The sequence below is a fragment of the Anastrepha obliqua genome, chromosome 3 (genome assembly GCF_027943255.1).
Source record: "Anastrepha obliqua isolate idAnaObli1 chromosome 3, idAnaObli1_1.0, whole genome shotgun sequence".
Lineage (NCBI taxonomy): Eukaryota > Metazoa > Arthropoda > Insecta > Diptera > Tephritidae > Anastrepha > Anastrepha obliqua.
Window position 1 is genome coordinate 113857078 of NC_072894.1, and position 72089 is coordinate 113929166.

The 72089-nt window shown below is 35.7% G+C and overlaps 1 protein-coding gene across 1 annotated transcript; it reads left to right on the forward strand.

Annotated features, from left to right (window-relative positions):
• Positions 1–1909: 1909 nt before the first annotated feature.
• On the forward strand, positions 1910–56517 carry LOC129243019 (uncharacterized). The gene is made up of 2 exons (XM_054880045.1): positions 1910–2094; positions 53993–56517. Exons 1-2 carry the CDS (start codon positions 2076–2078, stop codon positions 55387–55389), a joined length of 1416 nt encoding a protein of 471 aa, XP_054736020.1. The 5' UTR covers positions 1910–2075; the 3' UTR covers positions 55390–56517.
• Positions 56518–72089: the final 15572 nt, after the last annotated feature.

Genomic DNA, 72089 nt, shown 5'->3' on the forward strand with positions numbered 1-72089 from the left:
GTCTTTAGCCTTTAGTATTTATCAACGTAGAAGCAGTTACGAGCATGGAAGCAAGCCCTGGCACTCCTTTTATTTCGCTTAGTTATGAAATCCTTTGATGAGATGACACTTTATGAGATCTTAAGCAGCTGGCTCCACTACGGTTGCTTCGCAGAAAATGACGTTCATTCTAAAAAAATATGTACGGGGTTGTTCTTCATTTATTCTCTCTTTTTAGCCACCATAGATGGACTTAATTCAGCAATTTATTTTTAGATTGATATTCAATATGTCGATTTCAGTGAAGCTCCTATGTAAAATGATGGCAAAGTATTGTAAACATGTTGAGATTATGAGCTCCACATAGGTTTAGAATAGATGAAGAGTACAATTTTGGGCCTTGCCAGGGGTAACATTAAACCCACTCTCCTTATTACTTACTTTCTGCTAGAAGTAGAAGTTGTTTTGCCAAGTCTTCGGCATTAGTTTTATGGTTTGATAGTAGATGCTCTGCAGATGGAAAAGTGGTGACGATCTCAGGTCATGGAAAAACTTAAGCTTTACTTATAGAGATATGTCTGTAAAGTGTTTAAAAAGTTTACCAACGAGTTTAGAATTATGACATTTTTGGACGTGCATTTTGAAGCAAGCAAGCAACTCAATCCAACTACACTGCATGAGGCAAGAAATTTATAGAACTTTTTAAATGTCTATCAACACTAATTCTTTATTTTTATTTTTTGGTTGCGAAGCACCTTAATACAATACCCTTATTTAAGTATATGAACGTATTTGGACTCACTATTGGCAGCTCTGCCACGCGGTTTACTGTTTGCATCACAATCTCTTCGCTACCTTCAACCTTCCGCTACTGCTTTTGTGATTTTCGCCAACCACTTTTTATATTTATTCTCATTCATTTTTTATTATACAATAAATACGTGGGTGTGTGTGTTTTCAATAGCAGCCCATTAACTGGTAAGTGGCGGCAATGAGTGTTGCATGATGTTTGTCATTGGCTTTGTGGCATATGCGCTGCGCTACGTGTTGCATAATGCATTTAAATAGTCAATGTGAAAGGTGTTGAATTGAATTTATGGCCAAAGTAAATCGTAATGATGTGATGAATGGGAAAGTAATGAAATTGTATAATGGCTAGGGAAGCAAGTGCGGGTTTCATCAATTTATTTACGAAAGTAGAGGAGGGTATAATTGCGCTTCATGGCACTTGAACCAGCACTTACATTTCATTTGATTTTTATTTAATTTTAATAATTTTCTTTATGAAAACGTAGCCTATTTTAGTAAAAAAGGTATGAAAATTCCAATTTAAAACTTTGTGTCTGGCATAAGAAAAAAATCTAAAAATTTGCTCAAATATCCGAAATTTCTTATATGAACGTCGGTTAGCGCGAAAATACAGGCGAGCTATATCAAACGCGGTTAGAAGCACTACAACAGTTTCTATGTCGATAAAAAAGAGAGAAGCAGAAAGTCAAGGAGCTTACACCCTCACTGAAGCTTCCAATTTTTCAACCTTCCATTGAAAGCAACAACAACTATTGCACACCAATTCATATGAACAAACTAGCGCTTGGATGAAAGAAGCAACTTCCATACACGCCCCAGCATTTTTTCAATTGCCAAAGTGATAATAAATTAGATTCTTATGCAATAAAGCACTAGTAATGGACTTCAGTAGAAACAGGTAGTAGTGGTTATGCAAGAAAAGTTATTCAAAGGAAACAAAGCGCCAAAGAAAAGAGTAAAATCCAAACCTAAAAAGTGCAATTTAAAAAAGAGTAAAAAAAGGGAAAAATACTTAAAAACCACAACGAAAAGTAAAGAGCGAAAAAATGAAAAATTATATTAAAAACCTAAAAAATATATTGCGCCAAAAAAGCAACAAAGTTATCAAAGGAAAACACAAGCTAACTTTTGCAGCAATTGGCGTGAAAACAATTTGGAAAGCAACAAATGCAAATGGCTGCAAAAGCCAAGGCAAGCCTAAGTGGCGTAGAGAGCAAAAGGACCTAATAAGGGAGAAAGAAACAAAAAAAGTTCTTCGAAGCCAGCACAAAAAACACGCGTCGCCGATGTTAGAAAGGCGCCAAAGTAAGTACGCAAGCGCAGCGATAAAAGTTGAAAAGTGAATGCAAGTGGATTCTGCTTTATTCAGTTTTTTTTTTGTCTTCCCTTTTTTAATAGATATCAGTTTCGAAGTGTTTTCGTGCAATTTTATTTCATTTGTTGTTTTTTTTTTTTTGTTTTCTGCCATTTACGACGCCAAGCTACTCTACTATGCAGCAAGACATTTGCTATTTGAAATTTAATAGCGCAAAAGTGAAAAAAAAGCAGTCTGGAAGGCAGCAGCAGAATTGAATAAGCGAACAAAAGTCGAGCGAAAAGTGAATGCAAATTTTTTTCTTGGGGAAATAAAGTGAAGTTTGCGAAAGAGTATTAAAAATAAAGAAATTAAGAAAAAATATATGTTCGGCAATAAAAGTAATCGCAACCGAGGCATGCTGTGTACGCGTGCAGCTTTTTCAAGTTGTAATTGAAGTTGGGAAACAGTTTTTCGGTCACATTCCTGGTTGTTTTTACACTTAAAAACCATTCTTTTGTTTTTGGTTTTTTGCATTCTTCCAAGCGCTGAACTTAGTACGAATATTTTTATTAGTAAAAATATGAAAATGCCAGACACGTCAAAGAGTAATGAAAGCAGTGCAGAGCAATCGAAGCAAGCGCGTCAAAGGAAGAAGGAATCGACAACGGCAAGTGGTTGAAAAATAACTTGAATATGTTGCTAGTAGCAAACAAGGAAAAAAATATTTTGGTAATTGCAACAGCGGCTACTTTGCATGGCAAACTTACGGAAATTAACGAAAGTATTAGCTGCGTGAACATAATGACTAGCTTTGCCTTCGTGAAAGATAAGTTTAGTATTAGTTATAAATATTTTATTTTTTTATTTTAAGTTTACATTGCGACTAGTTAATATGAGGTGCAACACCTAAGGTGCGGTTCTGTTTAGTTCATTAAGTCTTTGGGTTTTTACGATTCAATCTTCTTCTCCAATTACATATATTAGTTAATATAGGTATATAGGTATATATACAATTGGCGCGTACACCCTTTCTGGGTGTTTGGCCGAGCTCCTCCTCCTATTTGTGGTGTGCGTCTTGATGTTGCTCCACAAATGGAGGGACCTACAATTTCAAGCCGATTCCGAACGGCTGGTATTTTTATGAGGAGCTTTTTCATGGTAGAAATACAATCGGAGGTTTGCCATTGCCTGCCGAGGGCCGACCGCTATTAGAAAAAGCTTTTCCTGCATTTTGGTCTTTCACCGAGTTTCGTACCAACGTTCTCTCTCTGAAATCCGAATGGTAGTCACGCACCAACCATTCGGCTACGGCGGCCGCCATATATTAGATAATAGGCGATAGTGAAATTATCAAAACTGGTAAAAATATTGATGCACTATATTTTGTCTCTGACGGCATATTCTGAAAAACAAACCATATTTCTCACTTCCGAACCTTATAATGATTTCAACTTATGCTAACCCAATGCCACAATTTTTATATTCCAAGCTTTAAATAGTTAGAGGTCCAAAAAATGCCGGAATATGAAAAATGGAGCGAACTCTAAAATTTTCAATACAAATTGGGGCAGCTCTAATTCAGACAAAAAGTTTTGAACTGCATACTTCCAATTGCTGGCATGTGGCGTTTTATATGCTACAAAAAAGGCGACTCGTATAAAATATCAGTTGGCGGGTCACTCATACGCCCCACCCATCAGTAGTTTTTTGCTACATAGCGACGTTGCGAATCTTGCGAGAAATAGGGAGGCTCTTGAAAACGTTTTCATGCGCTTATTGCAAGCTACACGACCAGCCGGCCTCAATATAAATGAAAGAAAAGACGAAATACATGGTACGATCCTTTCATGATAGTCACATCAGAATCAGAAGTTATGTTTTTGAGTTCATGCAACAGTTTAAGTACTTAGGCGTAGTATTCAGTATAAATAAGGTTACATTCTTATCTATACAAGACCGTATTCAGGCATCTAACGGAGCATACTTTGGACAAATCAAACTTATGACGCCTTCATTGGTATCAAAGTAACAAAAACTCCCGATGTACAAAACTATAATAAGACCGGTGCTCAGCAACGGCTGTGAAACATGGATCCCTAAAGTTCATGACGTGAATTTACTGATGCGATTTGAAAGAAAAATTCTTAGAAGGATATTCGGCCCCACACGATTAGAAAACGGTATTTGTTGAAGTGATTGAATATTTCCACTGAAATACTCCTAGTTAGTGACCAGCACCATTTTACTACCACTGTCTCGTGTGATGATGTCTTTGTTTTTTCCAAGTCAGATCCAAGTGAGGTCCAATTATAGCAGCAGATCCAGGTATAACAGCAGATTCTTTATCTCGATATCTGAGATATCCTGAATTTGCTGTAGGAAAGGCTTACCGAAGGAGCGGAGTCGTGCCTTAGCTAGCCATGGACATTCACATAAGTAGTGGAAAAGGCTTTCCTTCGCTCCTTCCGCTTGATAGCTTCTGCAGATGGGATTGAAGGGGAGGTTGAGTCTGGCTGCATGCTCACCTGCTTTCCAATGACCTGTGAGGGTTGTAGTGCTGCGTGAGATGTTTGGCTGAGAAAATCCTAACAGGTTATTCGTCCTTTGGATTTGGTATGACGGCCATGTGTTTTTTTTTTGTAATACATCTAGTTATTTGCTTCCATCTTCTTTCGGCTAAAGCATGATAGTTTGAAGCTATGGATGATTTTAATGTGTTCAGTGGGGTGGAGATTGCCACCGCCTCTGCTAAGTCTAGTGTCGAACCTTTTCTTGCTAGCTCACTCGCTATCTCATGTTCCTATGACCGGGAACCCATATCAGAGTAATTTCAAGCCAATTCCAGCTCTTCTCTACACTGTAAGACTAGTTTGGATGAAATGGACTTGACTGTATGAGAAGATAGCTACTCTTGCACCAACTTCCTTATAGAGCTTTAGTGACGCCCTGAGGTAAATAACATTTCCTGAACCTGTATGTAGTTGTCGATGAAAATAATCTATTGCTGTTGTCATTCAAGCCGCTGTCACCACAATCCCAATCCAGAAAGTGGGGTAGAGAGCTTGTGCGATGTTTGGAAAAGTGTCCAAAGTTATGTTTTAAAGCAGATGGTGATTATATTAATTCCAAGAAAGATTACAAAATATATTGGCGCTTTTTGTGCAAATAGGGGCTTAATTAAATTTTTTCAAAAACCCTCAACCCTAGTGCCACCCATTTTTGGAAAAAATGTTTTGTTTTTTTCTTTCTCATATGAGATATAAATATTTTGAAAATTTAATGAACCCAGCTCATTTGCTCTTAACTGTAAACGGCCCAATGCGTTAATTTCCTTCTTAAGGCTCAATTCGTATGCTGCCTAAAGTGAAATAAAATCGCAACTACACTAATTCATTATTTCGTATATTAATTCCCACCATGCACTCATTTTTGACCTCAAATTCAAGTTCAAATCAGCTCAAAAATTTCCGCATTCCATCAATCAAAATTTCTCGCAAAACTTTTTGCGAAGCTGATATTTGTTTTGTTTTTGTTTGTTTTTTTTTTTTTGCTTTCTATTTCTTTATTAGTACCCATACAAATGTATGCGATTCATTGCTGTTATTTTTCAAGAATTTCAGCAAAAGTTTACTCAACAGCACACTTGACTTAATTTACCGGCCAAATAACTAACAAATAATAAACTTTTTGCTTAGGAGCGATCTTTTGCGCGTGTTGCCACGCTTGCCACAATTAACTTTTAGACTAAATTTGCCTAATTTATCATTCGAAATATGAAATGTGTACGGAAAAGTTTTGCAAAAGAATGTGTTACACATATGCATAAAACGTGTGTGTGTGTGAGTGGGTGCACTTCAAACGCACGTGAATTCTGCGTATATATGGCAATACCAAGCGGCACCGGCAGAGGGGCGAAGAATTGGGAAAAGAATTTCAAAAATTTGCAGCGGCTAATAGAGTGAAAATGAAGAAAAAACATGCGAAAATATGAAAGGTATGCAAACAAAATTATGAGAATATGTATGTAGGTGTGTACATTTTGCAAAAATTAGTGGGTTGATATAAGTAGTGGGTGTCGAAGAGGAGTTGAGCAGGGATTAAATTAGGCAAGAATGCGAAAATGTAGATATGTATGCATGAATTTGCGAATATCACACATTTATTCAAGCGTGAATTGTACACACATAGACGAATTGAAGCACACATGCGTACATACAGACATATGTACAGTCCTATTTTGCTATATTATTCTCTATGCTTTCACATTTTTTACTTATTGTTATTTGTTCTTTTTTGTTTTTTGCTACTCACTCCCGATGATTGATTAGCAACATATTTGTCATGTTGCTGTCAGATTTTTCTTCGTCTTTAAGTTTAACTACTGGTTTCAGTTTCACTGGCTTGTTTGTTGGTTTGTTTTTTTTTTTATTACATTTTTTGTTTTTGATTCGGTACTCTTGTACTCTTTACTTTGTGCTGCTTCATGAATTAGTCTTGTTTGCATACGTGGGTTTGGAATTTTCGCTCAACCTTGTTGCTCTGTGGCTCGTATGCTCATACATTTGATATCTTGAAAATTTTGTTATTAAATTGTTTGCATTCAAGCGATTCTCAATCTAAATATTACTTAAAATTTAAAACACAGATATCAAATTTCTAATAGATGAGTTTTTATTTGACAAGCATTTATGTTAGTATAAATTGATAGAAAGGCGTGGGAAGGAAATAATATTTTTTTTATGTAATTAAATTTTCTTTTTAAATCTACACAAATTTTTCTTGAACATAAATTCATAGAAATGTATAAGAAGGATGTTATCATTGTGTCCATATTATACACTTTTTTATTTAAATAAAAAAAAAATTGTTGTTAGTGTAAATTCACAGAAATTTGTGGAAAGATATTATAATTTTTTGAATATAAGATTTTTTTTATACATAAAAATAATTTTTTATTACGACAAAAAAGTTTCTCAATTGAGAAATAACAAGTTTTCTTCATACAGATTGTTTTTCATGCGACAATTTTTGTTTTTAGTACATATTAATAGGTGAAATGGTTGAAGTGCCGGTCTGGCTCTACTAAATTAATAGATAGTTATGGAAAGAAATAGTTATTTTTTCAATATTACAAATCTTTTTATACAAAAAAAAAATTGTTTAAATTCGCCAAAAGATGTTTTTGAATATAAATTCATGGAAATAAGTAGATACCTATGAAATTAGACTTTCAGCTATTAGTCCATAGATGTCGCTGGGAGTATTTTTAAACCTTCCCAAATGTCTTGTTTTTTTCGTCTGCCATCTGTCAACAATATTTAGTTCATTGTTTGTTACGTTTCATACAACAATGCATTTTTGTCGTTCTTAAAAAAGTTGAATTTCGTGCCTTCAAACTACGATTTGCGGACATCGTTGATTTTTTGTTATCAATTGAATAAAAACGCTTCTCAAGTCCATCAAATGCTTATAAAAGCTTATAGTGGATATGCTCTAAGTAGAAAAATTCCGAAGGGGTGATTTTAGCGTGGAGAACGAGGACCGTGGTCGGCCACCGAAAAAGTTTGAGGACGCCGAATTGCAAGCATTGTTGAATGAAGATGATGGTCAAGCGCAAGAAAAGACGGCAGAGCAGTTGGGAGTGACCCAAAAAACCATTTCCAAACGTTTGAAAGACATGGGCATGATTTTAAAGGTCGGAAGACGGGTGCCGCATAAACTGACAATGCACCGCCACATCGAACAAGAGCGACCCGAGAATTGGTGAAGACGTACGATTGGGAACCGTTGGTGCATGTGGCTTACTCACCAGACTTGGCGCCTTCCGATTAGCGTTTGTTTGCATCGATGGGCCACGCACTTTCCGAGCAGCGCTTCAATTCTCACGAATAAGCCAAAAAATGGCTCGATGATTGGTTTGCGGCCAAAGACAGCCAATTTTTTTGGCGCGGCATCCATAAATTGCCTAAGAGATGGGAAAAATGTGTCGCTAGCGACGGCTACTTTTTTGAAGATTAAATTTGTAACCATTTTTTGTTAATAAACGTTTGAAATTGAAAAATAAAATCGCGTTTCATAGGTATATACCTATGGGCGATGAGCCTGAGTGTGTCCCTGAGGACAACCGACAACCACATATTCGAATTGTGTGAATGCGATCATTTACATTATTCGGCATTTCTACTATACTAAAAATATGAATAAAATACATAACAAAGAATATTTAAGAATCTAATTCTATAGATTAGTAAAATATATAGTATTCTTAGTCAAAGAGTAAAACTTTCATTCATCCCATCATAAATTCCTAGTGTTCCAGTGTGGAATATAGGGCCACAACGAATTTCTTCCATTCGGGTCTGTTTTGCGCCAATCTCCTAACTTTATTTCAACTAAGCTGCATGTCGCGGTTTTTGACTTCAGCTGTCGTCTCCAGGTATTCGCTGGTCTTCCACATCTGCGGCTTCCTTGGTGGTTCTAGTCAATGGCGGCCCTTGTTAAGTCACCATTTCCTCTGCGTAGAAGATACCCATTTTCTCTTTCGCACATCTAATAGTATTGCCTTCTACTGGGTTCTGGCTCATAAGTAAGCATTCGAGACAATATTTGGTTAGAATATTTTGAAGATTTTTCGAAGGCATCTGTTTACAAAAACTTGTAATGAGCTTGTGTCAGCTGATGTCGCATTCCACGCGACATAACCAAGTAAAGTCGTCCTTACATTGAAGTTAAACGTTCGCAGTTTTGTGCGCTGTGAAGTGTGTAATGCCTTTCAAATTGCTTGCAGGGAGTCAAATGCCCCCACAGCTTTCTTTATTCGGTTTTAGATATTATCGCTCGAACTTGCAGAGACCAATATAACGTTGCCTGAATAGCACAATGATCATCTGAATGCTTCTTAAGTGTTTGAGACTAACCGTACCGCGCCCGGTCAATTGACCGGTTACAAAATTGAATTTAAAAATATAAACTGACTCTTTGTTCCTTGGTTAATTTAACTTTATATAAATTCATATATTATCAAATTTAGCAATTTGCCTTTTTTTGTGTTTCATTACTATTTAAAAATATTAATTATGTATTAGAAAAAATTAAAAATTTGTTTTGAAAAAACCATTATTTCATAACCGGTTAAATGACCGGTTGCGTTAAGAATAGGTACCATATACGTGATACTCCGGTGCGGTTAGTGGTGAAGAGCTTATTTCAGCATTACAGTGTGCCAAAATTTATCGAAAATTTCATTTGAAGAATAAACATCTGTAACCATCCGGCCACCATTGGAAACATTTCATTTATCAATAACAAATTGTAGAAATTTTAATGAGTATCTCTGCCTCACATGAATGGGTATGACTCCTCATTTAAAATATTTGTTCCATTTGCATGAAATATGGCTTTGGTTAGTGTCTGATTATTGCCCCTTGGAATACCGTCAAATACCGAGAATAACAATGCACACAGAATTTCTCTGAGATATTTCAATAATTGAGTAATCTGTTGCACGCCGAACCAACAGCCAGTCATCAATCATTCTTCTGTGAAATGGGCGTAGAAATATTCCAAATTTTTCCTACTTTCACATGAGTCTACCTGTTAATCTGTGTAGGAAAGCAAAGAAGGAAAGAAAGTATAAAATAGCATGAGGCATTAATTATGCACCTTAAGAAGAAAGCGAAAGTAAATACAAGTAGAATAAAAGACTAACCAAGGAAGGCGGTATTTATAAAAAATCGTTCATTCTACCCCACTTGAACCGATTACCTCGTGAACTATGCCATTGTGTTGTAAGTGGGATGAAAGATAACCGATTAAAGTGATGATCTGTGCCCTCACTGAATAGTGAAGTGCCACGTACTCACCAACTTTGCCTCACGCCAACAAATCGTATGGCCGCATTGCTAAGTTTCTGTTGGGACTTATTTGAATCAACAATAGTGCACAAAGGTACATAAAATGCTTTGTATTTTTCACTTCTCAGCCATTCAGTTGACTAACAATAAAACCACCATTAATGCAAGAAAATAAATAAAAAATAGTTGTGTGTACACATATGAATGGGTGGTACAGAGGGAATATCAAGGGGATAAAAAACAAAAAGGTTGGTTATTTAATAAAAAAAATGGAAGCTTAGGAAAATATTTATTTTCACCTTTCAACTGTGCACTCAATCATGAAGCTATTCGAACAATTGCAACTTTGTGTAACAACCAACGCAGCGCCTGCAACAATCAACATTTTCCCACTTTACCACAGACATATTTGATAAATAAATAGCAAACATTTCCTTTCAAATAAGGAAATACGTACATACCTGCATTTGTGGTTGTGTCGTATATACATATACATATATATTTCATGCTACCGCTATTGGACAATCATGCTTTGTATGTATGTGTGTATATGTATGTACGTATCTCTCTAAGTACCAGGCTATCAATCTGCATCTTATTCTTGCTTGTTACTCTATTTTGTATTTCTGCTAGGGGTGTTGAAATTATACCAATTGATGATCCCAAAATTTCGGGACTCGTTGTGGGCTTCGGCTATTTTTTATTTTTAATGTCTCGTTAAAACATGTCGCTGAAAATTTAGCTCATGGGTTTTGACTATTTTTATTTGCTTAAAAAAATTTAGTCCTGAAAATTAAAAACGTAGGCTTTGCATATTTTTGAATTGATTAAAAATAAGAAACAAACAATTGTCGATCCCGAAATTTGGTGACTCGGTATGTGTCTCACAATTTTTTTAACTCAATAAAAATTACTAGAATTTACTACAACTGCTACTACCGGGCTAATTTTTTTTTTTTTTTTCAATATAATAAAAATTATAAATGGCTTATATTTTTAATTAGAAAAATTTTCATATGCCTTTTAAAAAAAGTGCTGTTGAAAACTATAGAAAAAATAAAATAATCGTTAAAAATAAATAATTGTTGATCCCGAAATTTTGTGTATAAAACTTAGCTTTTGAATATTTTTAAATTGGTTAAAAGTAAAAAAACAAATAATTGTTAATCCGGAATGTCGGGACTCGTTTCAGGATTCATCTCGGAATACAACTTTTTTTTATTACAATAAAAATTACTAGGTAGTAGTTACTACTTGGATACAATTTTTTTAATATAATAAAAATTATAACTCTTTACAATTTTTTGTTTTTAATTAGAAAAGTTTTAAAATGCCACGTTAAAATTAAAAACGTAGGTTTTTAATTAATTAATTCATTAATAATTTTAAAATATAAAACACATACCTATAACTTTTCATTCCGAAATGTTGGGACTCTTTCCGGGATTCTTTCTATATCTACAATTTTTTTGTTTTAATTAGAAAACTTGTAACATGTCTGTTAAAAAGTGCTACTGAAAACTAAAGACATAGGTTTTAAATATTATTTATTTAGTTAAAATTTAAAAACAAGTAATTGTTGATCCCGAAATTTCGGGACTGTTTTCGGGGCTCGTTCCAAGATACATTTTTTTCTAATTCAGTAAAAATTACTACAATTTACTGCAACTGCTACTATCGGGATACAATTTTTTTATTAGAAAAATTTTAACATCGCACATTAAAATAGGTTTTGAATATCGTTTATTTGGTTAAAAATAAAAAGCAAATAATTTTTGATCCTGAATTGAACGAGACTCATACCGGGACACAACTTTTTTTCGTATAATTCTGAAAATATTATAACTACGATTATTTTTCAATTAGCAAAATTTTATCAAGCCTGTTAAAAAAATGCTGCTGAAAACTAAAGAAATAGGTCTTAAATATAATTAGTTTGGTTCAAAATTACAAAACAAACCGAATTTGAATCAAGAACTAGCCCATGAAAAAATTATTTTTTTCAAAATGGCTTACTTAAGTTTAGGGATCGGTCAAAGGGGAAGTGTTTGTCTTATTTCTTAAAATTTCTCTTTAAAGTAAAAACACTAATAGAAGTCTAGTAATCGGAAACTTACGGTTTATTACAATTAAAATTTATTTGTTTGTGAGCGTATTCCCGAACATTTGCTCGAGATTGTAATCCAAATCTTTTATGAACTTTTGAAAATTGTTGAAAATTTTTATATTTTAAAGTCTCATGAAATTTTTTTAAATTTTAAAAATTTTATTTTTATTATTGTAACATACTAGCAATCTCGGTGAACTCCGTTTCGCCACCAGATGGCTTCGTTTTTTAAAACATTTTGTTTGGGGATTAAAAGATGAAGAAAAATTATTTTTTTTTTGTTTTATATTTGAAAAGGAAATATTTGATTTCATTTCACAACAGTAATGAATTCGTTACGATTACAAAAATGAAGTCTAATTTAGTTGAACTTCTCTAAGTAAAAAATTAAAGTGAATCCAAAGTAAATACTGAATACGTGTCCGCAAATTATCCGTATCCACTTCAATGCTCTTTGGTAAACCACATTTTTTGTTCTTTGGTCTGACGTTAACACAAACAAAGAGGATTGTTTCCCAACCCGTGAACACGCAACGTATAGCTGCGCATGTGAAAAACAATGATTTTCTAAATTTTTTTTGGCATTCGTTCCAATGCTGTTTTGAACATATTAACCACAGCGTTATTAGCGCGAAAAAATGCTTGCAACTGTTCAATAATTCGTCTCTTTAACTGTTGTGTTCCCTGTATATTGCACCGCACATTCAGCTGATCCACCATCGGCGAAATGAAATATATTTGTAGAAGTTGATGCGGTTCATCTGATGTTGGCACCATTGAACCATGCAAATGATATATTTGTCCTTATATCTGTGATGGCAAACAATTAAGACAGAATAATTAATTTATTTATTTTTGAAGAATACGGTGTGACTTCTGATCGTGTGATGGTGTAGTGTGTGGGGTATGTGTAGTTTTTATGTATTGCAATTGATTTTGTTGGTGTGATTGATTGGTGTGAGTGATTGGTTGTGTGTGTTGTTATTTTTACCTTACAAGTCGGCATGAAGCCGCCTTCTCGAATGATATTAGCTCCAGAGGAAGTCATGCGAAAGCAGTTATTGTATTCAAGGATGCGTTGAAGAAAATGGTTGGAATCGGGATCAGTTCCATTGAACAATGGTTTCAGTGGCTGTGTTGGTGTAAATAATGGATCCAGTTTGACTTTTCCATTTGCGCAGCACAATCCAGCCGTTTCTCTTTTGAACTTTAACGCATTGCAATATCGGCATACAGTCGTCATTGGTCCAATATCTAAATTGTCATCATCACTGTAGTTCGCAGTGGGATCATATTGGAATGCCAAGCGATTGTATAATGCCAATGATCTGCGTGTGCTCACGCGTTGTCTCAATCGGGCATTTTCTCTTTTGATATTTTGCCTTTCTTCGCTTAAGTTCTGTGAATACACTTGTTGCAGGCTTGCATGTCTTGTGCGGCGGCCGATGTTTGCACTTCGTCCTCTCGGCATTTTGGACAATGGACAGACTGGTGAATTTAACCTAAAATGCACGATCCACATAATTTACACAGTTCAACTTACCACCTTAAAGACAAATACCGGCTGTTGAAGTTGAATAAAAATTTGCACAATACGCGTGATTGACTTGATGGTTTCTAATTGAACTGTTAGGAAATGAACTTTAACCGCAATTTCACAATTTCACAGTGAACACAATACCGGTTTTAAGTTGGCGTTTGAAAGAACGTGAACATAATAAATGTCACATGAAATTAACTGAGCAGAGTATATGTTGTAAACCTCACGGAGCCCGAGACCTTTCCAACGAACGCAAAACAATGGAAATCGGTTCGTGCGTTCTGGAGTTATAGCGTCAGGAAGGAAAACCCGACTCATTTTTATATTATAGATTTATAATTTTTAGTTTCTTCTTTAATTTAATTAAAATTCGTTAGATTTTACAAATTTTATTTTTAATATTTCAATAATAAAATTTTTAAATTTTTTATTATATATTTCTAAATTTTATTTTTAATTTTTAAAAATGTTAAAATATTTTAAAAACTCTGTATTCATATCAACTATTTCCGTGATTTTCGCTACTTTAATTACATCAAAATCACGGGATCCCCCAATATCGGAATATCGAGACCAGCATCCCTAATTCCTGCTATTTTAACAATTGTCACATTTGACACACGTCATTGCGGCACTCGTTATTCATGCCATTTTAGAGTGTCAAATGGAGTGCAACACAATGGCAGCATAAATGTTAACAAAAGTAACAGCAACAACAACAACAAATACAGTAATACTAATAGTGGCGCAACAATGCATTATATTGGCAGCTTGCGGCAGCACAACGAAGATTGGCGAATTGCACGTGAAGATGGAGTGAGTGTGGCAACAAAGAGATTCGCATGTTTGTGTATGTGAAGGAGACCCAAATAATAGCAAACTTCGTAGAAGCAGTAACTAAGCAGCTCTGTGTAAATATACGTACAAGTAGGAGTAGGTTTGTTTGTATGTTTTTGTAATTCTACAATTCAACGCTGTGCATCTCTGCGCAACCTAGGCAACACTGACTTTTGTTGCCGCTGCCTTTTGTCATGGCAAATAAATAATCGTATCTCACGAATTGCCAAGCGCCATGCACGCTTCATTTATCGCATACATTTATTTATTTGTGCAACAACGAAAATAATTTATTTATGCATATTTACTTAGTAACTTTCTTTGTGTATGTGTGTGTGTGTGTGTTCGTGTGCGTCACACTATTTTAACTGCGCATTTCAAGGGAGCAGCAGTCAGCAATTGTTGCTCAGTTGAGCTGATATTCCATTTTATGCTGTTGCTGGCTGACTTACTGACTGGCTGGTTGCCTGCATTCTGTGCTTCTACGAGGGTTCCTTATGTAGTCATTTTTCGAGTTTATGGACAAGAAATCAATAAATGTTTTCAACAATTTTTTTTTCAAAAAAAAGTTAAGGGATGAATAACACAATTTTAAAAACCAGATCCCCAAGCTCTGGAAAACTACGCGTATTGGATTACTTTGAAAATTTGTTGTTTAAAAAAAAAATCTACGTAGTAGAACGTTGACTGTAATTTTTTTATTAATTTTTTTTTTTTGTTTTAATGAGGCGGTTGTCAGATAAAAGTCGCGTGGTCTGGAAGGATAAGTAAAAAATGTATACTAAAAATACTGAAGTCCATAGTAACTAAAATAATTATGTATACCAAAAAATGTCGGAAATAATGTCGTACTTATAAAGAGAACCTGGTAAAATATGCTTCAAATTGCAGAATCGAAACAAAAAGTACGGCGGCCCAAAATGTGTATACAAAAATAATAAATTAAAAAAATTCGAAAACTGAAATCTTTAAAAAAATTTCGATATTCATTAGTGACGAGGAGCTCAATAGCGTGAATTTAACAGTATCTAGTAATGTGCGTTTAAAGTGGGGAGATCAAAACCAAAAATGCCGCAGACCAAAGGTGGAAAAGTAATAATAAACACGAAAAATTTCGAAAAATAATATTTTTAAAAGAATTTCGGAATCCATTAATGACAAGGCACACCAAAACCCTGCCTCTAATAAGATCTTGTAAGAGGCGTTTAAAACTGATCGTTGATCGAAACAAAAAAATGTGAACAAAATATTAAAAAATAATATAAAGAAAAATTTAATTAAATATATCAAAAAATTTTAAATATAATAATAACAAAAAAAAAAAAATTTGAAAAATAAAAAAGGCGAAGCACTGTAGTTACCTGTACTGTAGTAGGAGACCTTGTTATATCAAAAATGGAGGTTCGAGACAAAGTAATATCGAAATCGAAAAACAATATCTAAAGCGAACAAAATGCGAAAATAAAAAAGTTGAAAAAAACAAATTTCAAAGCTTTGAAATGACGAAGCGTCGCCGTGCTTTTAATAGGACCTCATAAGATACGAGAAAACTGAAAGGGTGACGCCAAAAAAAAAAAAATTCAATATCTAAAAGTGACGAGACATTCTAACACTGGGCTCTTGACAAGGCTGCGTAAGATGTGTTTAAAATATGAGAATAGAAACGAAAAAAAAAACACTGTAAGCAAAAAATTAATAGCAAAATCGAAAAAATAATAAACAAAACATTAAAAAAATGATTCTCAAAAGTGACGAAAAGCACTAATATCGTGTTTTAATAGGTTAAGATGAGTTCAAGTTCAAAAATGAAATATCAAAGCAAAAAATATTGGACACCAAAATGTCGGCAAAATAATACTCAAATCCAGAAATTTCGAAAATGAGAATTTAGAAAACAAAAATTTTGAAACGTAAAAGTGATGAAATATCCTAATAGTAACGCACGCAAATTAAAAGGTTTAAATGAGAAAATAAAATCAAAATTGAAAAGTTGTGAAAGGGAAAATTTTCGAAAACAGACAATTTAATCTGCCCGCACAAAAATGTGTAATTTTTTTTCTGCCAAATATAGTGCTTTTCTTAAGGCCATCACCTCATTTGAAATGGTGATTTTTGGGTATTCCCTTAAAAGTTTACAGGAAACGCAAAAAGATTTTTTATTTTTGTTTTCAGCATTTTATTTTTGAATCCATTGTTAAAAACTGAAATATTTTCTTTTAGCCATACGAGGTTTGCTCAAAAAGTTGTCAGCCTTCAAAAACTGGTCTTCCAAAAAACGGAATGCCGCTGGCGACACGAATCCTGATGTCTGAAAACAAAAAGGTTATTGTTCAGTATGAATGTCGTTATTGTGTGAGCTACGATCGTTAAAAAAGGTCCGAAAAAGTACTTAAAAAATTGTTTCCGAATGAAAACGAAAATAAAAAATATTTTTTCGTTTCCGTTTTGCACTTTTAAAGAAACACCCAAAAACACCATTTCAAATGAGGCGAGGGCTTTAAATTGGAAATTTTCGGTGTTTAGGTTTTTTTTGCAATTTTAGGAAAAGCACTGTTTTTGCCATTATGAGACTTTTCACATTTCGATATCTTAAGATTGCAATTTTGTTTTTTGATTTAGCTTACAGCTTCCATGAGTTAGCGCTCAATAAGTTTTTGGGGAAAATATTGCTAATATTAAAGCAAAAAGCAACAAAAAAAATGGCATGAAAGTTTTAATTCCAACGACAGTCGGTTTGACGTGCCAAAACTGCCGAAATTTATATCCGGCCAAGGGCGGCCACTTTTAACAGCGTTTCCCAATATTTTATACAGGTTGTTTCATAATGTTGTAACAAAAACAACAACTACTAAAGAATGATACTGAAGCGTAACAGTTCTTGATAGCAGCCGATTCGTTCCCCCGGAGGGTAGCACTTGGCCGGTGAAAAATCAATGGTGCCTTGATTCTTCCGGTAACGAAATTGGCTGTTATAAAAATATGTACATACATTAAAAAATGTTTGCGTTAACAAATTTTTTGCTTCCAGCTTTTTTTTTATTTCAATCCACATATTTCAAACGCATCTTACACAGTCTTCTTAAGAGCCCTGTGATAGAGTGTCTTGTCACTTTTAGACATTGAAAGTTTTTTCAAGATTTTAATTTTTGAAATTTTTCGATTTAAATACTATTTTGTGTCTATTTTTTGGCTTTTACCTTTCAATTTTCACGTATCTTCCGAGGCCCCATTAAGAGCACGGTATTACGATGTTTCTTGACTTTTTGGCTTTGAAATGTGTTTTTTATCAACTTTTTTATTTTGGGTCGTTTTGGATATTAATTTTCGATTTCGATATTACTTTGCATCGATCTTCCAATTTTAATATCACAAGGTCTCCTTACAGTGTTTCGTATATTTTATACATTAAAAAATATTTTTTTGTTTTGTTTTCTGACTACGTCCGACTGTTTATTACCGACCGCAATTAGTGGCTTTTGATAACATAATGATTGATTGATGGTGAACGAAGGTATTAGCCGACCTTCAAAAAATCTTCTCTAGGATGGCGAATGGTTTGTTGCGTGACTACCATTGGGGGCTCACTCCCGTTCAAATTCGTGGATGAACCTCAAATAATAGAAAAAGTTTTTTCCTAAAAACGGTCGCCTCTCGATAGGCAAGGGCAAAAATTCAAGAGTATTTTGCCATGAAAAATCTCCTCATAAAAAATACCTGCCACTCGGAGACGGCTTAAAACTGTAGGTCTCTCCATATATGGAACAACATTAAGACGCGTACCTCAAAGTGGAGGAGGAACTCGGCCAAACACCTACCAGAAGTATACCGACCAATTATGTTTTTTGCTTTTTGGGTGACTCTAAAGTTATCTCACAGTTATCTTTCAAACCTTTCTAGTACACCCCGTCACATGCAGAAAATATCGCTGTCAGGCCAAGCGGCCTGCCTTCTTCTTTGCAATGCTAGATAATTAACCGTGAATTCAAGCAAGAAATTCTTAAGCCGTTTTATTATAATTTTTAGTAGCACACAAGTCACCTTTGACTCCGGTAAGACTCCACTAATACATTTTGTCTATTAACTATCTTGCGTTATAACTTTTCGTTCATTGTTAGAACGACTTTCTGTATTCAACCATAGGAAAACGTCAGCAGCACTTACATTTAGCTCCTGTACGTTAAGAGTCATAGGGCTGTCTGTCATGATAAGATTTATTAAAACGTATAAAAATATTTCAATATCAATAAAAATATTTAATCACAATTTTAGTTCATATACGGTCTCATATCTATACTGAAAATTTTCAAATTCTCCGTTATCGTGAAAATGCCAACCGTTTGCCTAGTCGCATGGCAAGGAATATGCAATTTTACGATGCTGTGCGGAATTTATAGCCCAACAGTAACAATTACTTGATAGCGAAAAATAAGTAGTAACCCTCGTACAAAAGCACATACATACCTTCATATGTATATTTGTATAAGTATGGATGGTTATTCGGAATCATAAAGTGAGTTAATATTTTTCTTTTGCTTTAAAAGTTGTTTACATTAATTTCCACTGAATTCATGCTGAAATATGAGTTTGCCATACGGATGGCACATTTCCATGGACGCTTTGTTGGTTATATTGAAAAATTGTCAGCTCCAGTGAATGCAGCAATTTTTGAATACCTATTATTTTGTCGCCAAAGTAAACAGTTTCGTTTTCATTGCAAAATTACAGTTCTCGTTGCATCAGCTGCAATGACTTTACGGCGAAAAGCGACACCAGCGGGTATCTTTGTTTGCAATTCGAGCAGTTATTTTTGATAATTTACAAGAAAAATACACACTCAAGCAAGTTAATGTATATGTACGAATGCACGCGATTGTCAAAATGATACTTTGATTTTGTAATTTTTATACGAAAAATTGCTTAGTTAAAAATTGATTCGTTATTTGACCTAAATTTTAATGCAAATTTTGAGCGTCGCTCCGTTTTCAATAACATCCTGTGATTATTTGATAAATACCAACTTGAAAGGAATTATCAATTACCCGTTGAGAAGTGAGTAAATGTTTGTATGTACATACATATGCATGTGTATGTAAGTTTATTATCCTGCAGCCAAACCTATTGATTCTGAACTACTTTGCTTCCAGTTTGCTTTGCAGCTGAGGTAGTTGGTTTTCCATATTTTTTCAATGCAAGCAACTGGTATTTTTAACATGACGAAGATCTATGAAATGTGGATTGTCAGTTTATGCATTAGCATTATAAAGGGTGATTTTTTAAGAGCTATAGGAAAGTTTTTCAAAAAAACACACGTAAAATTCAGAAAAATGCATGAAATTTTTATTTAAATCGATAGTACAGTCCATATAATTTAACGTTTGAATATTATTTCAAGCAAATGTTGACCGCGACTGCGCTTCAAATGGTCCATCCGCTTAGTCCGATTTTGGCATACTCTTTCCAATGTTTCGGCCGGTATCTCACATATAAATGATTTAATGTTGTCTCCCGATGCGTTAATTGAAGCAGGCTTGTCTGAATAGACATGAACTTTAACATATCCCCACAAAAAATAATCTAAAGGCGTTATATCGCACAATCTGGGTGGCCAATTCACAGGTCCCGAACGTGAAATAAAATGTTCACCGAACTCGCCTCTCAACAAGTCCATTGTTACGCGTGCTGTGTGGCATGTGACACCGTCTTGCTGAAACCACATGTCATGCAAGTCAAGCTCTTGCATTTTGGGCAAAAAAAAGTTCGATATCATTTCACGGTACCGCTCACCATTCACAGTTACGATTCGCAGCATCTTTGAAGAAGTACGGTTTAATGATACCTCCAGACCATAAACCGCTCCAAACTGTGACTTTTTCTGGATACATTGGTAGCTCTCGCAATTCTCCTGGCTGATCTTCACTCGAAAATCGACAATTCTGCTTATTTATGTACCCATTCATCCAAAAATGAGCTCCGTCGCTGAACACAATTTTTCGATAAAAAAGTGGATCTTCGGCCAACTTTCCAAGAGCCCATTCACCAAAAATTCTGCGTTGAAGTAAGTCGTTTGACTTCAATTCTTGCACCAGCTGTATTTTGAAAGGCTTCACACCTAAATCCTTTCGCAAAATTTTTCACGTTGTTGAGTAACAGAGGCCCAATTGCTGCGAAAGGCGACGAATCGATAATTGATGGTCATCATTAACACTGGCCGATACAGCTGCGATATTTTCTTCAGTTCGCACTCTACATAAGCGTGTTGGTGGCAGTGGGTTGATGTCCAATAATGTAAATTTAGTTCTAAATTTAGTCTCAAAAGCTCGAATAGCCGCTTCAGTGGGTCGATTAAACTGACCATAAAATGGAAGAAGGACGCGATAAACTTTCTTAACAGAACACGAATTTTTATAATAAAATTCAATGATTAGCAAGCGTTATTCGTTTGTAAGACGATTCATGGTTAAATTATAGACAAAACTGAAGATGTTTGACAGTGAAACAAAACACGAAACGTGCGTCAGCTGTTTAAACCAACTGTTTAAAAAGATAATAGCTAAAAAATCACCCTTTATTTATTATTGAACTAGTTACGCTATACATCAGCATTAAACCACTTAATTAAGCAGTATATTAATGCATCAGTGATCCACCAGAAAAAATGCGAATTTTTCCTCACCAACATTTATTCGCGTCTAATCCACATTTCGTGCACCCTTAATATATAATAATGTTTGTTTGGCATCTACCTCTAGCAAAGAGACCAACTTTGCAATTAGTACAATTCAAGTCACTCTCGAGTCACCCACTGCAGAGTTGTCACATATAAAGATTGATGAATTTAGAGGCATCGGGTTTTAAATTGAAATAGAACAACGAAAATTGAAGTGGATTGGGCAGTCTTTATTATTTTTGAGTAGCACCAGTCACGACATTTATTTTTTTTAAATAATCCATTTCAAATGTTGGCCGGAACTGCGCCGTAATTCGGCTATCCGTAAACATAAATTTTGAACAATTTTGAATGGTTCGCGAGTCGCTGGAGACTTCGGTCTGTATCTCGTAAATAACTTTAGTAATATTGGCTTCCAATGCTTCAATCGATGCTGGTTTATTCACAAAACATTTGGTCTTTACATACTACCAGAAATAAGAGTCTAAAAGGTGTCCAATCCACTCGCCCAAGACTCACGGACTGTATCACAAGTAACGTCGTCTTGTTGGAACCACATCTTGTTGTAGAGATTACAGATTACCGCTTTAAAAAAAAAATTTGTTTCTATTATTTGATGTTCATGCACGGAGACTCGAACCTCCGCACTCCCGAATGGTAGTCATGCACCAAGCAAAACGTCTACGGCGGCCGCATATTCTATACGTTTCCTTATTTCTTACAAAATTTGATTTCCTGTTTTGATTTTTCCCTATTTCTCTGGCTATTTTGGATACTGAGAGGCCCTACACATCTCATAACTCGATTTTAGCATTAACGATAAGGTTATGCGGGTTCCACAACTAATTTCTCCGCTAAACTGATGGGAACAACGTATTTAGTAAGAATTTACGAAATTATGATACCAGATTCGTACGCACTTTGATGCCTATTACGAAGCTTGTCCCATTGGTTATGATGATAGAACAAATATTTAGTTTGTTAGCATACATTTAGACCATTACGAATTCTTTCGACTACTTTTCCGCAATAATAAGCACTCCTTCCTGGTTAGATTTATCTAAACTGTCTACGGCAGTTTCCATGCAACAAGATCTTCGATATTCAATGGCCCATTCGTGCTCTACTAAAGCGCTCTCTAAAGATTTGCATTTTTTGCTTTTCTTGCTATTCTCACGCACTCCCCATACGCTTGACAAGTAAGCATTTATTAGCGATACAAAGTAAGCGTAGACATTGCAATTGCAATTTGTCACATCAGCAATGAATTACTGGAATTTTGCTTACGCTAAATATCAATTTACGCTGCAACATGTCACGCAGAGGAGTACTCGTATAAAGAAAAGCAACAAGGCAAAGCAGCAAAACAAACAAGAAACAGACTTTCAAGCGCGACATTTGACGGCCGTTCCGTTCAGACACAAATGCATGTGGCTCTAGTGGCTGCAGAGAGGCCAGCGACGCTGTCTGCCGTCGACTGTTTAGCCAACTGCCTGATTGGAGCGGCAACTTTGCCAACTTTAAATCAAAGCAACCACAAACCAAGTGGTCGATTTCTTTAATCGCCATGCAAACATAAACATTTTCAGGTCTCCACCAACTGCCAACGCGGCAGTAAATTCACAAGTACTTACATTCATACGTACATACATACATACATATCCATAATACTCGTACATTACAAAAAGTAGCCAATGTGGAATTGAGAGCGATCGACGATGCAGATGTCGAACGCCGAATATGGAGCGTCGCTTGTGACAACCGCCGCGGTCGCCATGTCACTTGGCTGTAACTTTGTGATTGTGGCTTTGTGCCACTGAAGGCGACATCATCTGCATCGCTGCATCTGTGGCGAAATTAAATGTCAGCTGCGGATCGAATGACAGCTGCGGTTCAACGCCGTAATCGCGATTGCCATGCAAACGGCAATGAATCGTTTTACGAGTACTACATTTTCAACGTTTTTTCCTTAGTAAATTCGCGTGTATGTTTGTTTGTGTGTATTTTTGTTTGGCGTATGCAAAAATATGACAGATCAGCGGTAAAAATCAACAAGCAATGCATTTCTGCGATGGTTAATTTTTTCATTTTGCAACATTTATTTTTCTTTTCTTCATTTCTGCGCTCTTATTTCAGCCTTGCCATCGGAAACGTTAACGTTCACATTTCTCTGCTCTTAAGATTTTTGTCTTTTATAATTTTTTTCCTTTTATTCTTGTTTGCTTTTCATTTGTTCCCCTTCTTGTCCCTAACTTTCTTGCGCTGGAAAACTGGCTTTTATAATGACGTCGCGGGGTATGTGTATGTGTGACAGTCGTTGCGATTTTATGGCGCTGATATGCGCATAAAATTGGAGTAATTGAGTCAGCAACAACAGCGCACTCGTGTAATCTGCTTTTTTAATATTTATATTTATTTTTTAAATGCAGCATCTGCTAAGTGGCAGTGGGCACGGCGACGAGCAACCAGTTCTTTAACGGTTAATCTTTTGATGCAAATGCTGTAACAAATTGGCATCAAATTGAAAATTAATTGAATACTTATTGGCCAAAGACAAGTTATAAACACGCATTCACACATCTGCTTTGCACATAGAATAAAATTAAAAATATCAGATGATCAAATTAGCTGTCAGCCACTGTCGTGGAAGCGCATATATGGCCTAGAAAATAGTGCCTGATTTTTCACTTTACGTGAAAATTAATATAAATGAATACTTAAAGCCGTAGAGTGGTAGTTATCAACGTTCAACAGACATATACCTATGAAACCGGAATTTGTGATAATTTTTTTTATCTGAAATTAACACACACAATCTTGTTTTTTTACTTTATTTCTGCATAGTCAGGAACATTAATAAAAAATACCCTTAAGAAATAATTTATAAGATGTATTTGGCCCTTAGGCAATTTGGAAGTGACTTGCAAAACGAAACAAAATGGTTCGTCATCCATAACATTTGTGAGGCTTACTGCGCGATTGTTGAAATCTGTTTTGCAATAATAGCAGCGCAACATATTGAATAGTTTTGACGATTTATTAATTTTTTATTTTTAATTTAATATTCTTTTTACAAAAATTAATACAAAGTTTTAAAAGTTCGACAAATCTCCAAATTTTGAGTAAGGATTTTTTGCTAGCTTAACATCATCCACCATTTATATCAACTGGTCCAAATGGCCGGTTTAAAAATTATTTCCTAAGTCTTCTCCATTAATTATTTTTCTAATTTCTTGCTCTTCGCCGGTGATATAAAAATATTATCATCGGTTAAGGACTCAGTGGATGCTCCGAAGCTTCAAATCGATTTAGATTGTTTAATCTTCATCATTGGTGCAAAAGATCGCGTCTGTTCTTAAATATTAAAAAATATTTTCATTTAACATTTTCGAGGCGTCGTGCGTTTTTAGCACATCCTACACCATTTGAAATCATGTATTACAAAGTGTGACAAAGTTTAAGGATCTTGGAGTATTATTCGATACAAAATTTTCCTCAGTGGCCACATTAGTTTTATTCTTTCAAAATCGTATGCGGTTCTAGGCTTCATCCGTCGCAATACAACATACATATACTTATAATCTGCTGTTTACGTCTCCTGTTCGTTCTCCCTTAGACCAGGCTGTTATCATTTGGAGACCGTACGACTAACTCTCGATTAATAGATTAGAACGCATTCACAAATTTTTTCTTAAGCAAGCATTACGATCCCTCCAGTTTGAGTCGGCTGTTCCATCCTATAATTCACGGCTAAATCTAATTAATCTAGGATCTCTTGAAAAGAGAAGGACAGTCCTTTCACTTTCGTTTATTTTCAGTGTTCTTAATGGAATCGTCGACTGCACAGATCTATCTAAGCTTTAAAGTTCCCAAAAGAAGTCTTCGAAATTTTTTACCTTTTTATGAGCAAAACTGTATGACTAAATTTGCGAGTAATGCACCCATTGCTCGCGCACGTTGAGACTAAATAAAAGCTTCAGAAATTATAAAGAGGCAGACGCGATTTCTCACTCTCCCTGTGTAATTATCTGACAATGGATAAAAGCGAGTTTCTCAGGCAAATATAGATTGTAAAGATCTGAGAAGATTCATCAGACTCCGTGAGTGGTTCAAGAAGTGAAACTAAAACCTAAAATTATATAATGGGCCAGCCCCATTGACCTGCGTGTGCACCAGCCACTTCTACTTACCATCGCACTTACTAAATAACGCCTCGGAGAAAAATATGTATTCTCTCCCTCATAAGTGACAACTTTTTAAGTAACGCTCGTATTTAAATACGAGTATATACGTACATTCACACAGCAATATTTGTGTACAACTTTTAATTGACCGGCAGACGAGGCGCCTTCTTAAGTTTTCGAAGTTTTTTCCATAATTTTGATATTCCTGTTCTGTTATTTCAAACTTTTCACATACATTTTTGAGAATAATTGTCCGATTGTTTTACAATTTGTAGCAATGTAAGTTTGCGAAAAAGACTTATTCACAAGCAATTAGCAAAAATATGGAAAAATACTTGCAATTTGAGGTATGCATATTTACGCATGTACATGTATGCATATTCTTCTAAGTATCAGTATTTTGTTTTGCTCACATCCATATGCATATATCGAAGCGCTGCAGTGGAAAGCTGAACTATTCCACAAATATTGCGCATGAGCTGCAATTTGATGGAAGAAGTCCAACTAGTTCGAAAGGGAGTAGTATTGTGCTAGTTGCAAAATCATCAATTGAAGTGCAAACCCAACAGCCATTTGATGGAACACGTCCAACAAGCTACAAAGGGCGTAGTCTTGTACTAGCCGCAAAATGTCCAATTAATTTGTAAACCTACCTGCCATTTGATGGAAGAAGTCGAACTAGTTCGAAAGGGAGTAGTATTGTACAATACTAGTTGCAAAATTGCCAATTAAAGTGCAAAATTACCCGCCACTTGATGGAATAAGACCAACTAGTTCGAAAGGAACTAGTCTTGTACTAGTAATAAATTAACCAATTAAGGTGCAAGCTTACCAGCCACTTGATGGAAAAAGTGCAACTAGTTCAAAGGGGCCTAGTATTGTACTAGTTACAAAATGCCCACTTAAAGTGCAAGCTTACCAGCCATTTGATGGAAGAAGTCCAACCAGTTCGAAGGGGCCTAGCCATATACTAGACGCAAAATGACCAATAAATTTTCATAAAAACAATTTCAACGCAAATATCTTATTTCATTTCCAAAAAAGTTATTTTTATTTCATATTTAATTTTCAAACTAAATCATTAAATAAAATTACGTAATTAAAAATCTTAATAATAATATTTAGTAAATTTTTAACAGAACAAAATTTACCGGAAGAGTATCAGCACTCAAAAATAAAAAATCTGGGGAAAAGGACTTTCAAAACTTCAATTTCCCATTCCTTCCTAAGGTATATTTTCATAAAAGCATAAAAGAGAAACTTGTGGTCCTATCTGCAAACTTATCTAAAAAAAAAAATTTTTTGGGCTGGGACGTAATTGAAGGCTTGCTTTAGTTGTAAATACTAATATTTAATACTTTTCATTTCGGCGTTATTTTTATTATTTTATTTTTATTTACTTCCAGAATAAATAATTAGAATTTTGAAATATTTAATTTTTGAAAAGACCATTGAACAACTAACTTCAATTTATTAAATAAAATTTTGTGTTATATATGTTAATGCGAAACAAAATTGTTTTTGAAACCCTTAATTATGAATTTTTGTTGCTTTTGTAACTCGTCCAAAACTAGTGCTTTTTCGCCCTAAATTGGACTAGAATTTTTCGTGCCTATTATGAGCTAATTCATTAACTGGTCTAACACTGATGCATAAACTGGTAACTGACATATCGTAGAGTAGCACCGCATTAAATATATCGTCCCCTTAGTATAACAATAGCCTATGTGCTCATAGGCTATTATTTTTTTATTGAATTTTTGCATTCTCCATCGTCGATTTTATATGTGGTCAAAATTTTGTCAAATTCTAGTTCCACAAAGTGGGTCAAAACGTCAGTCAAAAAATAATAAATATTTACAGACATAACGAGATTTGAGTGAGAGCTACTTTCGACAAATAGTTTGAAATTCATTTTCTCAAAACATCAAAAACTTTATAGGCTATTTTAATACTAAGGGGATGATATCAGCTTTTGATATCGAAAAAAGTTAGAAGACGAACTATTCCATCTGCAAAGGTAGTAAAGTGGTTCAGAACACCTAGATTTGGCTGCAGGGTCATGTGCAGAGACTACGCATATACACATATGTACCTACATACTTATATATAGTACGTTAAAGGATCCATGCTGATCCATCTATTTTTCTACATACAAGAAACATATCGTCCCCTTAGTATAACAATAGCCTATGTGCTCATAGGCTATTATTTTTTTATTGAATTTTTGGATTCTCCATCGTCGATTTTATATGTGGTCAAAATTTTGTCAAATTCTAGTTCCACAAAGTGAGTCAAAACGTCAGTCAAAAAATAATAATTATTTACACACATAACGAGATTTGAGTGAGAGCTACTTTCGACAAAAAGTTTGAAATTCATTTTCTCAAAACATCAAAAATTGTATAGGCTATTTTAATACTAAGGGGACGATATGTTCAGTAAATAGAAATTTTTGAGATTCTTTTTTAAGTACTTTTGTCCGAGCATACACACGCAGGCATACATTCTCGTGTACACGTATGTACATGCATCAAAAGATGTTTTATTGTTTCTGGTTTTGTACACTTTGTAAACAATTAATTTCTTCGTATGATTTCTATATTTTTTCTCCTTTTATTTTTTTGTTTGTTCATTATAGTTGCTCACTCTTGTTTAGATCGGTTTCCTGACATTTCTTCTTAATTTTTCATGTTGAAAATAAAAGCTAACAAAAAAAGCTATTATATTGAATTCTTTGTTACTTTTACCTGATAGAGTTTGCAAACTGCATGAAAAAGTTTTTCGATACGAGGAGTAGTAGATAAATTGAACTTTTAAGTAATGCAAGACAAAATGTTTTATTAGTATGCAAACAAAATATACTTACACAATAACTTCATATTTGGCTCCAATTAAAAGTTTTAAATAGTGGAAAGGAAAACTTGAGTGATAAAAGAAATAATTTTGATAAACTGCCGTTGAAAAATACTAAAGAAGGAAGGAAGCTTTGTATCTTCTATCGAGTACGTTGCCGTATCGGTACTTTTTGCGGTTGAATACATCTACTGTGATCACATTCCTTGAAATGCGTTCATTTACCTATTTCTCTTCAAGAGTTCGCATTGATTTTTTCTATTTTATAGGATTAGGAGCACAGATATATTTGTCACAAATTTACTTAAGAAAGATTCGGACTACGTTCAATATTTTTTGATTTTTTTCTGCTTTATATTGGAACTGTTAAGTAAGTAAAAAAATAAAATATTTGGGGTATTTCAACTTATTTTAGATCAAACGATTCAGTAGTGTTGAACGGAAAAAATTACACCCCAGCTTTTCGAAAAGCAGTGCTATTTTAAAACAATTAAAAATGATGGCTTTTAGCTTTGAATTACAATACTTTTCTCAGTTTAAAACAACAGCAAACGTTTCCAGAAAAAATAAAGCGCGAGAGACTACTAGTCAAAAAAATCGTTTGATTGTCAAAACAGGACTCCACGAAGATTGCTGCTGATATTCATCGAGAAAAAGTTTGTTTACCTGAAAAAGCCAATAACGACAGAACAGTGTTTCGATTGGCAGAAGTAGGGCTTAGCAGTCAACTGGCATGGAAGCAACCATCGGTACCAGCATCGCAACGATAACACCGAATTGAGTTCGCTCGAAAGCCCCCATTCTGGACTCAAAATCAGTGACGTTATATTCTATTCAGCGATGAAACGAAAATAAATAGAGTTGGTACAGATGGAAGATGGCCGAGGCGTGCAGCATTCGACCCCAAGTTTGTGTCACGAAACATAAAGCACGGAGGAGGTTCAACAATGGTGCAACCGCACACCATTCCTGGAACGGTGTCGAGCCATTTCAACGTACTGAAAGTAACTATGGATGCGTTTACGTGTGTTCAGATACTTCAAAATGTAATTCTCCCTTATGCGGAAGAGAATTTACGAGTGATTTGGAAATTTCAACAAGACAATGATCCGAAGCACACTGCTCATGTGGCAAAAATGTTTTTCGAAGACAATTTGATCACTATTCTGAATTGCGCATCTTCGAGTGCCAACTTAAATCCAATAGAACTCCTTTGGAACGACGTAAAATATGCACACAGCACAGAATATCACAAATTTAGATCAGTTTTTTCAAAGGCCGAGGTAGCATGGAAATACATTCTTGTTGGAAATACATTCTTGTTGAACGTAGTAGAGATTTAATAATGTCAATGCAAAGACGCTTTGCAGCAGTCATAGGTTAGATTAGGTTGAGTGGCTGTCATCCGACACAATTAGGCCTGAATAGACCTATTGTGATACTACAGGAGCTCATACTTTCCACTATTGAATCTTTTCTGAACTAACCTGTGGATTTAATACATTTTGTTAATTTCGGCAACTCTATTTAAGAGACCTCTTCAATTCTGTCAAGAAAAGCGAATCCGAGCGTTGCAGCAGCAATAAAGTAAAACAGATTTTCAACAAATATTAATGCATACTTTTGCCTTTCGCCTGCATTTTTTATGGTTTGACTATTATTTTGCTTCGTTCTTAAGTATTTGTCTCGAAAAATTTTCGCATTGTATTAATTTTTATACCTGAGTTAAAAAAATATATACATATTTTTCTTAGATAGAAAGACTGATACAAATTGAAAATATTTTAAATTTACAAAATCTATACTATAAAGGTGAATGTATGTACGCTGTCCGCCCGTCACTACGAAACGACAACACCAAATGACGTAAAAAATTTTTTACATTCATGTTTTCACCCAATGAAGGTTATAGGCATGTTTTTATGATGGAACTCCCTTCCCACAGCCCCCAGGCCGCGCCACCACTCTCATTCGTCACTAATAATCGAATATTTGCTTAAATTTAATCTAAAAAATCTTAGTTTTTCCTATTTCCCACTATTTATAGCACCCTCTAGACTTCATAATCCGCATAAGCCGTTCAACTATGACCCAAATGCAAAGTTCAAAAACGGTTTGAGATATTAGAAAATTAATAAAAATAATTTTGCTTGATATTTTTCTGATTGGTTGTTTTGATTTTATTCAACGAGGCATAGCAACGGATGGCGGGTATTGTAATATTATGGTTATTAATAAAAAATTATTTTCTATGAAATTATTATTTGTAATTATTTTATATACATATCCTAAATCACTCAAAACTACTCCTACGCGAGCGGGGCCGCGGGTTAAAGCTAGCAAAACCTAATATGCAAAACAATTAAGTGATTTTATTGGAAAAAGTCGCAAATGGAGAGAACTGGGTATTGTTCTTAAGCATTTTTCAATGATTGTATGTACAAGGTGGCGCAAAAATTAACCATCCAACTTGGTTTTAAACAACTTTTTTAAACTTTTTTTCTAAATAAAACAAAAATGAATTCGAGTGGTGCAAATTTCTATGTTGACCCTTTATATACTACAGATGTTTAGTTCAAAAGTGTTAAATAAGATTGGCGTACGATGTCATTTGCAAAAACTGTATTTCTTCCGATTAATTTTCCACCACCTTGCACATCGCGGCTTAAAAATTGACGCTGTTGAAGAAATTAAACCCAACGCAAGTGCACCAATCGACTATTGCCGCACACAAATTCTTTGATGAGTTTGCTGATTTTACAAGAAACCCAAAATCAAAGAAGGCTGAAGAGCAAAGTTCCTTAGCAATTAATAAATATTTAAATAGTTTATTTTTATTTATCTTTTTTTTTGTTTATTTTTTTTTTTTTTTTTTTTTTTTTTTTTTTTGTTTTGTTTTTTGGAAAGGGAATTGCATCTGCAGAGGTAGGTTAGAAGCGGTATCTTGCTACTGAGTATTTGGTGATCTTACCTGTGGAGCTCACCAGATCTTCCTTAGGCTTGTAACTTATGGATGTACTCAAAGTTCTTCGAACTACAGCTATAAAAACATGAATTTAACTCCGCGAGGAATTCAGTCTCCAACTAGTGGCTACCTAAGTTTGGAAAATCTACTTGTAGAATATTCTAGCCGAACAGCATCAAAAAAAGGTGTTGTTCTCAATTTTTTTTCGAGGCGAAAAAAGCGACACACAGAAATAATCTTTTGCATTTATTTGAAGGCATGATTGAAGAGTAATAAACAATTTTTTAACATAAATAAAAGAAAAACAAAGTGGCGGGCATATGAGAGATCTCCCACAACTTCTCGTTGCGCGCTAATAAAACGGCGTGTAAGATTGCGGCCGCAGTTTTCACCTGAAACACAAAAGAAGACTATTATCTTATTCAGAAGGCTTTCCCGCATAAAATAGACTACTCTTGTATAAAAATATAAAAAAATCAACACACAATTAATTATTGAAAAAAGTGTTTTTTACGTTTTTTTCAAAAAAGGTGTTAAATAATATAACATTAAAAAAATGATTTTGTTCTTTGTATTTTGTTAGTTAATTAGTTGCGCATTTTTAATATCTTTATATAGATTACCGGTTTGAAACTATAACTTTCGTACTTTTTTTTAAATCTTACACGCCGTTTTCAAAAACATGGTTTTGAGAAAACGTGCTGCAAAGTTTTGAGAAGGTAGACAGTATACTCACACGAGGTACGATACACAGGCCTGTAACTCCGAAATCACTTTGAATTCCGCTATAAAATTTTGAGGGCATATTCTCCTATAATATATCTATCGATTGCAATAAAACAAATCGATTCTTTTAAGCCGACTGGTAAGAGGCCCCTCTGAATGAATGAAGAACCCATCTTATGGCAAACCAAATGCAGAAAGTGCCACCAGATAACGTCACTAGAACGTCACTGCACTGGAGCCCGCAAGGGAACGGCATGCACGTCGGCTTTGAAGGTGCAGAACTTTGGTTTATATGGAAATAGTTTCACAACTGAAACTTCATGTTCCATACGGAACAAAAATGATTGGTGATGATGCTGATGATGTCTCTAGGACCAAATTTGCCAAGCACAGTAGGAGTCTATAGAGTCTCAGTTCTTTTTAAGCAGGGTAATATTTTTAAATTTTAGGCAAAAGTGCGATTAGTTGATTGAAAATATTGTAGTATGGCGTTTACTCCCTTCGTGTGGCATTCGTCCTGCAATTTTCTAGTGTGCGTTTTGATGTTGTTCCAAAAGAGGAGGGACTTTCAGTTTTATATAACCTCCGAACAGCAGATAATTTTTTTGTAGCCATCTTCTTATACCTTAACAGGAATTACTTAAAGTCCCAAGGTATTTGTAAAAACAATAAAAAAAGGAATAAAAAGGAAAAAATTAGAAAGGATAAGGTTCGGGTAAAAATTTCATCTTCAGCCAAGTGTTCTTCAGCCTAACTCTTCTTACTTTGTTAAAGCGAAGACAACCCTTTCTATAAATATCTAACCATAAACTGTATTTTTGATACACAACGGATATTAATTTAGCGATCAAAGTAAAGAAATCAAAATTTTGAATACCAAACACTGTATGGGTCAACCTGTATTTTTGAAAACGCTTAATTTTTATATAAAAAAAAAGATTTCCTTATTTTTTTAAGAATTATTGCGGATACCTGCCGCTACCTGCCTGGAAGCCCCTGCTATTGACAAAATTTTTTATTTCATATAATCTATACTAATATTATAAAGAGGAAAACTTTGTTTGTTTGTTTGTTTGTTTGTAACGAATAGGCTCAAAAACTACTGGACCGATTTTAAAAATTCTTTCCCCATTCGAAAACTACATTATCCACGAGTAACATGGATTACATTTTATTTTGGAAAAAAATAGGGTTCCGTAAGATATTTCGATTTTTCGGACACAAACTGAAAAAAATCTTATATATAAAATAAAGTCAACTCTTTGTGTGTGTTCGCTAACCGGCCGTGTCTGCACCGAATTAAACCAAACTTACACACATTGTTAAGAAGGTACTGAAGATGGTTTCCGTATAGTTTGGATACCTATTGGTGGATAGAGCTCGAGATATAGGTCAAAACGTGGACCCGGGTAACCTTCGGACGTGTATGTATAATATGGGTATCAAATGGAAGCTGTTGGTGAATGCCTTAGTACAGAGTATTTTTCATGCCGCTACGTGACTGGGGTCTCGAGATATAGGTCAAAACGTGGACCCGGGTAACCTTTGGTTGTGTATGTACAATATGGGTATCAAATGAAAGCTGTTGATAAGTGCTTTAATGCCAAAACGTGGACCCGCCGTGTCTTTGCACCGAATTAAACCAAACTTATGCACATTGTTAAGTAAGTATTGAAAATGGGTTTCGTAAAGTTTGGTTGTAATTCGGAGCAGTGGCAACGGGTACAGCATTCTTTTGAGCCAGCCATAATGTCGCTTACTTTTTTAACGCTTGGGGCGGAACTGAACTGTCAAATTGACAGTGTGAGTTACAATGTGTCAATATTTCTTTCTGATTTGGATGCCATAAGGAAAAAACGTAAGTGCAACATGTAAAAATTGTTTGTGAATTTTTTTGGAGTGGATTTTGGAACAGTGAATAATTTCTTACGAAATTTGAGAATTTAATGTGAAATCCGAATGAAAAATATGTGTTCGTGGAAAAAACAATTTTTTTCGTTTTTTTTTTTTTGAAAAATATAAATGGATAATGGTTAAAAAAGCTCCAATGCTTAATAAAACATATAAATTGAAACGAAAAATTCATGGATGATCAGGAAAAAAGACGATTGTTTATTCATATGCGTTGATTTGAAATTTAAAAACAATCTTCTTTTTTCCTGATTTTCAATTTATATTTTATATTTACTTAAAAACAAATAGAAAAACAAAAAATATTGTGTATGCCAAAGCGCTTGAATGAAGAATAAAGAAATAAATAATATGAAAACCATATATTTTCTGTTCTAAACCATATCTATTCTATTTTAGTGTGCCCAGCGAAGGGGGCCGGGTTTGCTAGTATTTTATATTCCACAAGGACATCGAACTCGAAATCAACATAATGGCAATCACGTGAACTCGAACTCGAATTTTCATTTCTTGCTTACTTATTCAGTTTGATTTGCTCTCTTCAAATATTTGTTTGCATTTATTCATTTTAATTATTAAACATTGCTGAATGCAATAAATATCCAATGCTTAAATAACTATTGAAGCTGCTCTCCCCCCATTACAACTTCCCTTTATTTGCACCCCCTCTCAATCACTTTACATCATCTCAAATGGCAATTTAATAAAACATTGTGATTCAGTTACAAAATCAACAAAAAAAAAATTGTAGTAAAGAAAGAAAATACTTCACTTGTACAATAGTTGAGGGAAAGAAAACAACACAGCAAAGCGTAACGAAAATTGCAATTGAACGCAACAGCAGTTTATACAAACTTTTAGATGGTAATGTCATCAGCTTCTGCGACCACTCCACTGTTACTTTACTTTCCTTTTATCTATTTACTTGAATATACACTGTGTTAAGTAACTATAGCACTAGGACTCTTTGACAATTTATTTATTTCTCATTTAATTTTAAAAAATTGTGTATACAAATATTTCTACAAATCCTTATAAATCCAAACCTCGACTTGATGCAAATTAAAAAAATACGTATTTTAAACAAAATTTCACACTTTTAAATCAGTATTTGCAGGAAATATTTTTTAACCAGCAGTTTTATAGCCCATTGCATTTTGGTAATAATAAACTGCAAGTTTTAATCGCACTGTTTTTTGAAACTTTTTTTGCTGACGGTCTGGTGCATTTTTTCCATTTAGGTTAGGTTGAGTTTGGCAGCCGCATCGCACATAGAGGCAGCGTTACGACTTAGACAACGAAATGGGTCCGTTGTGAGCCGCATGGGCTGGGCTACATTTTTTTCTCCATGTAACGAATGGTAATTTTTTTTATGTGAAAGCAATCACCCATCAACCATCACCGCCAACCCGATAAAATTGTCAAAAATCAACACCATTTTTGAGCTACTTGAAACTCACATTTTATTACACTAAAATTTAATTGGCTTAAACTCTGCGTACTCGAATGGTTTTCTTAAAATTCTGATTAAAAAGCGTGAAGTTTTGATGAAAATTTATAACTTTGTTTTCAATTTGCGCCAAGCTTGGAACCAAAATTTATTTGCATTTATAGGAGAATGAACTAAATTTTCATAAAAATAATTACTGAAATTAAACGAGAAACAAATAAGTTGTCAAAAATAATTTGTCAATTTCTCACATTTTTCACAGTGCTATAGTTTCTTGAAACAGTGTATTTATAGTTTTTACGAAGTACCATACAACTCATTTTACATTTTATTTTTGTTGTTATTTGCTTTCAATGTTTCACTTCTTCCTTTGTTGCTGACATACTTTTACAAGTTGTGAATGAAAATTAATTTCTGTTACGGCAATGCGGCGATAGGAAGTGCAGTAAAATGCGCTTTAGCGGAAATATGCAACTTAATATTCGTAGAAGAGCGAGTGACACAACAAAAGAATGCCTAAGTGCATATATACACACACACGTACACGCATACAAGTACATAAGGATTGAGTTCAAAGCGTAATGCTGCACTATGGAGCTGAGAAGCTTTCAAAAGTTGATCACTTGGATGTGTACAAGTAGAAGACATGGTTTGCATGTCAACAAAGTGAAAGTGACTCTTTGCTTTTGGTGAAAAAAATAATAATACAATAAAAAAATTTTCAATACTGTTATTTTGCCTTACAAAGTCGAAAATATTATTTTCGGCAATATTTTACCCTGAGGCCAGATTTCTTGGGAGGTTCGGTGCTGTATAGTAATTTTCGTATTGTAAATTGTCATATATTAGGGGTATCAATGCCGAGATTTCGGTATTGTTTATAATCAACAATCCCGAGATTTTCGGAATTTATAATTTCTTATGTATTAAAACTTCTTATGAAGTACATGAAATATAAATCAAAAAATACGCTTTTATGGCAAAAAAGTAACAGTGCAAATCACTTAGCGTTACAACAACTCTGTGATAGTAATCAGCTAGGTTTCTTGTGTTCAATATTCGTCTCTAATACGACTTAAATATTACCATTAGAGTTGTATCAGATAATACGAGTATTAAAATCACATGACTGAACGGTGATCTACTCAAGAAGAGTATACAGGGTACGTACGGTATTTAAGGACAACTTGAGAGTAAAATTAATTAGCTTGTATTTGGAATAAAATTTAATGAAACTTCACGAATTTTTCACACAACATTAACTTATTATATATCTATGTATCTTATATAGTTGCAATAACCTCCGCGATCCGGTTCCGAACGATTTCAAGACCGAATCAAATGCTCCTTATTCATATTGACCATAACGGTATTAATTGCAGCTCCCAGAGCAGAAATACTATTATGAAGATGGTTATTGGTTTCACGTTCAACTACGCCGCATACATAGTAATCCAGGGGATTAAGATCTGGGGAGCTAGGCGGCCATAAGTTCGTTGTTATTTAGTCATGGAAACTTTCAGCCATCCAATCTTGTGTCATCATCGCATTGTGTGAAGAAGCCGAGTCTTGGTGAAAAATGTATGTGCGGTCACTGCGTACACTATCAATTCAGGGTTTCACTACTGTCTCTAAAACCGCGATATATGCAGCAGAATTAGTTTGAAATCCTTTAGTAAAAAATGCAGCAGCATGACTTGTCCTATGTTACAAAGGACACCTAAACCCATAACAGGAACCTCTGTAGTATTGGAACACAGCCATCTGTCAATTTTGCAGCTAATTTTTTGGTCTTGATCAAAATTTTTTTCGTCAAGAAAAAACTCACGCCTTTCAAAGTGCTTAATTTCATTTAAAAGCCACTTTGATTAGATAAGTCGCGGCTCTCGTATTTGCTCGAACATAAACAGTCTTTTGCGCATATTGTAGGATGCATGCAGAAGATCTTCACGGACAATTCGACGGATAAGATGCTCAGAAACATTGAGCTCCCATTAAGTGCCCTCATTGATTTCGAACCGTCCTCGTCAATGCTCGCTTGCACTTATTGAATAAATTCTGGCGATCGAACAGTGTCAGATCGTTCCTCGTGTTGCTTGCGTTTTGCAAACGGTTCTTCTTTGCCGTTTAAGGGGGGCAGCTCCCGCAACGCTTCGAAATTTTCCATTTTTTTTTTTTTTTGCTTTAAAAATTCATTTACAATCTAAAGAACATCTTTGCGATATTCTAAGCTTAATAGAAAGTCTAACACGTCCTTATAAAGTCAGTGAAGTGCTGAGCGTCGAACGAAAGATGATTAAGAACGAAAACTTTAATCGCGTTTTTCTCGAAATACGTTTTTTCCGCGCTGTCGAATAAAACTCAAAAAGTAATCAAGATATTAACTTAAAGTTTTTATCTGGCTGATTTTTCAATTGATTACAAGGGGCTGTACAATCCACGGCGCGAATTAAAGGAGCCTCGTTTGAGCAGCTGTAGCGCCGACATTTTTTTATTTTTTTTATATTTAAAACAAATGTTTGTGTATTCATTTTAGTATAAATATTAATATTTAATTTGTTGTAAGATAATAAATACCCTCAGTTTTTCGCAAGAACTTATTGAAAAAGGTTGTCTACAGGAGCTGCTTCCACTTTACAGCGAACCTTTTGAACGAGCGGGTTTAAAAAATTTAGAGATTTGAAAATCGCTGTGATATCGGCGATAACTACATTCTCTTCATTTCTTGAGTTAAGTTGTAGTCCTTCATGTCTTATCAGAACGATAGCAAAAAGAAAAATAATTGATTCGGGACGTTATAGTCACATATATGCATGTCTTTAACTACTCTATACACCCTGCATAAAAAAAAAATTAAGTTCTGACTCTATAATTTCAAACGTCATAAATATATTATATTATATATTTCGTCCGGATACCACTGAATTATTCGGAAGAAATTTCTTCTTTAAAAATTCCGTTTATAACCCACTTTATTATTATTTTCTGCAGGAAACTTTCACTCCTTGATTTTTTATGTTTTTACAGCCACTTAAATTTGTCAAAAAATTCATTACTAAAATCTCACTTTGAGCAAATGCAAACTGCCCGAAATACCCGAAACATTTTGGTTAAATATCAGCTGGGTGAGCGCAAAAAAGTTGCAAAAGAGTAACAAAGTTGCAGGGTTGTAGTATTACAGTAAACATTGAGTAGCACGCACAGGCCCGTACTCCGCGACAAAGGTAGTATTATTGATTTACCTTTGTGTGGCCTGCACTGCCAGTCCCCTCGACATGACATATTAATTACCGATAAATGTCAAAGGATGTAATTTGATATCTTTGGTAGTCTAACTTCGTATAATTAATATTCATTTTTCAAGAATATGAGCCAAATTAATATTTTAGCTACACATTTATCTATTAGGCCAACTGTGTCTCTCTTCACAAGAAAAGCCATTTATCAACTACTCCTTTTACTCCAACTCGCCTACGTGGCCGTCTAATAATTCCAACCAGCGACAGCCTTTCACCATTTATCCCATGTGAAATTGTTTATCTCACATATAATTACAAATACAATACAATACTACATTGGCTGGCTAACCTTTGAATGCGTGCCAACACAAACGTCAACTGCCAGCGATTACTAATTGACTGCACGTGTATTAGCAAAATGATTACTCCCACCAGTAAATGTGCCAAGGAAAGAGGAAAGAATTGGAGCAGGAAAAGAGAAAATGAGATATCGAGTAGACTGGAGATAAGAAGGTGACAGCAGCATATCGAATGGAGCAGAAGCACATAAATCAACGAGAAGGTGATAAAATGTGACGCCGTCGGTAAAAATGCATACGAGGTGTGGCAATAAAGTTTCAGGAATTGATAAATAAAACACAAGCAAATTAAGTTGCGAATAAAATTTTATTGTTGACCTTCAGGAAAATCTTCCTCTAACTATACGCAATTACCGAAGGCTAGTTTTTCAAACATCTTCCGGTGGTGTATGTCATCTGTCTATGTGCAGAGATTAACTTAGTCAGAAACTTGCAGAATGAGCGAATTGCCAGTTTGAGCGACATTCAGGCAGCACTCAAGGCTTTGTCATCTTGTGAGTTTAAGTCCCCACTGATCCTTGAGTGTATCAGGAAACTGAATCTGTCAGGTGCGCATAATCGCATACGGCTAATTTTGGTCCTAGTACACAGCGGTTTATCTGGGAACGAAGTAGCGGACGCATTGGCAAGAGAGGCTGCGACCTCGTCATTAACAAGACCCGTGGGTGGGACAAGACACCATTCAGAAGAAGCTTAAGAGTAAAGAGCTACGCTCAGAAAGTTTAGCTGGCACCAAATTATGGGACTACGCCAGACGAAATCCTTACTTGGTGGTACAACCAAAAGAGGTTAAAAACTCTCATAACTATCCCCAAGAATAAACTGCGAATGCTCACAGACACCCTCACAGGTCATTGTAAATGAGGTAGTCATCTGCACATGATCGAGTTATGGTCCACTGACTCTTGTCGTTTCAGTGACCAATTCCAGAAGACTCCAATGGACCTTTTCCGCAACAGGGCGGAGAAGGTTGAGAAATCTCGGCCATTTGCAGCCAGAATAAAAGCACATACGCTCAGTTTTACCAAGTTCTATCTATAAGTTTAATAAGCGAGCTGATTCTATAAGAGGTAATGTAATGAGTAGAGAGCACAGAAGGCTATAAGGTCGAAGTTCAAACCTCTAATAGATCTAAATCAAATCTAACTTTACACTATGATTGCAAAGTTGATTCTGCACTCAGAAGTATGCCTGGCAATCGCTTCGAGTTGGCCTCTGTGTCGCCTCAATAAGTTCCCTTAAGATGCGGTCTCAACTATAGGAAGAAGAAAAATTCGCAGAGGGTGAAATCTAGGAGGCTTAGGGTGTGTGTGGCAACATTGTGGTGGCTTTTCTCACCAAATAGTGTTGGTCAATGAATGAGGAATAGGTCAGCGGGTTGCTGTGGTGAAAAATTTAGCCGTTCTCCGCGTGTACGGACTGTCAGCAAAAAATGCGTACCCGCAGTCACTCCAACACATAGAACCGTCAAATTGCTGTTGGTCCAGCAGCAACATATCCACGATGAATGATGCGGCAGATATACTATAAAAAACGAGCATCTAAGCAGAAAACGGTGAACTGAAGACAATAGAAGTAGTTCCGACTGGGACGTATCTCGCTTCCGTTAAACTCCATTTTCATCCATTGCTGGCTTTATTTATCGGTCTCGCTATTCAATTTCCAATATCCAGATTTTATATCGACTAAGCCACGCATCCAATCTACACTGCACGTAATAAATAAAATAAATAAATAATTGACGCGTACGCTTCTGTGAGGTTTGGCCGAGCTCCTCCCCCCGTCTTGCTATTGCTTCACAAATAGAAGAACTTACAGTTTTAAGACGCCTCCGACTGGCAAATGGTGTTTTTATGAGCAGCTGTTCGAAACACGAACAATAAATTCCCGTAGATAGATGTGCGCTAATTTCTGCAAAGAAAGTGTCCCTATTTACAGTCATGATTGGTTGGTTGGTTCATTCGTATGTGTTGCCCTAGCACATATAACAAGAAGCAGATTCAGTTCTGGGGCCGTTTTCCTGTCTGTCTTCTTTGGCGTTCCCGATTCCCAAGCTAAAATCAAATTCCCGGAACTAAATTGCCACACCTCGTACGTACAACAGGCAGATCAGGCGATGTCAGACAAAATATGTCACCCATTACGAAAATCTAGAGCAACAACGCGATTACTACCAGCCTGTTTCAAGGCAGACTAGCTGACTAAAACAGACAATTGAGCATAAGCAATGGAGGAGAAAAGGAGCCAAAAGAGGGCCCAGTGAAGGGTGAGAAATAGCAAAAAATGAATTAAGTACAAGCTTCGTAGGCTTAGCGTTGGCGCTTAATGTACATTTTTTGAACTGGTGTGCAAGAGGAGACGCGCAAAGGGCACTACTAAGTGAATAGTAGACGCTGGGGCGGCACGTTGGTCTGACGCGTGTACTTTTATTGCGCACACTCGACTGATTATGTTAATCGAGTCGAAATGTACGCATTACCAGGTGTATATCAGGCAATTTGTCGCTGCTAATGGCTGGTAGGCGGCGAGAACAATGCGACAGCGGCAGCAGTCAACCAATGAACCAAATGACAAAAAACGGAGGTTGTAAGGATGAAGAAAGGCATTAAATAAAAAGTAATAAAAGAGAAAAAAATGTGCAATGGAATGACAAGTAAAAAGTAATATAACAAAAATATCCAACGCTTTAGGCTGCTTGTAGAAAGTATGCAGGCATAATGAATTTAAATAAAATGGCGTAATAAATCTACATAAATTGAAGTAGACACTGAAGTTGCAAGCGGCGCACGAGTGAAGGGAAATTACTTTCACTTTTCTGACTAATTGCCACACATTAGGACGTTTAACAAGCAGTCAGAGGAGAATTTATCGCAATGCAGCCAGCCAGCCAGGCAGCCACATGAAATTGCATGCAACGGTAACTTTTACTTACGTACACCAACGATGAAGCTTTTAGTTCAAGTTGAATAAGCATTTAGATATAAATTTTACATACCGACAATTTTGGCCTATAACAAAACCGCAAATTTGTGTGCACAGAAGCCTAAATTTCTAACTTTCAACAAACCACAAACAGGGTTGACCAAATACAAATTTACGAAAAGAAAAATATATTAATAAGAGCATAAACTAATTTTTTTTCCCCCATAAATATTTTCGTTTAATTGTAAAGGGCAAACATTCAGATTATTTATGAATGTATTCTTGTCTTACGGTTTCATGTAAGTGACTGCTTCAGTTGGATTTGCGGTTTCGTATTTAGTTAAGTTGTGGTTTATTTGGGTAAGTTTTTAGGCAATTTGTCTTTTAATTTCTAACGCACTAGCACTTGTTTATGAATACACGCACACAGTTGCAAATTAACAATCCGCTCTTTTTTCAAGACGAGGAACAAATTTTCATTAAATTTCAGCTGAGCACTAACTCGGCAAATCTGGTGTAGATCGAATGAAAACAAAGCTAGGTGTCTCATCAATCTTCATCGATTTTCCCTGTGCCCATATCAGTCGTTTGGGTACAAGTTTCCCTCACTAATTCCTAATATGGGAAAATCAAGCAGTGCCCTTTGATAAGGCCAACTACTGTACTAATGGCACCCCTTTTAATCTTAATCAAGCTCAGGAACCGATCGGTCTCCCTCACAAACTAACTGTAACCCACTTTAGAACAAACTAGACGGCTCTGGCCTAGAACGTGTGAAAAGGAACCTCATCAATCTAGACCGACCTTCCATTAGTAAAGGAATTGATATTATTACTGGGCACTACCCAGTGGACTGGACACACAGACATTCCTGGAAATTGCACCGCAAATAAACTGGCACGGTCAGCCATCCTGCGAGCATACTTTTATCTCCAAGCAAGCTCTGCATCGGGTCGCTCTACATCGCATACCAACAGTAGATGGACAACGGAGCCGACTTGTGCGATAACTAGGCAGGTCTGGCGAATGTTTGGAAAGAAAACTAGGCACCTCATAACCGGTAAAAGTAAAAGTAAACTCTTACTTCTGCAGATCTCTAGTAGTCTTAGAATCTGCAGATATCTGGAATATTTCACTGTTTGTTAGAGACATAAAGTGGTTTCATCCCAAACAAGTAATATCCCAATGAGCCTCCACTCCTAAGTGGGCCTCTCTGTATTCCTATAGGAACCGGCTTTTTCCATAACCTAACCTAACCTAACCTAACCTCACAGCTGAGCATTTGCGGCTTTGATAAGCAACTCTTCGAGTGAAGTCGAACGTCACTAAAAGCACCTCAAGTCCGACGGTTCATCTTACAGGGAGACTGTTTAGTAATTGCATCTAGAGGTCGGTCGTCGTGAGCAATAAGCTCAATCGTCAGTTACATTCGTCAGCTGTTCTTCTTGCTGCATTTTATTAATACGGCAGTTGCTCTTGGTGCCGCGTTCGTCTCTCATCATTTCTTTGTCTCCAGTCAACGTTGCGAAGTTCCACGATGATTCGTATTGCAAACGCTTGTATCACCCTCCACTTTTCATCCGACTCAAGCATTTGTGGGACTAAATTATTGGGCGTCGGAAACACACCCGTTTTGCTTGCTAGGTCATCGCGTTCCTTAGCGAACTTTCGACCCATTTCTTTCTTTTTCCTTGGTTGGTTTCGTTAATCTATTTGATTTCTGGCAAGGTAGGTGATTAGCCTGCCACTACTAGTCCTAAGTGGTGGAAATGCCCACCTGTCGCTGTTTAAGAACAATGTCTTCTTTACTGCTTGAAGCGCCATCTGGCAGAAGGATCGCACAGATGGTTGAGGACTTCGCTAAATTTAGTGTGTCTGCGCTATTACCGCGCTTGCCCGTTTCCTCTTGCTGGCAATGTGTAACTGTTTGTTTTTGCTACCGTTTCTTGACGCTACCAATAAGTCTGTGTGTCCACCTCCCTTGTGTCGCTAAGTCCCACCGATGGTGCCACTCATCCATGCTCTCCTGTCTTTCTTCTTTGCGCTCTTCAATCGTAAGCCGTCTATTTAGACTCTTGGCTTTGTTTTATATTCTGCCCCAGTTCGGCTTTGAACCACCTTGTATGAAATTTGTATGTATTGTGTATGAAAATTTTAGGTGTATGCAACTTCCATTTGTGCAATCGTCGCAAAATTCCATTACCAGTTTTCTCCAGTAGTACAAACACGCACATACATACCCGCATTTGCGCTCACAAATATAGCACTTACAATGGTATGCGTGAATTGGTTGTTCCAATTTCGACATAACCTCAATTTGTGCTAATCCTTTTCGGAAAAACCTTATGATTACAGTGCAACTGACCTCATAGTCACATATGCAAGTGTATGTGTGACTGGCGTAAATGCAAATATCTTTACAAATTGCCAATGCGTGTATGTGTGCGTGTAACAGATACTTTATCTATGTATATGTATGAATGCATGAATTCTTGTTTTGTGCGCCACTGCTATTTGGAGCAAGTTCAAATCCCTCAGCTTATTAATTTCCATAACAAAAAGTCATAAAATATTCATGCTTTAAAATAAACATAAATTACTAGCCAACAATTTGTAAGTCCATTCTTATTTATCGGTCGCAGCTCAAGCGTAAAGCGGACGAACAATATACGGCTTGGTATTCATATTGCAAATATAATAGAGACAAAGAGGCAGCCTAAATGGCAGGACAACTGGTGCAATTTGTAAGTTTCGCTATATGTATTTGTATATACACGTGTGTGTGTGTGTGTACTCAAGAGGTGGCTTAAACAATTTGCAAAACTATGCATTTGACAAGCACAAATGGAGCGTAAATAGCTGTGAGTCACTCACACACATACACAGCCATAAAGTATATTGCAAATAACGAACTAACTGCCTGCCATCCCAAAGGGATAAATGGAAAGTGGGTCATTAAATACAAAAAAAAAAATTAACTAGTGAAAACTCAAAGTCATTATACAAGGAAAGCCGCTGAAATGGAGCGGCATGAAAGTGTTGTCAAATGGAATAAGCGATCACAAGAAATTTTAAAGACATGCGAAGAGCTTAAGAGAGGAAAAGGAAATAATAAGAGCCACCTATGAAAATGGCGCGCTAAGTAAAAAATCTTTAATTAATTTGCTTTTCAATAAATAATAAATAACTCACCTCCTGTTTGTCGCATGCGTCTTGCCATTTTAAGCTGACTCTGAGCGGCAGATGGTTTTTATGAGAAGTTTTTAAGGAAGTAGGGGTAGTAAGAATTTTCAAAACTATTGATTTTTTTTACATTTTCTTAAAGCACAATATCTTGAAAGTATTGTGTGAAAATTTGAAGTAAATCCGACAAATTCTTTTCGAGTTATTCAACAATTAATAAAGGGGCTCGGGCGCTCCGAAGCTCAATGGCAAAACTTTAAATGCGTTTTTCTTAAAACTATGTTTTTTGAACGGGTGATCACTGTAACTTAAAAACCGTTTGGAAGATTTCAATAAAATTTGTATTGCCTTTGAAAAACGTAAAAAACTCGTACCTGATCAAAGGATTTTATTTTTTCAAAAATTTAGATTCTTTTTTACCAATTAATTGCCGGTTTTTTTCTCGAAAATGTGAAAAATATTTCCTGAGGCCGCCATACTGTTAATTTTGAAAACAAAAGCTTCGATCAAGCACAAAATTATCTATTAATAAAACTTGTTTTTCTTGTCCTATTGATTTTAGATGAATCTTCAAGGACTTGTGATGATCACCACAAGGGACTTCTGGAGAAACGGGTTCCACACAAACAGCGATAACTTTTACAATAATTTTTTTTTTGTTGAGGGACGATCGCTATTAGAAAAAACGGTTTATATCATTTTGATATATCATGCACGGAGGTTCGAACATACGCATTCCCGAATGGTAATCATGCTCCAACCAATTCGGCTACGGCGGCCAAGTCCTTTAGCTAACTGAACATGAAACTGTTGTGTTATAAATAGAGCTCCAGATAGTCGAGTATGGGGTAGTGAGAGTAGCTCGATACTCGCTTGAAACTCGTTCATTGCTCAACTGCTCAAAAATGTTTTAATTTTTCTCCTACTAGGATGGGCTCTGAGGCCAACTTGTTTGGTTCGGAGACCGTTCTGCCACTCCTTTCTGCAGCCATCAAACCCACAATTAGCAAACGGGTTACTTTAACCCACCAGCAAGCCTGGCAAACTAAGAGAGGCTGCAGATGGACAAAACTGATGCTACCTGTCATGTTCGACCGACTGTCGCAGATCCTCCTGTCATTAAGCAGAAAGGACCGTAGGAAGCTGGTTGGACTTATGACGGGCCAATTTCTAACGGAGCAGCTCATGGGAAAGGTAGGCATCTCCGACAGTGCACTCTGTTCAGCATGTGGAGAGGAGGATGAGAGGGCAGACCACTTTCTGTGCGTGTGCCCGATCTTAGCTCGAATCAGGTTTGAGGTATTTGGCACTGATGTGTTAAGAAGCGACCACCTTGGCTCCTTGGCACCACAAGATCTACTCAGATTTCTTCGGAGGTTGGGTAAATTTAAAGAAAATTAAAAAGGGAACCCCAGTGCAGTTCAATGGGCGTCTCGTTGTCTGAGTGCTGTACTTGTTACGCCGCAGGCATTAAAAGATCTATAGCTTTGTCTCATCCCCCATTTCCTACTGACCACTACTAGCCATCAACAAATTGCCTCTTAAGCAAACCATCATAGCCTGCAATTCCCCACAATTACAAGACAAATCTATTTAGTTATGCATTTTAAATCATTTAGAATTATTACGCGTCAACAAACCCGAACCTAACTGGCGCCAATTGGACACACCAAGTGAAGCCAAGTCCTTCTCCACCAGATCTTTCCAACGCAAAGGAGGTCTTCCTCTTCCTCTGCTACCACCAGCTGGTACCGCATGAAATACTTTCAGACCCTGAGCGTTTGTATTCATTCGGACGACATGACCAAGCCAGCATAGCCGCTAGATCTTTATTCGCTGCGCTATGTCTATGTCGTCGTAAAGCTTATACAGCTCATCGCCTGCGATATTCGCCGTTGCCACCTACCTTTTGTCTTTTGGTGACCCTTTCTATTGTTTTTTAGGAGTAGCACCCGCCGGTTTTCCCAATTCGAATGTTACTCCCTTTGCCCACTCTAGCTATTTGGCCTAGTCTTCGGTTAGCTGGTCTAATGCTACCTCTCCTAATCTAAATAAAACCCTATTAGCCGCCTTTTTCTCATAATTGGTATGCTTAGAAGTAGAGTGCATTCGCTCAATACTGAAATGTATTCAAGCGACCACACTACCATCCATTGTTAGGTCTGATTAGTGATTCCACTAAGCCTCCACACCACGGCAAGGTGTCTGCCTTCCTTCCTTGAGAGTGATAAAATAAAGTTCGTTGTTTTTGTATTGTAAGTTCGTGGGATGATATTGGCAATCTTGGGGGAAGTCGAGGTTTCCCATATCGACTGTACTTCCAAAGTTGATTCCTCGTCTAGTTCCGTCTTCAAAACAGAGAGAGAGGGATTTATACGTTGCTATTGAAGTTTTTCAAATTAGAGCTCAAAATCAATGGAATTTAGTATATGTGGTTGTAGTAGATAGGGTAAGTCAAGAGCACGGTTAATAGGCTAAAAAAAAACATTGATATAATCAGAGACACGCAATTTTGAATTTTTATTCAGCTTTTAATTTCTTTATATTTATGTCTAAGAGCAATAAGTATTGACCTAATGATATACATATGGGCGTAGGAGTTTTTTAAGTCACTGGTGAGCTTTGGAACCGTCGACCTCCAACATCTTTTCTGGAAAATATTTTCATTAAAAGACGCTGCATTTGTTCAAGCAAGAAATTAGGTTTAAGTAGCTGACGAGAGATGACTAAGTAAGGAGGGCATGCGCTTTGTTTAAGGATCTACAGATTAACACATTTATGGATTTCGCTTACAACAACTAATATTAATTGTATGTATGTATGTACCGTTCAAAATGATATACATATTGGTAAGAAAATTGACGATTTGCGCCTAGGTGCAATAGCTCATATTCCCTCCAGTAATTAGGGGCGTTTCTACATAATTGCTTTCATCTTGCTTGGCACAAGGTGGGCTACTCCATCTCAATTTTCAATACAACCAACTAGGACCGAACGACGTAACTCTCTACACTCACTCCATACACCATAGACATTCGACGATTTGTAAATGTCATTACTAAGTGCAACCACGCCACTCATACTCCTAGAAGTTACTGAAGGCGCCACAGCGCACATGCCACTAACAGCGCACACAATGTCGATGGCATTAGGGTTTATAACGCATACAAGCGAAGAGGAGAGGACTACTTAAGCAGCGAAATGGACGCCAATAAAACATGCTTGAGTGCCACTACGTATAAAGAAATTAAAACCTGCGTGCGAGTTAATGTGGCATCATTTTTTCCGTCATACCCTAGGGAGGCGCGAAACATTCCAGCTGATGCTACTGTACACGAGGTTTATGTGAATGTTTGGATAAGTAGGATATGCGCACTTGCCTGCAGCTGGTGATATCACTACAACCCAGATAGTAGCCTAGCCAGCGAAGGGAATTTGATGTTTGAGGCAAAAGCAACCACTGCTATTAATCAGGTTCCACGTCAGTGCTGCTGGCTATCAATATGGCAACAAATACATACTTACTTATTTACCCTACACTGCCTTTAATAACTACAACATTAGAGTAAATGATAAGTTTTTGCAACTTAATTGGTTCTATTTAATTTTAATAAATTGTTTATAAAAATATTATTTGTTCTCCTACAAAAACCATGAAAATTTAAGTTTCAAATTTTGTGAATTTTTTTTTTTTTTGATTTCATCAAAATATCCAACTTTTTCATCAGAATTTTGGCAAAAATTTCGAGTGTGCAGTTTTATAGCCCATTCAATTTTAAAGTGAAAACGTGAAGTACCAACAAAGTATTTTTTCCACCAACTGGTGTATTTGAAAAACTGCCAGATGGGTTTCAGAGAGTCAAATAGGGTGTCCAATGTACGAGTACTTAAGATGATATTGAAAAGTAATATTAGGGGAAATGAAAAGTTCTGAGTTTAACGAAAAGCCATAACTCACGATGCCTACATTTCAAAAGGTTATACTGAGCGGTACTACGTTCAAAAAGACGTTCTTTAACAATTTTCTATTTTGTTTGAAGTGGCTCTAAAATTGCATTGATTTTTGACAATTTATTTGTTGACGCTGTTGGGTGATTTCTTTCATACAAGAAAATTATCGGATATTCGTTACATGGCGAAAATGCACAAAGCTGTCAGCAAAAAAATTAAAAAAAATACCAGTCTAACGGTTAGACGCGATAGAAGTGAAACCTTCCGTAAAACAAACGGAGAGAGAATAAGACGACAGCAGCATTAGGAGCGGGATAATTATAGGTTCATTATAATATTGCTATAAAGTTCATATTTTATTTTCTTCATTTTATTATTATGATACGAATGGCTTATGATAGCTAAAATACGATACAAATGCTTTGGTTTCGATGTTGTCAACATATCTTTGAAATACCGCGTCAATTGTTGTTTTTGATCGTGTTGTCGATTCAGTGCGATTATTACACATTTTTAAACTGAATGTTGTATTGAGAAAGTCAATTAAAGGAACCGCTGTGTCCAATGCAAAATTGACTTTAAAATCGCCACTTAAAATCATTGGAACTTTATCGTAATCTTTTCTAAATATCCGCGATACTTCTGGTGTATACTTTATTAAAATTTCGTGAATTGCGGTAAATATTTAAAAATTAAAATATTTACGAATATAAAAATACGGACGCAAAACAGCACACGCGGTTGCTATTATGAGCGTCGTAACGCGTATATTACACAGACGTACTAACATACACACAAACATTCGTAGGACGCTTGGTCTAAGCAAGTATTAGGTAGTGTAGTATAGGTATACATAATGCCTTCTCGCTCACCGTGGCTCCGTAATACGCAGGCGCGCACACATCCGTACTAGCACACATACAAACATACATACGTATGACGCTTGAACTAAACACCAAAGCAAGTAATAGGCAGTGTAGTATATATACTACAATACTCACTATACTAGCGTGGCTCAGCAGTACGCAGGCACACACATACATATACGTATATCAACATATAACGCTTCGTAGTGTCGCTTTTTCGTTTCAAAGAGTCTCAAACCACTCCCAACGATTCTAAAGAAGTTTTCACTTCAAAAAAAATCAACATGATTTTTGACACACTTGAAACTTAAACTTTTCATTTCCTTATTCGCTCCGCTCGGGAGCATAAGGCCTCGACAAGACTCTTGTACCGTACACGGTTCTGGGCCGTTGTTTTTGCGCCGTGGCAGTTGATGTCGGCATCTGCTAGTTCGTGCAACATCGACCTTCGCCAAGTCTTCTTTGGCTGCGATCTCTGTTCCCTTGCGGGTTCGAGTCCACTGCCATTTTCGTGATGCAATCTGATGGTTTTCTAAGCGTGTGACCTATCCATCGCCACTTTCTGCGTATGATTTGCCAAATGATGGGCTCCTCTTTCAATGATTTCCACGGCGCGTCGTTGCCGATGTGCTCCGCCAGAATATTCTTCAGATGATGCGAAGGGATTTGTTGAAGACAGATTGTAACTTCTGTGTGATAGTTTTAGAGGCTAGCCATATTTCACTTCCGTACAAAAATACTGACTTCACACATGAGCTGAATATTCGCAGTTTAAAGCTCCTGGAAATTTGCGCCCTAGCCCATACTGCATGCATTCGCCTGAACGCCACTCTTGCTTTGTTTAGCCTGCAGTTGACACCTTCATCTGCTCCGGCATTTGACGTGATAGTGCAGCCATTATGTGACTTGCTTTATTGTGGTTGACTCTCATAGCCTTCGTCTTGGCGATGTTGACCTCCACTCTGGCAGTACGTGCCAGAGTGACTAGTCTGTCCGCCTTCGCTTGCATATCAGTGAGTTTGTGAGAGAGGAGTCAGGTGCCAACGGCGAAGTTCAGGTCCTCAAGAAGTCTAGCGAAACTCCATACGCTACCTCTTTCGTGCAGAGCCAATTGGCTCATGACGGCGTCTATGTCGATGGTGATGAGAAGGGGTGATTGGGGACAACCTTACTCACTTATTTCGCTGTTTTGAAGCATTATCAGTTCGTAGTTCTCATAAAGTACTATGATGAGGCGGATTATCTTGGCAAGAACTCCATTTCTACTCAACGCCAACAAGAAAGGAGATTACCGTAACCAACACAAGACAAAGCTTATACTTTATTAGACCAAAATTATGTGGGCTATAAAACTGCATAAGCAACTTTTTTCTAAAAATTCGGGTTAAAAATTGTGAAATTATTAAGAAAATTTCTTGATTTTTTTTAATTTGCACAAAGTTTAGAGCTTGGATTTACATGACTTTTGTGGTACAGTGAATAATATTTTCAAAAAAAATTATTAAAATTAAATGAGAAATAAATAAATTGTGTACGCAGTGGATGTAAACACTGTACACAAATACATATATGCCTGTTTCCTAAGCATGCATTGGGAAGCCGCAATACCTCGAACTGCACACAGCCCACTCTTAGCTGCGCTGAATAACAGGGCTATCGCAGCGGCGACGACAATTGATGTCACTGCTCATTTATCGCTCTACACACATACATACATATGCATATCAGGCGTTAGAGGCATGGCATGCACAGCTAATGCGTATGTGTTTTCGTTGCTATCTGTGCACAGGCATGTAAGTGAAAGGTAGCGAGTCCAATCTATCTCGCATACTAGAAAGCGCCTACTCGACAAGTCAAATTTGTCACATTTCACCTGCCATCGTTGCCGCAAGTGTTTCTCGTTTGAGACGACCCTTCAATAGCCAGCAATAAGTAGCCAGTCAGCCAACCAGTAGTCAAATGTTGTTGAGGGCATACGAAGATGCGGCTATTCATACCACACGAACTTTCCCACAATACCCACTTGCAAGAAAATTGACGTACAGTGTGTGTGTGCTGCAGCGCTAAGCGCCTCTAAGTATGCAACAGCAGCGGAAGTATGTGCCTGCGTATGTGTTAGTAGGCGTTGCACGCATAAGTGTACAATTGCTACTGTCAAGTAATATTTAGTCATTGCCTGCGCAGTGGCATAGATGCAACAATAGTAGCAAAAAGAGTAACAACAAAACACATACAGCAACAATGTGACTGATTGCTGACCAGCGCCTACGGTTGCATGTGTGTCCAGTCAAGCATTTACTGATTCATACATTCACGCAAAAGTCACAATGTGGCCTATTTAGGGTGATGATATGCAGCCCCAGTGCCCTCATCAACATATGTATTTAGGTACCTCACAAACATGCATGGTGAACATTTGCATGTGTGTGCTCGTATGTGTGAATGCATATCATTGTCCCGCACTCCATGATGTAGTGTCATTAGAATTCACAGGAATACTCATTACCATTTCATGCCAGTCTCGGTGGGCTTAACTTCGCTTCGGCGCTCTTGCTGTTGTTGTTATATACTTTCGCCTTTGTTGCCGCTGCTGACGCTGAATTATTGCCTTATTTCATTGTTGTTAGTTTGTGTTCTTGTGCCTATTGCCTACAATTGGGTTGCTACTAGCATTAGAGTCATTTGCCAGCCCTTTTGGTATTCCTCCGATGGTTGGTGTGCTAAATCTTATTATCGCTTGCATTTATAACTGTAGTATGCGTCAGTTTCCGTACACATATACGTCTAGGTACATACAGAAACACAATTTTTCAATTGATTTTTCGTCAGTTGCCACAAGCCCTAAAAGCACTGATTAGTATTGAAATTAAATTTCTGCCATGAAAAAATGTAAGCAGCAGTGCTGCCAGATTATTATTGATAAGAAATTTAAAGCACCCTATGAGCGCAGATCGGAAATATGTTAAGTTAAATTAAGGAAGTTAAGTTAAATTAAGTTAAATTAAGGAAGTTAAGTTAAGTTAAGTTAAGTTAAGTTAAGTTAAGTTAAGTTAAGTTAAGTTAAGTTAAGTTAAGTTAAGTTAAGTTAAGTTAAGTTAAGTTAAGTTAAGTTAAGTTAAGTTAAGTTAAGTTAAGTTAAGTTAAGTTAAGTTAAGTTAAGTTAAGTTAAGTTAAGTTAAGTTAAGTTAAGTTAAGTTAAGTTAAGTTAAGTTAAGTTAAGTTAAGTTAAGTTAAGTTAAGTTAAGTTAAGTTAAGTTAAGTTAAGTTAAGTTAAGTTAAGTTAAGTTAAGTTAAGTTAAGTTAAGTTAAGTTAAGTTAAGTTAAGTTAAGTTAAGTTAAGTTAAGTTAAGTTAAGTTAAGTTAAGTTAAGTTAAGTTAAGTTAAGTTAATTTAAGTTAAGTTAAGTTAAGTTAAGTTAAGTTAAGTTAAGTTAAGTTAAGTTAAGTTAAGTTAAGTTAAGTTAAGTTAAGTTAAGTTAAGTTAAGTTAAGTTAAGTTAAGTTAAGTTAAGTTAAGTTAAGTTAATTTAAGTTAAGTTAAGTTAAGTTAAGTTAAGTTAAGTTAAGTTAAGTTAAGTTAGGTTAAGTTATTTATTTTTGGTTTTTTTTATTTTATTTATTTATTTCTTAATTTTTTTTAGTATTATGTATTCGCTTCAAGTAATTTAAGTAATTAATTTAATTTATGAATTTAATTCAATTTCATAACACAAGTAAATGTCTATAACCAGTACTGTGCTACATAACTATAGTACAGGGCCTTATTGGCAAGTTTCAAATACATAAGATTTAATTTGGAATGTGAAAATACAGCTCATTTTGCTACAAAAACCATACAAATTTAAGTCTAAAACTTTGTTCAAATTTAAAAAAAATTCAAGAAAATTTCGTCAAAATGGAACACTTTTTATTAACAATTTTTAGGAAAATTCTCGAGTAGGCAGTTTTATAGCCCATAAATATTTCGATATAATAATGCTTTTGGGTATCCTTTTTTTCTATATGAAAATTGTCGAGCATTTGTTATATGCAAAAAGCACGCAAAATGGCCAACAAAAAGTAACGCGATTTTTAAGCCAAGCATAAAATTTTGTTTAAATTAAATGACTAGATAATGATTGATTTTTTTGATAAATGGGAAATGATTAAATTAATTTAAATAAATTTTAAAACTTGTTTTCCCTTGTCATTGCTATATAACGCAGTGTACACTCGCAAGAAGCCAACACAATAAATTTCACTTTACTTTCTCTTTTTAACTAAAACTTCTCTCTTTCACTCTCTTCTTACAGCGGACACTCTGCCACATCTCTGCTACAACGTGAAATGTCCGCCCATGTCCGAAATGACCTGTCCGCCGGACAGCAGCGTACGCGAAATTCTCAACACAATTGAAGTGCAGCAAATGACCGCAGCGCCCGATACCGTCGACGAAACGCAATTCAATATCACTGAAATTGATGAAGAAATCTTTGCCGAATGTTGTCTAGCAAAGAAGTGCCTCTGCAAAACTTGCTACATACCCGACTGTCATGGCGAGGATGAAGTAGTCGTGGAGCTGTTGCCCGAATCGATGAACAAACCCGGCCATTGTTGTGGTGAATATGAATGTCAACGCAAACCGAATTGCACAGCAGGAGGCGATAGTCAGCAATATTGGCTGAAAGGTTGTCAGCGCTGCCACTGCTTCTCGGGCAAACCCATGTGCATACAAATCTGCGATGAGGCTGTCAACAAAACCAAAGCAATTTGCAAACCAGAAAAGTTGAACGTCTTCTTTGAGCATGGCGAAAGCTGGCGTGTGGGCTGCTATGAGTGTGAATGTGTCGATGGCGTTGAAAAGTGTGTGCTACCCTTCTGCAGTAACATCAATTGTCCGCGAGAGCGACAGGTGACGCTTAAGGATGGCTGTTGCCCCATTTGTTGGCCCGACTGTGCGCCCATGCCCAACGAGTTGATTAGCGCTAGGAATGGGAATGATAAGTACGGCAGTGGGCCACGTCGTTACGATGATGATATAACAGAGGAGCTAGACGATAATAATACACCGCATAACACAGACTATAGTGCAGAGAATGAGATTGACACATTGCCGGATATACCATTCGGGGAGGAGGACGAACAGCAGCAGGAGGAAACTGAGAAGCAGTTGAGTGGTGCTAACAGCACAGCTGAAGCGCAGACAACTACGAAAGCAGCGGATGGCAACACAACCACCGACAGCAGCATTAGCGCTTCAATCTCTACAACCACCACCACCACCACTACTACCATAACCACATCCACATCCACCGCCAGCCCAGCAGGCCACACAACTGCTAGCTTAGCGCTTGCCGAGTACTTGCCTATATCGCCCAGCACCGCAGCCCCAAAGGCAATCGATGCGCTGGCCAGTGAGCCTGCTATTGTCACCGCTTGCCCGCCTGTTGCGGCCTCACGTCACGATGCACCCGCCACTTTCCAGCTATACCCCGAAGATGTCATGCCAGAAGTTCAAGTCATAACGGAGTCATGTAAGCACTGGATGATCTACATTGTCATCGGTATTTTGGTTGCTCTCATTGCGGTACTGATAGCTTGGATTATCCAGTTGCGTTTGAAACAACGCTCCTATCGGCCAGTCTCGCATACCGATGATAATTTCAATAAGATGTCCTGTAATATTAAGGCAACAAATGCGTATGTTTAAGAGATGAGCTTTGCAGTAAGAAGGAAGTGCACATGCATAGGTATCTGTGTATGTGTGTCTGTGTGTACGTGTTAGAAAGAAAGAAAGAAAGAAAGACGGTTTGAGCAGATATTTTTCCTACGAGGATTCGACGAAAGTATAGTGTTTGTATAATAAAAGGAAGATGAAGGTACCTACATGAAAAACAAAAGCAACAAAAAGAAAGTACGGAAAAGAAAGTAAGAAAAGCTAAGGCTTTGATCCAAAATATTAACAGTTGATAATTGTATAGTTGAATAACTAAGCTTTACGTTCTTAAAACAGGTGTTAAAATATATCGCTTTCTTGCCAAATCGAATTAAAAGGTAGCTTGAGCAAATTTTTCGAGGAACAGCTGAAGAAAAATGGACTAATGCGGGCAACAAATGATTCATTTACACATTTTTAGAGGCCTTGAATTGCAAAGCTTTTAAATTTCCATTTTAAAAGAACCATCTTAATATGAGCTGAACAGCTCTACAGTTGCTTGTAATTTAGCTTAACTCAGTTACGGCCTGGATACCTTCGATCCTACTCGAGCTTGACATAAAGCTGATCTTAGAAACCGAACTATCGCAAAGCATCCGGTGGGGCTTCGATACCGCATTTTATTTGAAAGTTTAGGGATTATTATAAATTTGCGCAGCCATTCATTTACGAGAACATCTGAGGGGTACTCAAAGGTGTAGCTTTTTTGAGGGTTCGAAAATGAGTATAGTTGCTTAGCTATTATTTGCCGACAAATTCTAGATTTGGTGCTCTGGATTTTTGATTGCTTCATATTTATGCAGCCTTCATTTGACACATCTTAACTTTATCCGTTTTACTCAGAAACTCAATTGGCGAGATAATCATTCAAGTACAGACAAATCATAACAACGGATCAAAATCACGTAAGCGGTTATCAAGAAGAATAATTCATACGCCTATAGAGCGCAAAGTGTCCATACAGGATCCATATGGGTCTATCTTAACTAATAAAGGAAATTTCGAAATTTCGTGGAACAAGCGGCATTTTCATTTGCAACAAATGCGTGTACCAGAACATCGAGGACAAATTAAATAAGTTTCTGTAGTTGTTTAAGAACGATTTTCCCCACGCCAGACGTATCTGTTAGACTACCTTTGCTCCACCTAATGCTAAATAATTCCTATTCTTTCTCAAAATAGAAGACAAAGGTGACATATTACGAACCTTTGGAGTAAAACCAATAATCAGTCTCATCGCATTCGTAGTAAACTTTCGATTCTACAATCAGCTGGACCTCATGGTTTACCATTCACTTTTGTTGAACGCCAGGAACACTGAACTAAATATTTTGTGTAGCATTTTTAAGGGCATTTTAAGCTTCAACAGCACATAAGACGATACCAACCGAACTTCCTAAAAACAAATTTTAAGGAAATTATTTGAATCCCTAAGGTTAGCTTACTGAATCAAGCAAACTAATATCTCTTATATAATACTTCTCTGCCACTAGCCTACACCCAATATTTTATTACTTACCCCAAATATTCTACCCATTATTATTACATAGTTCATATACTCGCTCCCAGTTACGTTTCCATCGAAGTCAGAGATTAACCCATGTCAGCCAAGCGTTTGATATGTCTGATATGAAGTTTGTGGATATGAGGCAGACTATTCCAAAAATAGTGCATAATGCGTTCCGTAAATTATTTAAAAATCAGGTGACGCCTGCGTGATATAAAGCGCGGCATTTTGTGTGCTGTACATATACAGTGAGTCAAAAAAGTGTTGGCACAGTTACTTTTTTTTTTGCAATATTCGCAATATTTGTCATGCCAATTTTTTTTTTGTTAATTTTTTGTGAAAATAAAATTCATTTTATTGAAAAAAAATTTTTTTTAAAGATTTCAATTTTATACAACATTAAAAACATTCATAAACTTTTTCAAAAAAAATTCCGAATTTTCATTTTTTTCTGGTATGCAGTTTTACAGTTCATTTAATGCTAGTGCAAGAAGGTGCAAGTATGAGGTTGCTGAAAATGCACGTTGATTTTTAATATTTTTGGTATCTTTTTATACAATGCTTGAATATTTAAATGCAGGTGGAAAATGCAGAGACCGTCAGCAGAGAAATCATAAAAAATTATTAGAAATTAACTATAATTTATAGCAATTTAATCTTGCTTTTTTACACTGAAATTAAAGTAAAAATAAATGAATAAATAAAAAAATTACTACGAAGTTCTGATGAAAACTTCATCCATTTTTTTTTTTTTTATTATTTGATTTGGCACAAAGTATGAATTTTTGATTTATACGGCTTTTATTCACGATGCATTCATGAAAGGTGGTGGCACTACATCAACAACAATGTTTTGTACGTTCGATTGTCACGCCAAAGTATTGGCAAAGTAGAAAACAAAAACTGAAATCGCCTTGCATCATTCTGCGCTGACACGAAAAAAAACATGTCAGCCGATTCTTTTCTTTTCTTCCTTGTTCACTCCTCTCGAGAGCATAGGTCCTCACCAATACTCAGTCCTGCGTTGGCTTCGTTAATCTTAGGTTATTAGCCTGTCGCTGTCAGCTCATTTAAATTGCAAAATATTAAAAAAAAAACACTGTGCCAAAACTTTCGCGGCTGACTGTATAAGTATATTATTATATATTATTTAATTGCACTCGTTTGCTCGAAGAATAAATAGTAAGCAAATAACACAATCTGCTATTCGGAATTGCATACTTTAAGGCGAGAGAGCTAATTACCACACCACGCATAAGCTCATTTCAATACAGACATATATTAGCAAATGAAAATCTGGAGTTAACTAGAGCAATAAGCACAATTCTAGTACAATTCCGTTCAGAAACTTAATGTCCTCGCATATTAAGCAGCAGCACCAAGCGCAGGGAATCAGCACATTTTTGGGCTCTGCGCTCCACTCATCTAAAGATCTGCACTAAATTACTCAATTACATATATGGAAACCGCAACTTCTTTTAAGTTGCTATGGTGGTAGCTGAAAAAGTATCTGGCGATAGAAAGAATATTTCTGTGTAATAAAACATTCCTTAAGGTGTCTTGGCAATTTTTTCAAAATATATTTTTTACACTTGCCATAATAATTTTTGGCTGATGAAGTTTAATCGTTGCTTGTGCTCCAATTTTACACCTACTGTAGGGTCTTATAGGTCCAAGTATTTGGTGTAGCTTTAAATGTGTTATTAAAAAGCTTTCACTATTGAGATATAAGAACTAAAAATTAACGTGGGAAATACTACAGAGTTATAACAGGAAGTTCAGTAATAAGAAAGATTGACAGAAGATATTAATGATACCGAACAAAAATGTCCTTGTAGAAACTACAGGAAAGTATTTAAATATTTTTGACGGAGCTGAGGTGGTAAAACATCTACACAATCACAGACGGCATCACCACTTGCTGTAGTTTGCCATCGAGTATTAAGTTTTGGGTTCAGACGGCGAGTTTAGGAAATCAGCTTTGCCCAGCAAGGGTGAAGTCCAGACGCTTAGGCATGCCTGCTCAGGTATTTTGGGTTGATGTGCCAAATTAAGACGGACAAAACAGTATCTCTGCTCAACAGATTGCTGGAGTACTCATGAGAGAAAGCCATTAAGTCACTTTTAAGGTTTCAAAGTAGTTAAGTTCTAGAAATGAAAAGTGGAAGGCCCAGTAGATCTTAAGATCCCAGCGCATATCTCAGACACATATCGATCTATCCATCTAAAAAACTGTCCGCCACAATGGCGTTTGTTTACTGGAATTTTTTCCTATTCAAGAAATTGCTCAACGTACACAAACACACATACACACATTTATAGATACTAATTTTACTTTACACTTTTACTTTTTTCTTTAAAAATCCCAATCATTGATTTTTTTGTTTTTATTTTGCATATTGTAGACGAAGATCTCAATTTCCATTTTGATAAAAATTTTTATTTTCACCTAAAAAAGTTTAAGTTTATCGAAAAAAAATTCATTGCTACCCACATTTTACATAGATGCATTCATTCACGCACATATTTGATAAATGCTTACTATGAAATTTAACTAAAAGTATTGCAAAAAAATATATTTTATTTTACTTTTTTTATTTGTAAAGCTCACAAATTTTATTCATTTTTAATTATAATTTTTAGTACTTTATATGAATAGTAGTTAAAATTTTCTAGATCTTAAGCACATTTTTTGCTTTATTAAACCATAAAATCTAGTTTTACTGCACATTTAGAAATAATTAAATTTTTTTATTTGTTTTGCTTTTTCCCTGGCTAAGTGTTGCAACTTATCCACTACTGGGGGCAAAATAGAAATTTAAGTTAAACTGAGCTGCTATGGAGAATTAGAATTATTGAAAAGAAATATTTATTAGCAGCTAATGTCATTTCTTGTCCAGACAACGAGTTTATAATTTTTTCCATAATACTGTAAAAAAGAAAATTTAATATTTTTTTTCATTATAACCGTAATTTAGAGAAAGAATACCTATAGTATTAATTTACTTTTAGCTTGCGTGTAATCAATTTATTATAAGTTTGATTGGAAAAATATATACCTACATCTATTTCGTATTTACAGTGAAAGTTCACGCTTGTTTGTTTTAAAGAGTATGTGGGAATTTCGCAACAACAAATTGAATTGAAAGTTAGATTTGATTAACTTGGCTGATCAAGAATCATGCCACATAGACCCAAGAACAGGTCACAGAGCACAAGGAAGGTAGATTATCAGGTTTGGCCATCCAAAGCCAAATTGCGTGAGTAACTTTGGCTCCCACGCTATTGGAGGCGCGCCATCAATATTTTGCTCACTCTTTCCACACGCATTCATACATTCGTCCAATCAATCATTGTTTATGTATGACAACGTAGTAAGTTGGATGAGACTGCGTTGATTTCTTCTTATATCACCAACAAAATTTTGTTTGTCGTAAAATAACGGCTCGCATAAACCCAGTTACATGAGCAAATCAGCTGAGGTCTTCAAAATCACTGAGAGCCGGTTAACGGTCGAATGTCAGCCACACCTCTGTATTCTGTCCATCGTATATAGAGCACTTACTAAACCCGCGTGAGAGACCGACACCGCCATTTTACTATGATATTTTGTTTTTACAATGCATGCAGAATCAGAAAGCGAGTAAGGGAAATAGGCTGAGAGAGAAAAAGAAATATAGAGCGGGAGAGAGATAGATAGCGAGAGCGAAAGAGAATGAGCGAGAAGTTGATTGAAGCCAGTGTTGCCCGATTGTTTTTTTTTTTTTTCAAAAGCTGTACATAAAACACTGCTTTCGACCAAAAACCTTCAAACCGATTTTTTTTTCAATTCAGATATTTTTTTAATTTCGTTAAAAATAACAAAAAACTCTTAAAATAAAATAACAAGTACAGTTGAAATAATACTTAATTAAACAAAAAACAGTCTTTATAAACTGATAACGAAAGCGAGAGAGAAAGAGCGAGAAGTTGTTTAAAGCCAGTGCTGCCAGATATTTTTTTTTAAAAACTGTAAATATCCAAAAAACATTGCTTCGGCCAAAAAATCTACAAAACGATTTTTTTTTCAATTCAGATTTTTTTAAATTTTATTAAAAACCAATAGCAAAAAACTATAACTCAAAATAAAAAACTATAAGCAGTTTAAGATATACTTAATTAAACAAAAACAACCTTTATAAACTGGAATATTTAAATCAGATTTTTTTAATGCAATTCAGTTTTCTTTTTTTCGTGAATTGCTTGGTTAATTTTTGTACGCTTTTTTCTCGCTATCTCAAATTTAGTACAATCTGAATAATTTTTTATTTTTTAATAATTCTTTTATTCCCAAAATGCCAGAGAGTGCTGGAATTTCCAACTTATTTATTTTTGTCTTATTCACACCAATTTTTTCCACATTTGCGAGTGCGATTGAGTGCTCCAAAAAGGCAAAGCCTACATCTCCACCGCACTTTTGGTCTTAAAAATATACTCCCAAAATGTTTAAATATCAGTTACATAAGTCCAACTAACCGATAAGTCAATTCTATCAAAATATGTGTGACGTAATTCGCGTTATTTATCATCAGCTGCCTATAATTCTGCATAGTTTAAACCACTGTAAATGAAATATATTTATACTTATGCATATCTTCAATTCAGAAATTTCGGAAAAACTTGAGTTTGTACTAATGAAGTAATTTGAAAAATGATAAGCTTGTCTAAAAACTGTTACTTACAGTTAAAACTTTGAATCTGGCAACATTGCTCAGAGTATACGCGTGAGAGCAGCGACGTTGGCAGCAAAAGCAGTATATTCAAGCGTGAATAGGAAAACCAAGGATGGCCGATAGTGGTATGGAGGCGTGGGCTTCACATCTTACGCGTGACGTACTAGGTAGTGGGACAGCTTTGGCGGATCTTCATGCCTCTCTAACCTACTCGGTCATAAGAGGAATGCATAGCCAAGGCCGCTGTATCCTGGAGAGTAGTCTGAACTGAGTCTGAATGAAGTATTGTGAAGAGTAGAGAATACAAAATTATGTTGTTGCAGTGCAAATCTCCAATTTATTCACTTAAACATTCAAAAATTATTTACCATGCAATCCAATATTTCTGGAATTCTACTCTCTCGCGCCTCATCTGGCCGCTGGAAAAATAAAATGCTGTAATACGAGTAGACAGTCTTTTGTAGTTCATTAATTAGTGCTAAACAGGCTCCTTTGAGTGCTTGGATCATCGGACTAAGTTGCGACTATTATACTGCAAAATCTCCTTATGAATTTGGAGGTCAGGCCACATTTCGTCAGATACGTTTTCAGTAGACCCTTGAGAAGCCTCCTGGCTTTCATTGAAGCTTTGTTAGCGCGAAAGGTGAAAATAGCTTTCGAATAATGCTACATATTGCTTAGAGGTTAGACTCCCTCGGCTTATTCAAGCACTGTCTCTTCAAAATGAAAAAAAGCCGAGTCTCATTTTTACCTTTCATTGAAAGGCGAACTTTAGCTTTTACCTTGAATTTTCCTGACAAGGCGAACTCTCTATTTTGGGAATATTACTTTTTCCTCTTGCAATGATTGCAGTTATAGGAAAGTTTTCATACTCTTTTTCATTTATACCCAAATCAGCGTGAACTGTACTAATAAAATGTTGAACAAATAAGTCTATGAACATTTTACATGATTCTGTATGGTAAAAAAAACCATGCATAATCTTAATGAAAACAAAAATGTGCGAAAAAATTCAATAAATTGTATTTTAATTGACTTTACTAAATTAAAAAGCGAAACAAACTTAGTAACATTTATATGGTGTGAAATAATAAATCATTCATAATTTATTCAAGGCATTACACACTATGTATGTATGTGATATTTGTTAGTAAGTGTTGCAAAGGGAAAATGAATATGAATATTAAATAGATTTACGATTACTAACTCACTTCAAAGCTTAACTGAAAAAAGGAGTTGCATTGTATGCGCAAAATGAGAAAGGGAAAAAATTTCTAGCTTTTTAGGATCGACAAAGAAACGCTGATCGAACGAACATTTAAAAATTTTATTTTATTTTATTTAATTAGAATCAAATGTTATTATATGAGTTCTGTATTAGCTGTAATTAGGTCATTAGTGAAATAAAATAAAAATTAATATTAGAAATTAAATTTAAAAATTCGTCTATATGTACGTAGTTAAGTGTAATTTACGCAATGAATATAAGAAAGAATAAAAATAAATTCAGAAAAACATAGAATTTGTAGTTTTTTATTTAGTAAAGGGAAACGGTCGAAAAAATCACAGTAAGTACAAACATTTTTGGTGATAAAATAAAGAATATCCGTAATATTTTGCGGCCGGCGTAGCCGAATGGGTTCGTGCGTGACTACTATCCGGTAGGCTGTAAGCTTGAAGCTTCTATCAGCTAAATGCTAGAGAAAGTTTTTTCTAATAGCGATTACCCCTCGGTAGACGAACCTCCGAGCGTATTTCTGTCAAGAAAAAGTTGACCCTAACAGACATCTGCTGTTTGGAGGCGACATAAAACTGTAGATGCCTTCATTTTCGGAAGAACACCTAGACGCACACTACAAATAATCAGGAAGCTCGCCCAAATAACTAATAAAATGATGGAAGCGCCAATTATACATACATCAGGTGGCCCAAAATCAATCACCCTATCAAAAAATTTCGGATTCTTGCAAATAGTGTCACATGTCAATCATATTTGACACTTATGAACTATACTATATTTTGTTATGGCTCAAAATAAATAGTTCAATCACTCAAAATGAATTTTTTATTTTTTTTTATTTAGTACAAAAGTTATTGGAAAACCGAATTGGATGATTAATTTTGCGCAACCTTGTAAAAATCGGTAGTCCCTGCTTTTCGATAACTTTCCTAATTATGTTTGCCGTGAAGTGGACCAATTTTTTAATCACATTCATCGCACTACCCGGGGCAGTGATAGTGTCAGAAGGGCAGGCACCAGGAACCATTGGCTGAACCATGTGGTCCGGTGCTGCCGACGTTTCTGTGGATGTTTCTCCTCCCGGAGTTCCCGTTTCACCTGGAGTGACAGGGACAGCACGATCCGCTTGTCTTTTGACAGGGCAGATCTTGCTTCCCAAGAATTGTGTTCCGAGGGGGGCGGGGGGTCTACTGCTGGCACCAGACGTGGATGGAGTGTCGTCCCCAACTTGTCTTGTGACAGGGTTGGGATTGTTACTATTGGTGGCCAGAAAGAGGCCTCGCTGCCATGGAGGCAGTCCCTGAAGGGGCGGAGCGGGAACTGGCTTAGCCAAAGGCTTCACTCCGCTTGTATGAATAGGGAAAGACCTGGCCTTCGCGAGGGATTCGGTCTTGGTTTTGTTGTGCCTTGGTTTTCCGAGGCTAGGTGTTTTTTATTCATTTAATATTTTCATAATCGTCCGCGCAGCTCGACGTGGCGACGTGGCGGAGCGTGGCGGACTAAGTTTTTTTAGGGAGGAAAGGGGAAACGTCGACCACGGCAGTCCCCTCTACCATGGCAAGGTTATTCTACCTCCTGAGATGACCCAGTTTCATAAGGAAACCGTTAGAATACAGCCGGATGCCCCTGGCTGGAAGCCATCCATTGGGCACGGTGACGCGTAACAACCTGGATTAGAGGAAGCAAGGGAAGGAAATGATAGAATACCAGGCTAAGGGATCGGCGGTACGGTAATCTCCGCATGGTGATTGAAGGGCCACCGCCACCGTTTAGCGAATGGGTGGCTAGGTAATACCCATAGGGAGCTTCGCCCTAAGTTCGTGGTGGGTTAACCTCCATTACATGGAAGTTAAACCAACACTTAAGCCGCATCACTACGGCAAGGGACCAACTTGATGAGATGGCCTTCACCCCAAGAAGATACTCCTGTCTATTTGGTGTGATATGGCCGGTATTGTTTATTATGATATCAAACCTGAAGGAGGCACTTAACAAAAGTCGACCGACTTCAGTGAATAGACGCAAAGTTTTGTTTCACCACGACAACGCAAGACCTCATACCGCAAGGCAAACATTAGGCATGCTGAACGAGCTCGAATGCGAGCTAATGTCGCATCCACCATACTCTCCGGATATTGCACCTTGTGATTATCATCTTTTCCGTGGACTTCAATCCCATATGAGTAACAAGAACTACTCCTCAAAAGAAGCTATAAAAAGGGATATTGAAGCATATTTTGGCTCCAAGGACAAACAATTTTTTGAGCAGGGAGTTAAAAATTTGCTTAAACGTTGGGAAGAAATTGTAAATAATGAAGGAAAATAACTTTATTATTAATTAATAAATACTTTGAACATCTTTTTTATATTATTAATTTTAAAACCACCTTTAAAAAACGCACGAACTTATGGGCTGACCTGATATTTAGCTTTCCTATCAGTATTCGCGTCAGAGTTTCCAATCTTTAATGAGTCTATGGTTACCTTTATGTTTGTGTAATTGACGTGACGTCTTTTATCGCCATTAATTTCTATATTCCATTTTTTTAACCAATCCAGAGTTTTGATTAGCTCGTTTGGTAAAATTGTTTGTGCTATGTACAGGTCTCTATGAGATGCCATTAGTACAGTGTCGATTCCGGTAAGTCAGCGGTGTAGATGAGATACAGAATGGGTACTAATACACTGCCTTGGAGAATTTGTTTAACTCAAACAACATTTTTCTCTATTATATATATTAATTTTCTCCTGATATTATATTATATTATATTATATTATATTATATTATATTATATTATATTATATTATATTATATTATATTATATTATATTATATTATATTATATTATATTATATTATATTATATTATATTATATTATATTATATTATATTATATTATATTATATTATATTATATTATATTATATTATATTATATTATATTATATTATATTATATTATATTATACTAGCAAACCCGGCCCCCTTCGCTGGGCACACTAAAATAGAATAGATATGGTTTAGAACAGAAAATATATGGTTATCATATTATTTATTTCTTTATTCTTTATTCAAGCGCTTTGGCATAAACAATATTTTTTGTTTTTCTATTTGTTTTTGAGTAAATATAAAATATAAATTGAAAATCAGGAAAAAAGAAGATTGTTTTTAAATTTCAAATCAACGCATATGAATAACTAAGAAACAATCGTCTTTTTTCCTGATCATCCATGAATTTTTCGTTTCAATTTATATGTTTTATTAAGCATTGGAGCTTTTTTAACCATTATCCATTTATATTTTTCAAAAAAAAAAAAACGAAAAACATTTCTTTTTCCACGAACACATAATTTCACTCGGATTTCACATTAAATTCTCAAATTTCGTAAGAAATTATTCAATGTTCCAAAATCCACTCCAAAAAAATTCACAAACAATTTTTACATGTTGCACTTACGTTTTTTCCTTATGGCATCCAAATCAGAAAGAAATATTGACACATTGTAACTCACACTGTCAATTTGACAGTTCAGTTCCGCCCCAAGCGTTAAAAAAGTAAGCGACATTATGGCTGGCTCAAAAGAACGCTGTACCCGTTGCCACTGCTCCGAATTACAACCAAACTTTACGAAACCCATTTTCAATACTTACTTAACAATGTGCATAAGTTTGGTTTAATTCGGTGCAAAGACACAGCGGGTCCACGTTTTGGCATATATTTCGAGACCCTAGTTATCAATAGGTATGAAAATTACCCCGTATTAAAGCACTTATCAACAGCTTTCATTTGATACCCATATTGTACATACACAACCAAAGGTTACCCGGGTCCACGTTTTGACCTATATCTCGAGACCCCAGTCACGGAGTGGCATGAAAAATACTCTGTACTAAAGCATTCACCAACAGCTTTCATTGGATATCCATATTGTACAAACGAATTCTAGGGTCCACGTTTTGGTCTCTATCTGGAGACCCTAGTCACGGAGCGGCATGAAAAATACTCTGAACTAAAGCATTCACCAGCAGCTTCCATTTGATACCCATATTGTACATACACATCCGAAGGTTACCCGGGTCCACGTTTTGACCTATATCTCGAGCCCAATCCACCAATAGGTATCCAAGCTATACGGAAACCATCTTCAATACCTTCTTAGCAATGTGTGTAAGTTTGGTTTAATTCGGTGCAGACACGGCCGGTTAGCGAACACACACAAAAAGTTGACTTTTTTTTATACATAAGATTTTTTTCAGTTTGTGTCCGAAAAATCCAAATATCTTACGGAACCCTATTTTTTTCCAAAATAAAATGTAATCCATGTTACTCTTGGATAATGTAGTTTTCGAATGGTGAAAGAATTTTTAAAATCGGTCCAGTAGTTTTTGAGCCTATTCGTTACAAACAAACAAACAAACAAACAAACAAAGTTTTCCTCTTTATAATATTAGTATAGATTATAATATATTAATATACAATATATTATATTATTTTTTTACGTAAATTTTTTATTATATTTTTATTTATTTATTGTCTTTTATTTCATATATTTTTTTATTATTTTTTTTTTTTTTGTTATTGTTTTTTTTCATTTTCATAGTTTTTGGTTTCTCTTCTGTAATTAATTTTTATTAAACTTAATGAAATTTCGTTTATTTTAATTTATTAGTCATTAGTATTATTTATAAAAAATATATTTTGCATTCTTTTATTTTATTTAAACCTCTTCAAATAAGATTTGACGTAATTTTTTTTATTTTGATTTATTTTAATATAGTTGTTCTTAAATTCTCAATTATTTTTTTATATAATTCTATTATTTTATTATAATTTTTTTTTATTTCTCTCTTAGTCTTGTTTAATGTTTTTTTGTTCGTTTCGATCAATTTTTTTTTTAATTTTTATTTTAGTTTTTTTAATGCTTTTTAGTTCGTTTCAGTTAATTTTTTTTTAATTTTTAGTTTTATCCTGTTTTATTCTATTTTAGTGAATTTCACTTTATTGCTTTTGTTTAGTCTTTTTATTTAGCAGAATCACGTATCACTACCGCTACTGCAAATGAATGGAAATTCACTTACAGTAACCAACGGCATTCATGGAAGACTTTCGCTGATTTTGCCCATTTCTGGCCAGTCATGCAATGCTGCTCCACTCAGTGCAATTCCTGGTACGCACATCGAATATTCTACATACACTTCACTCATATGCGCGAGGGCTACATGAACCTCACACATACACATTCAAATATAGAGCAGTGAAAAAAAATGTATTCACATTGGCCAGTCAGTCAGTTTCTGCTAGTCGCAAAGCTGCTATCTCTCTTTTCCTTTCACCAATGCTTTATTAACTAATAGCATTTGCTAGATTGGTGTTGTTGTTATCCAATGCCTGCCAATCGATCATGCAAATCATGTACGTACAAGATTGCAAACAACGTATTTAGATATATATGTGTGTGTGTGTGTGTTGAAATTATGCTGTCCACCCATCGTGTATGCCACTTCATCAATTTTCAATACGACCTTGTAAAAATCCTACGATATTGGCAACAAAAGAAAACTGCTTTCGCTTTAGAAAAATCGGGAACTAGGCCGGAAGTAGTGTACGAGCGAGTATGAGTGTGGAAGAGAGTGTGGATGCGTGTGTGTATGTTATGCCATAGCAAATCATACTTTTGCCAAGTTGCAAACATGCAATTTCCATGCCCCGCACGTGCACACACCCACTATTGCCAATGCGAGGAGCCGCTTACATATGCTATGTGGCCCATTTGCATGAAAAAGCCGTCTATCAAAACTTGGTAAAATTCAAGAGAAAAAAATTGGCCTTTCCTTTCACCCGTCCTTTCAATATGCACTGATTTATGTACTTTGCCACATTGTGTGACGTGAATGCTGGGCTTCATATTTGTACAATTGTGGCATAAATAAGCTATTCATACTAATGTGCATATAGAAGATGTGTGCATGTGTGTGTGTGTGTCATGAAAAGTGGCTTTTGTCAAAGTCAGTCAAAGTTGTTTTCAGCTCCTTCCTGGCTTTTCTGCTGCTTCCATTGAATGCTCATCATTTTCTTATGCAACTTCTTTTGCATGTCAACTTTATAAACGGATTACTTATTGGGGTGACCAACAAAAATTCAGAATTGTGCAATTTTCATTTTCCATGAATGTGTAACGCCATTGAATAGATGCCTGTGGCAATATCTTCGAAGGAAATTTCTTTGACAGAAAATTTATAGTTTGTATTGCTGATTGCATTACAGGAAAATCTGATTGAAAGAGAAAGTTTTCTCTGAAGAGTATTTAAATTCAACAGGCATTTTAATGAATCAATTTTAATTGAACGAAAAAAATGTGCACGACGTTTCAAATTCAAGACAGAGCAAGTGATTTTTTTTTTTGCGATTACTGCGACGAAAACGTTCTAGAAGAAGTCCACCACATAATCGTGCTTCCGTTCTGCAAAAGAAAAACTCCATAGAATCTTTGCACAATCTCCTTCGCCGGAAACATTCGCTCGAAAAAGTAGAAAGTGGCATGCGACTTGGTGGTCGAAGCCTTAGAAGAAATGTAAGTCCGGAATGACTGAGATACAGTAACGGCGGCTAATCGCCTTCCCTCTACATGATGTAATAATTGACGGTAATCCCGCGGCGAGAGTTTATAGAAATTAACAGGCTTAGCCTGGCTTCAGAAGGTCAATTGAGGATAACACGCCACCACAACGCCTATGAAAAAAAATTAAGAAAGTAAAAAAACAAAAAAGAACACCCGTTTAAGTTATAATTCATCACCCAGCGAGGACATTAAACATTAAGTGATTGAAAAAGTGAAGAAGTCTCTCAGACTATAGATGCGAATAACGTCAAGTCCCATAAAATAAATTTGAGTATAAACCACAAAGGTTGTATGAAAATGCAAAAATCGGAAGTCATTTCGTGCCCGAAATTCTTAAGAATTTAATGTCATATCATTTGCAGGGCTTAAGCCAACTAATGTTAGAGTACAATGAGGTTACGCATGAAATGACTTGGGTCCATTGTGGCAACGTTTAATCTGTGGCTTATCTTAGCTGAGCAATTCTTTGTTTAGCGATTCAAGTATTTTGGACACTGTCGCAAACTTTTATGAAAATTGCTTTATTTGTAAGTTTGATTATAATAAGAAGTGAACTGAGTTTTTTCAACCGATATATTGGATATTTTTAACTTTAAAAACATTATATTTTTTTCAAACATTTGTTTTTTTTGTTTGTGGAAAAAATTGTTTATTTTTTTACTTTTAAGGAACAAGGTTTTTATCTTATCTTTTTTTTTGGCAGTTTCAAATTCATTTGAGTCAATTTGTGCTAAGCACTGAAGACAAAATTTAATGCTACAGACTAGACTAGGAGCGATGCCATGTCACGTGATACCAATTTTTTGAAAGTTTGTTTTTAAGGAGAAATAAACGGAAATAATAAAAACCAATTGATAATTCTGGGATTTATTTAATGTTGAAAATTTGGCATGAAACTTTTGAAGTGAAATATCTTCAGTGTGTTTTAACTTAAAAAAAAAAATATTTTTAATTTTTTAAAATAAAATCATTAATTCCAAATCGATTTACTCTAACTCACAAAGTTATGGTAATCCTACTAAGAAATTTTCAGAGGTTACAGCGCATAGACTCAGCTATTAATGGAAAAAATAAGAAAAATATCTAAAGGGTGGCGTTTTTAAAAGAAGAAAAATAACACTAAATTAAACAAAAATTAATTTATTAAAAAATTAAAATCAGAAAAAAATCTTAAAGGTTGCGTTTTGCAAAATGAAAAAAAAGTTTAATTAATTAAAAAATAAATCAGAAAAAAATCTTAAGAGTTGTGTTTTTCAAAATGAACAAAAAATTTTTCTACAAATTTTGAACAAAAAAACATTTAATTATATTAGTTAAAAAGTTAAATAAAAAAATCTTAGGGACTGTGTTTTTCAAGAAGAACAAAAACAAAATTTCCTACAACTTAAAAAAAAATATTTTAGGAAAATTTTAAATTTTTTTTAATAATTATGTATAAAAATATCTTTATAATAGAATAGAATATAATAAAATAAACATTGTTTTCAATATTTTATCCTAAGGTAAAAAAATACCGAAGATATTCACTACAAAAAACTCCACACCAAAATTTTAAACATTGAAAAAACCTATTTTTTTTTATTTTTCTTTTTATACTACTCACAACCCTCATCTGGGTTCTTGATCACAGCGACATTGCGGGAAACTGTGAGGCGGATGAGCTGGCCAGACAAGGGACATGTGCGGTGATTTCCCCGCGAAGGGAGAGAATTGGGATCCCCCTGACTGCCTGCGGTCTGCTCTTGGAAAGATGGGCATCGCGCCAACTCAGCGACCGTTGGACAAGTATACAAACTTGTAAGGTCGCGAAATCTTCTGGCCACGTGTGGACCGGAGGCGCTCGGGCAAATATCAGCTCTCGAATCTCGTGGGTTTTCTCACAGGTCACTATGCGCGAGGAATGCATGCTGTCAGACTTGGAATCACCTCGAGTCCTTTTTGCGCTGGATGTATGGAGGATGAGTTGGAATCATCTCGGTACCTTCTCCTTAGCTGCCCTGCTCTGGCGGTGCTAAGATCAAGCCATCTTGGTTCTTACTTCTTTGCTACGCCTGCTGATATAGCAGGCGCTGACATTAAAAATCTGATGAATTTCATCAGTAGCACAAAGCGGTTGGCGCAAATGCAGCATAGTCATCGTTCTATTCCAGCACCACCTTTCTCTTTCACCTCACCTCCTTCATAATGATATCACAAAGGACGAACCCATTTTTTTCTTCGCCTAAGTGTGCTCATTCCTTGGGCAACCATACCAACTTAACCTAACCACGCCTGCAAGTAAACCAATTTTCACTAAAACTTACAACAATGTTCAAAATATTGGAATCACTTGACATGGAATCGCTTCTTCTTCAGAATGGTTAGCCCTTTGTTACCATTACCCTTTGCCTTAAATGCTTTGTACAAATTTTCGTACACTCACGTTTCCGACATTTTTACACTTCCTACAGTTTTAACAAAAGTTTCACTTAGCATAAAATATTAATTGAAGGCGATCGTGTGCACTTAAGTGACATTAAAAAGTTGGCAGCAGCAACTTGGCATCCCAAAGTGGCGGTGATGACAGTGCAACTAACTGCAGACGTACCTATTTATTCATACATGCACAGCTCCATACAT